This window comes from Pinus tabuliformis, chromosome Q, assembly GCF_031772625.1.
Source record: "Pinus tabuliformis cultivar Carrire ecotype Pingquan chromosome Q, CPIR1, whole genome shotgun sequence".
Lineage (NCBI taxonomy): Eukaryota > Viridiplantae > Streptophyta > Pinopsida > Pinales > Pinaceae > Pinus > Pinus tabuliformis.
The window spans coordinates 245987918-246060006 of record NC_142296.1 but is presented as its reverse complement, the minus strand read 5'-3'; positions in this window follow the sequence as shown (position 1 = coordinate 246060006).

Here is a 72089-nt window from a genome sequence, read left to right as displayed (position 1 = left end):
ACTGTGAAGGCAGTCTGCATTTCATCGTAGGTCCCGAAGGGGCTACTTACGCTGAATGTCAAACTGACAGTGTTCTACCTGCGCTGAACCAGTTTTGCCTTGTGCAACTGGGGTTCTCTGCTTTCTGTTGCCCTGTTTTCATCCCTGTTTTTGCTGCCTGTTATCAGTCAATGTACCTATCTGAAACCACCTTTCTTTGCCACTATTCCGCCTCGGTTGTATAAAGAAACTGTATTTGTTCTTTGTGTATTTCTTACATCATTTGCAGTTTCCCATAACGAAAGTGAACTAGTCTTGCTGTGGCCTCTTAGATCTAGACCTGTGATAAGTGTCGTTTTGATCTTAAGAGTTAGTTTGTGTGCTGTTCATAGCTGATTGAGCTTTTGCTTTCGTCATATGGTTTGAATTTATGTATTTCTAGTGTTGAAACAAGTAAATCTTAAGGTGTCTTTTGATTTTGGACAAAAGCTTGTTTGCTTTCACTTGAAATTGAATTCAAAGTTATACAACAGCTTTCTTTTTTGTAGTACATCAACATTAAGAAAGAGAAAAGAAATACCTGCATTGTGCATGTGCATTTTGACAGCTTGCATGTTGATTTAGGAAAAAGTGCATTAGTGTGTGCTCTATGATCTGTGTGAAAAGATGATGTCTTTCTTTTCCCTCAGTAGTTAATATTTTCAAAGTTGAAAGATTGAAAAGCTTGCTTATCATCTTAGACTGCATTTAGGAGTTGTACCATACATCACGTGGTGATCCATAAAGGCAAACTGCTAAACAAGATCAACCTAAAATGAATTGAATTTACATAACAACGCTTTGAAACATAACGCAAACACATAGAGGTCTAGGTAGAGACGTGTTCCGGCGTCGTTAAACATAGTGACTGTCGATCTCTAAGAAGGTGGGTGATTCCTCCTGAGAGTCGGTGGCACTAATACGGACTTGTGCTCCCACGTACCGTCGCGTATATATTGGGAGACCCCTATAGGAACAAAGCCTTTATCCATAGGAAGACGTGTCGGCCGCCCTACTGATCGCAATGCAGTGAACACAGCATTCACGAAGATCGACCACCCGTACCGTAAAACGTATTCTGTTGTTTTGCGAAAAGTTTGGCACACCCTCTGCCTAGAACTCCAGAGTAGTTTCTTTTGGCCTTTTTCAAACTCTATAACTGAAAAATTCCATTCGAGCATTTGTCACTTCGGGCTCGTTAAAAAATCGAAGGAGACTAGAGTCATCTTTAGCTTTTTCTCGACTCTTTAAAAGTGAAAAAGCAAGTTGTGTCTAAGCGTCGTTAAAATTTATTTTAAACGGGATAATCATCACCATTCCCTCGTTGATCTTCGAATTTAGTCTTTTGGCATCGTAAGTTCTTGTAGAATCGCTAATAAATCTTTTGGATAGACTAGATATGTCTGAACAACCGTCGACATCTAGGACTGTGTCGTCCGACACAGCAGCAGCAGAGCCTTCTGCTACTACTCCAACGATGTTTGCTGGTATACCATCTGTCCCGGCAAATTGTCAACAACAAGCCGGAGTCCAATCAGGGACGACGACATGGTTAGTTCCTATTTCTTCATCCGGATTATCATCTGGTATTTCTTATGTTGAAACTCAACAAATTGATCCAATGTGTCTTCAAAGGCCAATTTACCCTTTAAGTACTGGATTTCCACCATATGGAGGGTAGTATGCTCTTTCATTGTTCCCTCCCAGAGAACAACCATATGGGAGTTTACAACAAAGTTTAGGTCAAACTGGAATTACATCCAGCGGTTGGGTACCAATACTGCCTCAACAACCAGGGGTTGTATATTCAATGCAACCAGTACACCCTGTGTCGAATATTCCCACCACACCTGCTATGGTGAATGCGTCGCAAGTACAAGCGCTACCTGTTGTATGTCAACCCCAGGTTTCTCAGGTTACGATACAACAACCTCTTGTCTCAGCGACTCAATCACAATCTCAGGGTAGTGCCTCCTTATCTGGAGTGACTCAGGCTCAAACGAGTACTATGACCCCTCATCTTGGTCAATCATCCAGTATTGGTCAACAGCAAATGGTCCAACAACCAGAGCTGGTTCAATCTCAACAACCGCCATTCCAGCAATCATATCAAGGACCTGAGCAACAAGTCTTTGTAAGTAATGGGCAACCATGCTATAATGGTTATGCCCATCAACCTTGCCAGCATTATGCTGGTTTGCAAAGACCCATTGCTCAGGCGATCCCATCTTATCCTGGGTATGCTTCGCCGAACCTGAATCAGCAGTTGCCCTTTGTAGCAACTCTAGAATTACCAGATCTAAACCGGCTGACGAATGATCCAATTGCTTATGCCCCTTGGTGGCCAGCGATTCCGCATAAACTTCCGTCAGATATTCCTAAATTTAATGGAAATCCGGGTGAAGATTCGTCGAATCATGTGATGACATTCCATCTATGGTGTTCATCAAACACCCTGAATGATGATTCGATAAGACTTCGCCTCTTTCAGAGGACGTTAACGGGTCCAGCAGCAAAATGGTACATTGAATTGCCTAGAGCTTTGTTCGACAACTTCAGTACCTTAGCCACAACCTTTTTAACCCATTTTCAATTACCGATAAGGTATGAAACGGGAACAGAACTCCTTACCAACTTCAAACAGACGACCGCCACCCACATATCTGATCATATACATGAGTGGCGACATCGTCGTAGGATGGTAAAAATGTACGTTCCCGATCAACTATTAGCTGAATGGTTTATCAAGTCATTACTTCCTGCCATCACGGAAGATGTGGCAAAGGGGGGAGTCGTAACGGAAGAGCAGGTTATCGCTCGTGCGCAATATCTGGACTTGGTCTATACTCAGTCTGGCACGCTCTACGACAAAATACCTGACGCCCCTAAACCGGAATTCTCAATTCCTCCTCCTCCTAAATTAAACAATGACTCTCACGCCGGCGATGGCGTGATTAGAAAACACAAAATTTCTAGTCAAAATGCAAATGAAGAACTTCTTGCCTTAGAAGTAAATGCCATGTCGACCGACAAGGGCAAACAACTGAAGCAACCAGAGGGCAAGAAGAAAAAGAAAGGGAGAAAAAGGAAACCCCCGGAAGGGTGTCATATATGCGATGAGGATCATTGGACGAAAGATTGTCCACATATAGCTGAAGTTAAGAAACTCTTTAAGAGTCCAAAAACCCCAGCAGTATTGACGGATCCGTTTCCCAACCCAGGTCAAAATCTGGTTGCTAATCAAAATGCTTCCCGATCCCAAGTGCTTATGTTGTCTGTCTCGAAGCAGCAGAATGATGCTTTGACAAGGAATAGAGATTACGGGAATCCACAGCTGTCGAATAACAAGGCTAATGAAAAACCTAGTAGTTCGACGACAACTTTGACCAAAGTTGTGCCACCCATCATTCCTGAACAAATGATAAAGTCGCCAAAGGGAGTAGTACACAAATTGACATTTAATCCTCGTGCAAAAGTAGCACAGAATTATAACATAGTAGAGGACTTGGCCCAATCGCCGTCCGCTATGTCGACAATTGAGGTACCGCAAAATTGCCTCTCCCAAGAGCAAGCTTTATTATCAGCAATAGGTGGGATTGGCGCAATGGATTCCAATCTTGTGGCCTTTGATCATAAAGGATATGACCCTCAGTTACCAGCTCAACTAGCTTTCCTTATTCAAGTGAAAGCCCTCAACAAAACTGTTCATCGAACAATTATTGATGAGGGGGCATCTACATGTCTTATGTCGATGAGTTGCTGGAAAAATTTAGGCTCACCACCCTTGTCGAAATCGTCAACGATGTTAAAAGCATTTGATGGGCGATCATACACTCCATACGGGATTTTAAGTAACTTGCAAGTTGAACTGGGGGGTAAAACAGTAGAAGTTGATGTTGAAGTAATCGACGGAAACCTCGATTACAACATCCTACTGGGAAGGCCCTGGATATATGCCATGGCCGCAGTCGTGTCGACCTACTTCAGGAAAATTGTATTTCCCTTTCAAGGAAGAATTACAGTCGTCGACCAACAAACTTTCCTCCCCGACAGTTCACAAGTTACGGGAAGCATTCCAATGATCCATGGAAGCAATCATTCACTTCAAAATATTGGGGTAGGCCTCCTAAAAGACCCTGCCTTAATGGGTACTTTCGCCCTACCGCCTCCAAGTAATCTGGCGGGAGTGGCCACGGTGGAAACCTACAAAATGAAATCTTTTGTATCTAATGGATTCGGAAGATTCCTAAATATTTTGTCGGCATGGATCATCGCCCTAATAGAAATACTGTAAATACAGTGGGCTCCGAGGACGGTTCTTACCACGTGTCAACCTCGTTAAAAAATGAAACAAGGAGTCTTGAGGATGGTTCTTTTATTGTGTCAACCTCATTAAAAAATGAAACAAATCCCCTTTCACAAAGGTAAACCTTCATTCCAACCACCGAGTTGAATGCAATGAAGCTTGGGGGGCATGCACCTCGATTTGTGTTATGATGCTGGGGGCATGCAAACTTATCAACGAGCAGTTTTAGCATAAAGTTCATGCTCGTTAAAAAATAAACGCAAGATCCGAGCAGTTTTAACGCGGTCTTCATGCTCGTTAAAAACTAAATATAAGCAGTGAGCAATGTTTCCTCCAGAGTTTAAGCTCATTTTTAAATAAAAAAATGAACCTATCCCGGTAAATAACCACTGTGATCGTAAATTTATCAGCCATAAAAGCCTTGGTCGTGTTTGCACCTGCCACCTCCACTTTCATTTGGCCGATCGTTCACCTCCATATGATTGTTTACCCATTTTGAGGAACAGCTGCGAAGAGTGATTTCACCTAGCCATCCTTGTGACACTGCCGTGATTGGAAAATTCCAACCTGTACCTGGAATTAGTTGCTATCCCTGTTTATCACTCGTTCCTCAAAAGACGAGTCTTCTTTAAGCTCTTTTCAACTGACTCGTAAAATATGAAAAGATTGCCGAGTTTTGGCCTTCCAGCTCGTTAAAATGACCGGAAGAGCTATCCCTCCTCTAGATTTTAATCTTTTTGGACCTGAGGGATTGTTGCACAAAAAGATCGAGCGCTTGTCTGGTTCGGCTCGATAAAACTATCGAACATTCATCCCTTCTGTATTGTTTTATACTTTTTCGGACTTAAGGGATTAGATGACGAAAAAGGACCTTTGGAGTTAACTTTACGTACCTTTTTAGACTCTCTAAAAATGAAAAGGACCGAGTTGTCTTTGTCGCTAGACTCGTTAAAATGCATTAAATAGTGACAAACTTGTCTTTAGACGAGAACGAGTTTCCCTATCGCTAGGCTCGTTAAAACATAGCGATGGGCTTGCCCGAAGGGCAGGTTAGAGAACAAGCATATGTTATCCTCCTCAAGCTTGACAAAAATAAAGAGGTACTGGTCAGAAATGACTGGGGAAAAATTGGGAGAACCTCAAAGCTTTAATGGTAGCAAGTCGCTCTTGAACATGACACTTTTCCTCCGTACCACATCGGGTTGGGTTGTTTCATTCACTGGTCTCATCACCATGGTCTTGCCAAACCATCCACATTTGGGGTAATGCTACCGATCCATCGCATCAGTGTCGTTATATGTTCAAGGGATGTTGTTCAGAAAGAGTTAACCGTGTCCCATCCACTACCATACATCATCTTTCATCCTTTCATGACCGCCACCCTGAATCATATTTCACAGATCGTTTTCACCTTCATCACAATCATTAGCTCTGTTCCGTGTCACTGATGTGGGATTCATTAAGGCCCTCCTTTGATGGATCGCTTCTTTTCGACTTCAGCTCATTATCCAAGAAATTGATCTAGGAACAACCCCCTTAGTACTTTGAAGCTTGCATGCCTCAATGGCAAGTTTCTCACTTCCGGCGACAGGTATACATCAATGACCTTCGACCGAAAGATTTTGCGTGGTGTTCAACGCCAAGTCCTTTATTCACACCACGTGGATTGTACTGCCCTACCTTGAGGGTCATCATCATTATCGGTGATTCCTCTCGCGCTTGTTAACAGTTTACATCATTGACTGGTAATCAAGCGATGTCTTTCCATGTTCGACTCCAAGAAATTCTCACATGGATCGACTTGTACTTAGAGTGAAGATCGGACGAGTTTGAAGACCCCGGATCTAGTTTCATCCATCCGGGCTGCGATATATATTCAGGAAATAAAGACATTGACATGTGCAGCAGATGATCATCCTACTCAAAGGATGATAATTTCAACAGAGAATTATCAGTCTACCATCAGACGATTGTCTGTTCTATGTACAGAAAAATGTATTTATAAAGCTGAGCATGGGAATGCCCGCCTCAGCTAGATCATGAAAGCAGTATGAAAAATAATGTATTGTATTGTATCTTATTACAGGTCACCTCTCAGCGATTGAATGAACTTCGGATCCTCCTGATAAAGCATTTCACCCGATAAACGACCTCATACTTTAGGGGGCAACTGTTATAGACATTTTTGTGCCTTACAGCATGAAGCATGAAATGTCCATAATCTAAGGGATCCAAAGTCCCTAAACATGTTGTTCCTACCCCTAAGAGAACAAGGTCAGCAAACCACAACAATCCAAACAAGTTCTCCACTGAAAATTACTCAAAAACAAGGCAATTCTGGATCATGTCAACTGCTCCACTGAGCATCTGCGCTGAATGTCAACTGCTCCATGGACCGCCTGCGTTGAATGTCAACTCCAACAAAGGCTACTTGCGCTGAGCGAGTCTTGACATGTGGAAGTCTCATTCCTCAATGAGTCAATGCCCAGGAAGCTTCCATAATGACACTTGGATCAAGGAATTCGACTGGTGATGAGTAAGAGGTTCTAGATCTCCAAGTGGAAGCAAGAACCTCCAAGTGGACTCAAGAACTAAAGAAGAACTGGAGTGGGAGAGGACACTAGTCACATCTCAGGCTGACTCATCCTCTCTCCAAACTCCTATATATGGATCTCTCTCCCATGAGATCCAGAAGTTGGAATCTTGTGAAGGTAAAGAATTGCTGTTGGTTTGAGTTTAGAACTATTGGGTGATTTGCTTTGAAGGAGGTGAAGAGGAGATTTCTTTCTGCTGGGAAGGTGATGCTGGATTGGGCCTCTTATGGTTGTATCACTTCCTGAACCTTACTTCTTCCATTAATAAAGCATTTGAGGTTCTTGTATATACATGTGTCTCAATGATGTATTGTTATACTTGTGTATTTGATTTATTCTAATCCTTGAATCAATTATGAATGTATGCTTTTTGTAGTTTCCCTCTCTTGCCATTTTGCAGGATCTTGGTGTAGCTGGGCCAGTGAAAGAGCAAGGAGCTGGGGGCAAGCAGCAAAGAGAGAAGATTGGATCAACCATTAGCGAAAGACATCGGTTAGTGGATCTCTTTCTCCCCTCTTTTACATCTCATAAAGAAGTAATCTGAGATAGCTTTGCTTTGATTGTTGCTAAGGAACTATCACCCTTAGAGTGGGATAGGGTCATTCCGTATTGGATACTTTTCCCAACAACAGTGTCTATCACTAGATAAATTAAAAAAACCTCTCTCGGTTTTTGTACAAGAATTATAGTTTGGGAATTACATGTGTCACTTTGCCAAGCCAAATTTGTTGACAGAGTTTATATTTTTTAAATTCGACTTGGTGGACCTCCAACTTGTCATAATTGATTCCAAGCTGACTTGGATGATGAAGTTTGAATATTTTTCTATCCAATGTCATGATTTTCTCTTCAGTTAACATATTTTTGGTTAGTCAAAAACCAAACCGTAGATAGTAGGATATGGGCAGATTTTCCAAATATTTTATTCCTAAAGCATTGTAAAATCTTCATATCTTTGGGAAAAGGATGTATTTCGACCCCCTTTGACTTAGGAAGAGCATGTTGTATATAATTCGTGAATCTGAATGTAAATAGGGTTTTTTTAGTCAGATTAGAGAGCAAGAGACTTGTGTATGTTGTAACTTTTCTAAATACTTGCCAGTGAATGAAAGATTGAAGGTGACTTGCAAGGATTTTTGTGTCAGATCTTGATGGTGTTGTGCTCCCTTCTTGTTGTAAGTTTACCTTATATTATTTTCAGGCCTTAAATGTATGTCTTCATGCTTGGATGAACTAGAAAATAAATTCAGAATTCATTTAAAATTTTCTTTGATTTAGTTTCCCAAGGAATCTATGTTTTCTTCTTCAAACAACATTCATAATTTTTCTACATTTTGATACTCTTTGTGTTGTTTCCATTTTTCTCGCTCGTCCTCCTACAATGAATTAATTCCATCACTAAGACTGCCTACCTTGCCCCTGTGGAAAAACCCTTTCTCTCTTCATTTTATCATTAGACAAATAATTAATTTGACATGACTCCATTCCCAATGGATTTGTCTCCTTTCTTACCAGCAAACCTTTGAAATTCAAACCTTATTGAGAACTATAACTAGCCTAATATTAGATTGTTTGAACAGACTAAGTGAGAGAGCCCTCTCCAAGGCTAGAAGGGCTAGATTCTAGCTTACAAATGGTTTTGTGGTTACCTCTGGGATTTCTCTCGTCGGCCTAGGAAACTTTACGGAATGCTAACAGGGAGCTCAAAATGATCACAGTAGAATATGTCTAAGATTAAGAAGGAGTTGGTCACTGAATGTGATCTTGAATTGATGAAACCTGATGAAATATTCTTTACAAAATGTTGATCATGATAGGTAGTTAATTGGTTCTTTAATGAACTTTGTCTAAATATTTTCTTTATAGTGAATACATTAAATCAGATGAAGCCAAAGTATGATCACTGGATACTCTTGTGGTACTGCTAATTATTGTTTGAAGTATATGGTAGGAAATGAGCTTATGATACTTGAATACTCTGACTTTGATTGGGTTGAAAGTGTCGTCGATGGAAAGAGTACATCCGACAGATGTTTTTGATTGGGCTCAACAATGGTTTCTTGGATGATCAAGAAATAGTTTTATGTGGAAATTAGTATTGCTGAAGTTGAACATATGGCAAGCTATGCAATTTGTTGTGAATTAGTTTGGCTTCTCGGAATGTTTGAGAAGGTGCTGAAATCAACCATGATATTTTGTGGCAGTCAAAGTTGCATGGCATGTTGAAGCAAATTGGTATCAAGTACCTCTACAATTGTGATATGGGATTGAAGGGAGTGGTGAGGCTCTAATATATATTCACTAATGAGAAGAAGGCTAACATTATCACAAAGCCTTCGTCTCGGGTGAAGTTTGTATACTTCATATACAAGCTTGTACTAGTGGAGTACTCCTCTATCAGTGAGAGGGAGCATTGATGTGACATCGATAGGGGCATGGCTCAAATTGTTGGTAAAAATAGGAGCATGACCCAAACAATTGATGGGTGGACAATAGGGGTATGGCTTGAACTATTGGTGACTATAGGAGCATGACCTGGAATGTTGGAGAACCCATATATGAGTGAGAGGGATAATTGATGAGACATCAATAGGGGCATGCCTCAAACTACTCATGACAACACAAGCATGGCCCAAACTGTTGATGGGTGGACAATAGGGGCATGGCTCGAGCTTTTGATGACAATAGGAGCATGGCCTGGACTATTGGTTAGATATCATGAGGGACGAACACTCTAGAAAGAATGGTCCCTAAGGCATGGACACTCAATAAAGTGCGTGCGTTGCTAAGATAACATGAGGGATAAACATTCTAGAAAGAATGGTCCTTGATGTTGGACACTAAATAGAGTAGTTGCCTTGATGAGATAACATGAGAGATGAACATTCTAAAAAGAATGGTCCTTGAGGCTCGGACACTCAATAGAGGGGGTGCCTTGGTAAGATAACATGAGGGAAAAACATTCTAGAAAGAATGGTCCCTAAGGCCCAGACACTCAATAGAGTGGGTGTCTTCATAAGATAACATGAGGGACAAACAGAGAATGGTCCTTGAGGCCTAAACACTTAATGGAGTGGGTGCCTTTTTAGCATCGTGGCCTAGAGGGAGGCCTTTGGATTTGGAACATGGGTTTCCCTAGGGTTTGACCATGGGAGATGGCAACCCTGAACTAGTCAGAGTACCTTGAGGTGAGGCACCCACCAGATCATGGTGACTAATTGAGAAAGTACCATCAGTTAAGATAGCTAACCTGGGTTGTGGTACATATTGATGATGATGCCGATGTAGGTCAAGGGTATTGAGCTATATAAATATGTTATCAATGATATTTACCTTTCTTTTTAAAAATATCATGTATACAAAAAACAACTAGACAACCATTATGAATACCTCCCTAGATAAGAGGAAGTGTTGAAGAATGTAGCTATGGTTGGTATTCATAATACTTGATGTATTTATAATACTATGTAAAAACACAAAAGAAAATTAAATGTTAAATTAGAAGAAAGAAAATTAAAAGAAATGAAATCAACAAAAACACCTAACATAAAAATTCTTGAAAATAGCTCATACTCACATAAATAACATATTTACCATAAATTACTACGCACCATAATTCAAGCAAAAAAAATTCATAAAAGACGAAATAGGAATAAGATGTAAATAAATATACTTACCATGAGTTATTGCCCACCATTATTTATGTGTTCTTCAAAACTTTAACAAATATGAGTAAAAATGTAAATGTGCAGACTTACTAAAATTTAATTTACAAAGAGACATGTCTCTTGGGTATCTTGAGTATAAACTACATTTGAAACTTTTCATTTTACACATTCACTTATCACTCACATATCTTTCTCTATATGATCTAGGAGGATATTGACACATTCTCCAAGGAGCACCATGTGAATACAAGCTCATTGAAGCCTAGGCTATGGGTATTTCAAATTTGAATGAAGATGTGCTCACAATTGAATGTTTTTATTTGTAAAATAGAAATTGATTTATGAGAGGATTTCCTCAAAATTCAATTTCTAAATTTATGATGAAGTTGAGAGTCTTAAGGGATTTCTCTCATCCCTTGAGTTTTGGATAAGGTCCTTGATAGGTGGATCTGAGAGATTTACTCCTCAAGAATCTCATGGTACATGTTTTAAGGGATTTCAAGAGTTATTTTCTCCTTGGAGTAGGAATGGGATCTAAGGAGATATTTTCTCCTTTGTTTTTGGATCTTGAAAGCTATATAAAACCCTCCTATGTACTTTGTGTGGTATGAGATTTTAGGAGGAGAGAGCTTGAGAGAGTTTTTGAGAAGTCTTTGAGAGCTTCATTTTGAGGAGAACTTGGAGAGCTTGAAGAGCTCAAGAGGTATTTCAAAGGAAGTGCTTGTTACGTACAAGTCTTGAACTCCTTTGTGTAGTAAACATGTTAAAATTTTCAACTAGGGCCAAACTCCATGTGGGTCATCTTATTTATGGAAGCAAGATCCCTCTCATCGAGAGGTGTAGGATTGATCTAAATATCATCCGATTCCGATAAGTATTCATGGAGATATGAATTTATTTGCGTTATGGGACAATTCGTCAAGGTCAGCTAGCAACCAAATAACCCACATGTGTGCTCAACATTTTAGTATAAAAGGAGGTGACTTGATAGTCATTTGCGCACACACTTCAATCTTGATTTCTCTCCACTTGTTCTGGGTTTTAGTGGCAAGATAAATCTATATGATGAAGCCCTAGATGCAGGAGGAAAGGAGACTAAGGGAGTTGTCCTAGAAGAGATGCCCTAGCCCTAGACACTGTCTAAAGAGACCTAGACGCAGGCACTATGGATGCAATCTTGAAGGATGATTAGCGTTGAAGGGAGGCACCTACGCTGCCCTTAAGGAGGCTCTCCTAGGTTTTCCTAGAAGAGGCCTTATCACAGATAAGGAGACGTCCTAATTGCAGTAAGGAAGGAGAAACCTTATCATATTCAAAGAAGAACTTAACGCTGTCTGGAAGGAGAAGCTTTAACATTGTGAAGGAGGCTTCCATAACACTGTATGGAGAGGCCTAAACGCAAGTCTAATGTTGTTGTTCTAGAGTAACCTAGACACTGTCATTCACAGTTATACGCTATTCTAAATCAAGTCTGTTCACACTTGCAAGGAGGCCGAGTTAGGAAAGGAGAATTGCAGACTATTTGAGGGGAGAAAGAGGTAAGGTTTGACTAATTTGGAGGTTTGTTAGGGTGTCGCAGGCCTAGCCACTCCAAAAAAGGGCTATGTGTAGACTTGAGAGGCTGCCATATGCCCAGAGCAACAACATATGGAGGCAACACTTTACCTTGACTAGGCTGCAGTCATTTGGAGGCTATTTGTGTGGGTTGATAAGGAATGTTGCAGAGTGAACATGACCTAACCAAGAACAACAGTACAATAGTATTGCAGCAACAATTCTTGTAAGTGTTGGTTCCTAGATGAGGATCAGATTTGGATCGTGTTATGGAGGCCTGTGGAAGTCAATGAGATGAGGGAAGATCTCATGTTTAGATGCCCTAGACTAGTGACAACTTCCATAGTGGTTGGGCAGTGAACTTGAAGTAAGAGTTTGTTGTGTATTGGGTCAAAGTGTTAACTATTGCATGGATCATAGTCTATCTTGCTATTGGGCTAGGCCATAGGCCATAGCCAACAGCTAATGCAGTATGGCAGCATGACTAAAGTAGTGTGGCAGCATGACAAAAGTAATGGAGCAGCATGGTGTAGTTGTTGGACATGGTGCATCATTGGTAAAGCAATGGTACATGATGCAGTACAATGATGGGTATAGTCATGATTAGTGAAGATGAAATGCAACATAGTGATGATGGGTGCAACATGGTACAACACAGTGAGGTGCAGCATGATGATGAGGTGCATCACAATGATAGGTGCAGCATGGTGATGGAGTCACCTTAGAGAATCAGTTGAAGCAACATGTCTTCAACTGAGTTCAACTATCTCATGTATCATCTTCTTAGGGATAATCTATGCTCTTATTTAGATAAGTAAAAGTGTTGACTTATGTTGTATATGTATTATCTCTCTCTCTCTCTGTTGAACTGTTGAATAACATTAAAGAATAATTGATCAAGGGTTCCCCACATTGGAGTTTGTCCCTGGCTAGCACCACATCTTATGTCCTCTTGTCTTGGCTTGTCTTCTACGATTTATGTTTATGTTCTATCTACAATTTACTATTATGCTGATGTGATTGCTAATCTGGAAAAGATATTGAGCTAACTGTGAAAATTGAAATAAATTTCTCTAAGCATATAACATACCTAAAATTTAATAACATGGTATCAATGCTGAGGTGAAGAAAAATCCCAAGCTAAAGTGAAAGAGAAATCATCGAAGATAGTTGAGAAAGGAAAAAAGGCTCAATGGGTTCCTCATCCCTCTTCAAATCCACCAAGGGTGAAGTCGAAGTAGACAATATTATCAGAATGGCACAACGGAAGCTTTTGATGGCCTACCTAAAGATCACTTCAATGAGAAGTATGGATCTAAGGGTGGAAGGAAAGGTTGATGCCTTGGTTATAATAAGTTCGGTCATTATGTGAAGGAGTGCCCGAATGGTAGGGACACATCACTTGATGATGATAACAATCATTCCAGGGACATCTTCAATGATTGGAGGAATGAAAAGTAATGCAGGTCATCAAGGAAATGACCAAAAGAAAGGAACTCCAAGTATGAAGAATCAAATGTTATTTATAACAAGATAAAGCAACATTATCTTATATTGGCCCTCTCCTCCAAACTCTTTGGGAATCTGGCTTATTGATTGTAGTGATTCAAGGCACTTCATCGGATAGAAGGGTGCTCTCTCTAAATTAGTAGAGATGGAAACAATCATGGAATTATACTTCGAGTCAATGCACCTATCCTGGAAAGGGTGTAGGGAATGTTACCCCTCAATTGAATGAGGGTAACTCGATTCATTTACAAGAATCTCTTTTATGTACTTGATCGCAAGAAGAACCTGATGTCCATTTTGACAATGGAAATCAAAGGTTTCAGGGTGGCATTCATCGATGGAAAGGTACACGTTTGAAAATAGAATTTTGAAAGATGCTTTACTCATGGGTTCAGGGTTGGAAATTTGTAGCAAGTTGCAGGAAGTCCATTAGGGACCATTTCAGTTGACATATCTCATCTATAGCACCGGAGGTCTACTTATTATGGGGCCCTACCTGATGTGAGTCAGATGGTGACAAGGATGCCTGAATTCAAGAAGAGCATGAAGGTACATGTCCAAGATGTACCGAAGGAAAAACTTACAAGAGGACCATTCCCCTCATGTAGCAAGTCCACAGGTTTGAAACAACCCAAGGGGTTTGAGATTCATGATCAGGAATCTCATGCATGTAGGTGGAAGAAAGTCCTCTATGGCTTGAAGAAAAACACCTCGGGCTTAATATGAGAGGATTCATAGTTGTCTGATGAAGCTGAGATTCACTAAGAGTGAAGCCGATCCAAACCATTGCTTGAAGGTTGTGGATGATAGACCTCTCATACTTTCACCTTATGAGGACGACCTATTTCTAATAGGTGCAGACCCTCTCATTTGCAAAAGTAAGAGGGAATTGGATTCCATATTTGGAATGATGAACTGCAAGCCCGTGACTACCTCGATGGATCTTAACTTTCAAAAGTTATGTGGTAGGGATGCCAGACCTGATTTGGGAAATGCCTCTGAGTTTCACAAACTCATTCTAGCATTGATGTTATTGGTGAACTCCCATCCATATATATGTTTTACAGTTAGCATGTTGAGCTCATATATGGTTGAGCCTCACTAGATTGGTTCCAAGAATCTTCTGAGATATCTTAGGGGCATAATCTCTCATGAATCGAGATACACCACTGAAAATGTGAAGCTGCATGATTATACAAATGCTAACTGGGCAGGTAGTGTGGAGGATCACAAGAGCACCTCTAAGTGTTGGTTCTCTTTGGGTTCTGCTTCGATGTCCTAGATGATCAAGAAGCAGAAGAGGGTATATTTGAGCACTGTTGAGACCGAATACATAGATACTAGTATGATCTCATTTGAAGCTGCCTTGTTGAGGAAGCTCTTCAGTGACAACCATAGGGGGATTCGACTATTGAGGAATCCTGTGTGTTATGATCGCTCCAAGAATATAGACATCAGGTACCACTTTATCTGGGATATGGTACATCAATGAGCAAGAAGGCTCCATCGCATTGGGACTGATGTGCAAGTCACAGACATTCTGTCGAAGCCTCGATGAAAGGTAAAATTTGTGACTTTCCAGAATGAATTGGAGTTGTTGAGAGACCCTCTTATGAGGGTCTTGTATGATGCACGCATTGAGCCTTTGGAGCTCAGGGGGTTTGGGGTACTTCTTGGAGCAACAAGTGACCACAGGGCGACTCACCCTCCCCTAGTGGTGTGCTGTGTATAGGATGAATGGTTCAACCTTCCCCTGTGATACCCAGTGGCGACTTGTGGGAAGGATGAGTGGTTCTCCTACCGAGGCATCTTACCCATGCAATCTAGGACTCCTGGGAAGTACCTCTCATTTTCCCAATGAGCAGGAAAATCAGGATAGGGACCATAGTAGTACCGATGGGCGCATCGTGTATCTACCATAATTCGTATGCTAGGATGACCGACATTGATCTAGGATCAATTGGAACTGACTTCAGGCCAGTAAGAGTGATATAGATCACTCTCTCTTGGAACTGATCTGGGATTAGTATGAGTGGTTTGAGACACTCTCTTTTGATATTGATCTGGGATCAATTGGAACTAACTTCAGGTCAGTAAGAATGATATAACTCACTCTCTTTTGGAACTGATATGGGATCAGTAAGAGTGGTATGACATACTCTCTTCATATGGGACTGACTTTGGGTCAATAGAGAATGGTATGAGACATTCTCGATAAATTATTCTTCTTCATGGTTCAGTAGAGTAGAGCAGTGCAGGGCATTGATGGTAGAGATAGTACAGTCTGGCAGATGGATCAGCGGATGGAGTTCTCCCTAGTTGAGAGGGAGTGTTAAAATTGGCAACTAGGGCCAAACTCCATGTGGGTCATCTTATTTATGGCAACTGATATTTTTCTTGGATCCCTATCATCGAGAGGTGTAGGATTGATCTAAAGATCATCTGATTCTGATAAGTATTCATGGAGATCTAAATTTCTTTGTGTTATGGGACAATTCGTCAAGGTCGGCCAACAACCAAATAACCCACATGTGTGTTCAATGTTTTAGTATATAAGGACGTGACTTGATAGTCATTTGTACACACACTTCACTCTCGATTTCTCTCCACTTGTTCTAGGTTTTAGTGGCAAGAGAAATATAGATGATGAAGCCCTAGACGCAGGAGGAAAGGAGACTAAGGGAGTTGTCCTAGAGGAGATGCCCTAGCCCTAGACATTGTCTAAAGAGACCTAGACGCAAGAACTATGGACGCAGTATTGAATGATGATTACCATTGAAGGGAGGTACCTACATTGCCCTTAAGGAGGCTGTCCTATGCTATCCTAGAAGAGGCCTTATCATAGATAAGGAGACGTCCTAATTGGAGTCAGGAAGGAGAAACCTTATCACAGTCAAAGAAGACCTTAACACTGTCTGGGAGGAGAATTTTTAACGCTGTGAAGGAGGCTTCCATAACGTTGTATGGATAGGCCTAAACATAGGTCTAATGCTGTTGTTGTAGAGTACCCTAGATGTTATCATTCACAGTCATACGCTATTCTAAATCAGGGTTGTTCACACTTACAGGGAGGCTGAGTTAGGAAAGGAGAATTGCAGACCGTTGGAGGGAAGAAAGAGGTAAGGTTTGAATGTTTTGGAGGGTTGTTAGGGTGTCACAGAGATCTGTGGTAGGCTGCAAACCTAGCCACTCCAAAACAAGGTTGCGTGTAGACTTGAGAGGTTTTGCATATGCCCAGAATAGCACCATATGGAGGCAACACTTTATCTTAAATAGGCCGCAGTCATTTGTAGGCTGTTTGTGTGGGTTGATAAGGATTGTTGCAGCGTGCACGTGCCCTAACTAGGAATACCAGTACAACAATATTGCAACAATGATTCTTGTAGGTGTTGGATCCTAGATGAGGATCTGATTTGGATCGTGTTAAGGAGGCATGTGGAAGTCAATGAGTTGAGGGCAGATCTCATGTTTAGATGCCCTAGACTAGTGATAGTTTTCAAAATGGTTGGGCAGCAAACTTGAAGTAAGAGTTTGTCGTGTATTGGGTCAAAGAGTTGACTATTGCATGGATCATAGTCTTTCTTGTTGCTGGGCTAGGCCATAGGCCATAGCCAGCAGCTAAGGCAGTATGGTAGCATGACTAAAGTAGTGTGACAGCATGACAGAAGTAATGGAGTAGCATGGTGTAGTTGCTAGACATGGTGCAACATTGGTACATCAATGGGACAACAATGGTACATGATGCAATACAGTGATGGGTACAGTCATGATTAGTGAAGCATGATGAAATGTAGCATAGTGATGATGGGTGCAACATTGTGCAGCATAGTGAGGTGCAACATGATGATGAGGTGTAGCACAATGATAGGTGTAACATGGTGAGGGAGTCACCGTGGAGAATCAGTTGAAGCAACATGTCTTCAACTGAGTTCAACTACCTCATGTATCATCTTCATAGAGATGGTCTATGCTCTTTTTTAGATAAGTCAAAGTTTTGACTTTTGGTGTATATGTAATATATATCTCTCTCTCTATGCTGAACTATTGAAGAACATAAAATAAGAATTGATCAAGGGTTTCCCCACATTGGGGTTTGTCCCTTGCTAGTGCACATCTTGTGTCCTCTTGTCTTGGCTTGTCTTCTGAAATTTATGTTTATGTTATATCTACAATTTATTATTATGTTGATGTGATTGCTAATCTGGAAAAGATATTGAGCTAACTGTGAAAATTGAGATAAATTGCTCTAAGCATAGAACATACCTAAAATTAACAAGACAACTCTAGGTTTGGTTACTTTTTGTAATAGAGCATTGTACATCTTTCTCATTTCGAAAAGGCAATAAAAATGATTCAACTGTTGGAGGCGAATCCAGAGATGTAGCCCAATGGAGGGGGTGAAGTTCGTTATCAACCTTGATGTTTTCATGTTTTATATATTCATGGTTTGATCAAGTTATTTTAAATGAGTTTTAAGTTACAATTTTATGATGAAATGATCATGTTTATGAATGAATTTTAAATTAATCTTACAATCTCATCTATTTATTCAAAATATCTTCTTTATAAGTGTTTAAATCTTTATCAAGATTTCATATCACTTACACACATGATCTCACATATCCTAAATTTTTCAACATTGTGATCTATACTTTCCTTTCATGGTTATTGGTTGAATTTTTGAAGTGTGATCGCTTGCTGAAGATGAAAGAATTATAATATATATTCACAAGTAATTACCATAGTTCAGAAATAGTGCATGTATCCATTGCACTCTATTTATCAACACAATTGGCCACAAAATCCCCCTGTTTAATTCATGTAGTGATGGCGTGGTGGTGGGCCTTCTACCCTCCCTTGAACACATGTTCCAACATCCCCATTAGGGTAAAATGAATTTAAGTTACTTTAATGTTTTAAGATATTTATTTTTAAATTTTAATATTTTTTTTACATAAGTTTTTTTCTATTAAATTGATAACATATTACACAATATCAAATTCATTTTTCCTTGGTCCTCCAGATTGGAAACCAAATAAATGGAAAAGAAAATGTATTTTATCCTAAATGTCTATATACTAATAAGATACATACAAAAAGGTATATTAATCAAGAATTAATTATGCAATATATTATATGCAACAATACTGGTAAATTCCAAGTGAAGTAGAAAAAATGTAAGTTAACTAAAATTGTCGAGAAGACATGGAAATATTGATAGTGTTTGGAGTAGATGGATTTACTGGAAGTGCACAATTTGATTTGTTGTAGAGATGCATCTCAATGTTAGCTAGTTATTTATGTTCTTGCACCCCCAATAGTGTATTTTTTAATGCAATTTCATGTAACAATACCTGCTTTATATTGGGTTATAAAATACTCATTATTTTCAATGTAATAATATTTATATTAAAAATGAAATTACATTCTTTTATAACTTTTAAATGGAGTGTAACCTTGCTAGGGGTGGAGGAACATGAAGAATTGGCTTGCATTGATGAGAAACTCTATAAAAAATCAAACCTTGCACCTTTAGTCAATACAACCATTTTAGGCATTATTGATATTTCAATATCCTCTTGATGGTTTTGGTTAACTTCTGGTTTTTCTACTTCACTTGGAATTTACAAAAATTGTGGCATAATGAATTATTGGTCAATATACCTCTTTGTATACTTAGTTAGTATATGGACATTTGAGCAAAAGGCATTAAATTTTGTTTTTAGTATGGTTTATAATCTAATAGACAATGGAAAAGCATTTTTCTGAGAGAACCTGTGGTAATTGAGTCGGGGGGAAAATGGCGATGGTTAGGGTTTTGAACAGAGATCTGCTTGCCGCCGCATCGGATCCAAAGCTTGCCTCAAGGGCCGAAGGCGAACCAGGGACTGAGGAAACGGCAACTGTTGTTGGGAGGTCGTCACTTCTGCAAGCTCTTGCAGAGAAAGAGTCGATCTCACGGAGGCGTATGGTCCAAATCCTCTCAGATCTGCGTGGCTTTGCAAACAGTCTGCAGCAAGAAGGGGTGAAGGCGTTAACGGAGTTTCCTTCTGCTGCGTGGAGATTCGAGGAGGGTTTCCTCCTGCGAAAGATTGAGGTTTCAATCTGCAGCCCTGAACAAAGAGACCTGCCTGGCGTGTGGAGTCTAGAGGCTGGGCTTTGTTTATCAGAGATTGCGTGGAGAATAGGTAGGGAGGGACTACAGGATGCAGATCCGCTCCCTTTGTCAACTCACGGGCCCAATCTGTGCAGGTTTGGCGCAGATCCACGCGATTTAGTCTATATCGGAGCTCAGAGTGCCCCCAAGCAGCAGATCAAAGGCACTATTCATAGTTCGAGCAGAGTCCCAATCTTCATCAGATCCCTGTCAGGAAAATCCATTTGCAAGCAAATCTGGACAGGAATATTGATAAAAAATTTAAAGGATGAAATACAAGCAGACATAGGCATTTCAACAAACCTGCTAAGCTTGATACATGCAGGTAAAATCCTGCAGGATAAGTATACAGTTCAACACTATGGCATTGGCCGAGACTCAACTATCATTCTTAGCACAAGGCTGAGAGGGGGAAGCTCTGGCCCAGGCCCTAAAGGCAGTGGCTCTTTTAAAGATGCGGTCAAAGGGAAGGGGGGAATCAGAAACAAACCACCACCAACACCAGATCTTCCTGGTCCCTACATTGTGGAGCAAAGATTACAGAATCCTGTTCTGCAAATCGACATGCCTGAGGTAAAAAATTTTCATTCTGATCTCTCTTCATTGGCTATCATATGCAGATTCAATGGGTTTTGGCCTAAAACAGATGCTTTAAGACAATGGATCTTCTCCACATGGACCCCAAATTGTGACATCCATTTGTGCTCCAAGGGTTTCTTTATTGTAAAGTTCGACTCGGTTAAGGAAAAAGATTTTGCCCTCCATGAGGGGCCATGGTTCTGGGGCAATGCTGGTCTCTTCATGACCCCCTGGTTTCCGGGTTTTGACCCCTCTTCTATGGTGGTTTCCAAAATGCCGGTTTGGGTCAGGCTCCACAACCTTCCTTTACATTTCTGGTTTCCTGATGTCTTTGCAGCGATAGGGAATGCCATAGGCTCATATATCAAGCAAGACGTGGACAGAATAGAAAGAGGCATTCATACTTTCGCCAGAATCTGCGTGGAGGTTGATCTTAGTCAAGGGCTTCCTGACAATATAACTTTGATCCATAACAACTCTCAGTGGAAACAGTCCCTTGATTATGAAAACACGGCCTTCAGATGTCGAGGCTGTCAACAAACAGGGCATTTACGTGATAACTGCCCGCAAAACAAAAGAGAAAACAGAAGGAACAAGAAACAAGTACACAAACCAAGAGGTTGGCAAAGCACAGTGAATCCAGAAGAAGAAATAGAGGAGGAGGAGGAGCTCATCCCCCCACCTGAACAACATGATGATCCTATCGGGGAGAATGCCGCGGTTGCCACCCCTACGGCAAACATTCAGGAACATTTGTCCTCAGGCGCCGGGAACTTCACTACATCAGCAAATAAGAACACAACGATCCACCTAAATCAGTCAGAGATGACAAGCATGGACCAAAGCATGGGAGGCAATAAACGACATCATCACTTAGATACATCAGACTCAGACAAAGAAACAGGCCTACAGAATGCAGAAACTCAGCTAGTCATTGCTTCGATCGAGCCCACTCAAGGAGAGTGGCGCAAGGTTGAAAAGAAAAAGGGGAGAAAAACTTGATTTGCCCTTTCTTTCTCTCTCCCCTCTTTTCTCTTTTCTTATTCTTTGTGCACGTTAGTCTTCTAACGTTGCGTGGGGTGCGAAAGCACTCGTGCCCATGTGGCTGCTTACTCGGCAGTAAGGGAATGCTCCGCATTTTCCCTCACTGCAACTGAATGCTTTGCATCTGCTTGTAACTTTTTATCTATTTTATATATAAAAAGTTCGCTTTTTTCTCCGGAAAAATAGACAATGGAAAAGTGATTTTGATAGTATATAATTTGGTATCACTTTAAAAGAAAGAAGCTTATTTACAAACATTTTTAAATGGATTGTAAATTTTGATATAAATGAAATAATCAACTTATATTTATTTCAAAATTAATTTTTTTAATCAGTAAAAAAGCAATGTTAATCATCATCATTACACACACACATATAACTTTTAGGAATTGAATTTTTGTGAGAAGGATAACAAAATTATCACAACCGCCCAGATAAATCCAATTAAAATAGATAATTCTAATAGAAATTATATATATATATATATATATCGTCAATTAGGGTTATCTTGGGTAGTTGGGTGGAATGGTTGTTATCTTTCCCACCCAGGTTCAAATCCCCACTAGTGACTTCATGCCAATGAATATTGTTGTATTAGCTTCATGCCTTGTGAAATCTTAAGTGAGTATACTTGTGGGTTGGGCTAGTACTGACAACCTCACTCTAGCCCTCAGGCTAAGATGGAGATTGGTTTATTTCCTCATAATATATATATATGTGTGTGTGTGTGTGTGTGTAGAGAGAGAGAGAGAAATGTTAATAATTTTTTAAGACTTATTTTATTTTAAAAGTTTTCTAAGTGCATTATATAATTTTATTTTTTAAAAGATAAGTTTATTTTCATTGTTAAAGATTACATCAAGCCAAACACTTTGCTTGTCAATGGAATTCCATTTGGGAAACTAGACCACTAACAAAACAACAAAGCATCATTCCAAGAGGAAGTCAATATCCCAAGAATTGTAGGTTTTAACCCCGTATAGAAATTACCTGTATACGAATTCTAAAACGTATAAAATAAACAATAGCGAGAGCATAACACATAAAACAAATATACACAGAGATTTTCCCCTAGATCCCAAAAGCGGGACTACTAGATTGATTTTTCATTATGTTCCTTTCAATGTTACAATACATATATATACATGCTGAAGCATCCAATACCATGGACTAAAAACCATCGCGCCCAAAACCATGTGCGAAAACCATGCACAAAACCATAGGTAGGTATGCCCACCTAATATAGCGTCCAAAAAAAATTTCCCCGGGCTGCTGCCACGGACCTCGTAGAGGGGGGCTAACCACCCCCCTCAAACCCCTGTGAAAACCCCACTGCACAATTGGCACAATAAAGGGGGGGCTCCCCCTCCCCCCCCCCACCTTCTAACCCCCCAGTTTAACTAGGGGAGCTAGTCGTGGAAAGAATATAACACAACTCAACATTCTCCCACTAGTTGTTTTCTTTCTACAGGGGGCCACAGGAGAGCTTAGTCATTTATCCATCCCTACAATGCCCATTGTTTCTCTACACCAAGAGAACTTCTCAGATCTCACAAATTTTGTCAATGCATCTGCAGTATTCTTCAAAGTGTCCACCTTTACCAGCAACATCTTTTTGTCTTCTATCATATCCCTCACCAAGTGATATTGAACATCAATGTGCTTTGTCTTTGAATGATAAGCAGTGTTCTTTGCCAAGAAAATTTCACTTTGGCTATCATAGTCTACCCTTATAGCTCCTTGTACTAACCCCATACTTGAACACAATCTCTGCAGCCAAACTGCTTCCTTGCTTGCATGAGTGGCTCCAATGTATTATGCCTCTGTAGTTGATAGTGCCACTACATATTGTTTCTTACTCATCCAACTGACTGCACCTCCAAATAGGTTAAACACATACCCACTTGTATCTTCTCTGATCCAGATCTCCAGCCCATTCTGCATCAACAAAGCCACGGATATCTAAAACTTTGTCCAATCCTGGTCTTCCTTGGTAGCACAAACCATAATCACTGGTGCCACGCAAATACCTGAAAACCCGCTTCATTGTTGTCCAATGCTCCTTCCCTGGTTTTGACATAAACCTGCTCAATACTCCCACTGCATGTGCAATGTCTGGTCTAGTACAAACCATCACATATATCAGGCTACTGACTACACTTGCATATGGAACATAGGACATGTCCTCTTCCTCTTCTTGTGTCTTGGGACACTATTTAGAAAATAAATTCACACCTACAGGAATAGGAACCTTCACTGGCTTACTATCCTGCATATTAAACCTCTGTAGTCTTGTCTCGACATACTTCCTCTGGTTTAACCAAAGCTTCCTCTTTGATCAATCTCTTTTAATTTCCATGCCCAAAATATAGTTTGCAGCACCAAGATCTTTCATGTCGAATTTGGAGGACAATTGGGTTTTCAAATCCTGGATAATTTCTTTGTCATTTCCAACCAGCAACATATCATCCACATACAAGACCAAATAAATAACACGGTCACCAATTAATTTAAAATACACACAGTGATCTACTTTGCTTCAAGTGAAGCCAAGTCCCCATATAAATGTACCAAATTTCTGATACCACATCCTTAGTGACTATTTTAACCCATACAGAGACTTTTTTAAGTTGCATACCAGTTCTTTCTTACCCTTCACTGCAAAGCCTTCAAGTTCCTTCATGTAGATCTCCTCTTCCAAATCCCTGTGAAGAAATGTTGTCTTCACATCCATCTATTCTACCTCAAAATCAAAAGTAGTAACAACATATAAAAGTAATCTAATAGAAGCTACCTTGGCAACAGGAGAAAAAATATCACCAAAATCAATTCCCTGCACCTGGGAATAACCTTTTGCTACCAACCGAGCTTTGTATTTCTCCACCTTTCCTTTTGCATTTTTCTTCTTCTTGAACACCCATTTGCTTCCAATGGGTTTCCTTCTAGCCGGCAACTCCACCAGATCCCAAGCCTCAATTTTATGCAAAGATGCCATTTCATCAACCATGGCCTCTTTCCAAAGTTTGCCATTCTCTGAATCTAATGCTTCCTTCACAATTCTAGGATCATCATCAATAATAGATAAAGAAAAATTTGAATAGAAAATAGATGGACTATACCTTTCTGGCTGCCTTCTTTCTCGAACTGATCTTCTCACAACCGAAGTTTGTGGATGTTCATATTCTGATTCCTCTTCTGTTGTAGAGTCTGATTCTTCCTCTTTTAGCTCAAACTCTATCTTCTTAGGTTCCTTTGGTTGGACTTCATGTTTTATAACATCTTTCACCTCTCTGAACACCACATCTCGACTGTACACAACCTTCCTTGTTACTGGGTTCCAAAGTTTATAACCCTTTAAACAATCCTTATACCCAATAAAGATGCACTTTTCAGCTTTACCATCCAACTTTGTTCTTTTCTCCTTTGGAACATGTACATATGCATCACATCCAAATACCCTCAGATGTGAAAGAGAGGGTTTCTTACCAGTCCATACCTCTTGTGGATTCTTATCCTCAAACGCTAATGAAGGTGATTTGTTAACCAGGTAACATGCAATCTCCACCACCTCTGCCCAAAATTCATGTCCTAACCCGACACCACTGAGCATGCTTCTTTCCCTTTCCATCAACATCTTGTTCATTCTTTCTGCAACTCCATTTTGCTCAAGTGTGTATGGAGTAGTCTTCTACCATGCTATACCACACTTCTTACAAAATTCTTCAAATTCCTTCTTGCAAAACTCTCCACCATTATTTGTCCTCAACACCTTTATCTTCTTCTCTATCTGGTTTTTCACCAGAACCTTAAATTATTTAAACCTGTCAAAGACTTAAAATTTCTTCTTAAGGAAATATATCCATGTATTCCTTGAGAAGTCATCTATAAATGATACATAGTACATAGACTTACCCAGTGATGGAACCTTCACAAGTCCAAACACATCACTGTGCACAAGCTCTAATATCTATTTCACCCTCTTACCACCAGAGGGGAAACTCACCTGATTATGCTTCCCATATACACAATTTTCACATAAATCAAAATCCAGAGAGCTATTAATCATAAATTCTACCATACCTTTACCATGAAGTATTTGAAGGCCCTTCTCTCCAATATGTCCAAGCCTTTGATGCCATAGCATGGTCTTTTCTCCAGAGACAACTAGATTTTCTACTCCACTTTTAGGAACCACAGAACTGTTGTACCCATCAACAATAGTGCTACCTTGCAGTTTGTACAAAGTTCCAATCCAAACTCCCCGTATTAATACCAGTGCTCCCCGAACCATCTTGCAAGTATCCTTCTCAAACACTATTTTTACACCTGCATCATCCAGCTTGCTTACAGAAATCAGATTTCTAGCCAATGCAGGAATATGCAGAACACCTAGAAGTGTTCTAATCCTTCCACCTTGAAAAATCAACTTAACTTTTCTGTGACTAATGATTTTAGCCTTCTTGTCATCCCCCAAGAAGACATCACCACCATCATATTTCTCATACTCGCAAAACCACTCTCTATGGGGAGTGAAGTGAAAGGATGCACCTGAGTCAATCAACCATGCCTCATGATCTACATGTGTACTTGAAGAAGCCAAGTACACATCTCCACCTTCATCTGAGGTGGTTTTCTCCTCTACAGAAGGAGCAACATAAAATCCCTTTCCTTTGTCAGGAGCTTTAGATTTACAGTCCCTTTTGTAGTGCCCTTCCTTTCCGCATTTCCAGCACACCTTTACAAGTTTTCTTGGAGATTTAGATCTCCCTCTAGATTTATATCTCCCACTCAATGACTTATTTTTGTTTCTGTTCTGCGACCTTCCTTGTACAGACAAGAATCACCATTCTGTCTCTCCGTATTTTTCTGTTTCATCTCCTCCGTCAGCAAGGATGAGACTATTTCATCAAATTGCAAGGCAGTTGCATTGCTACCTATTGCAATAACCAGACTATCCCACGAATCTATTAGAGAACACAACAAAATGATGCACTTATCTTCATCTAAAATTTTAATATCAACAGATAATAACTAACTTACCACATTATTAAATGCGTTCAGATGCTCTGTCACCAAGTCTCCATCTTTCATCCTCAGGTTATACAACTTTTTTCCGTAGGAACAATTTATTCACCAGGGACTTAGATTGGTACAAAGTCCCTAACTTGTCCCACAAAGCCTTAGTCGTAGCTTTCCCTGATACATTTAGCAATACTGAATCTGAGACACACAATCGTATTGTGCTCTTTGCCTTCCGATCCAACCTCTTCCATTCTTCATCGGACATTCCCGTTGGTTTAGTACCCGGATCTATCATGATCCACTGATATTTATCTACCAACAAATCCTCCATCTTGAGTTTCCATAACTCAAAACTCTGACCATTAAATTTCTTGATGTCTATCTTTCCACTGCTCACCATCTTCTTTCACCACTAGAATCGATCCCGCAAATCTCCCACTGAACAGGTTCTACCACAGGCTCGAGCGAAAGCCCTCAGCAACAAAGGCGTCCACTCGAAGCCAAAACAGCTCTGATCCCAAATCTAGGTTTTAACCCCGTACATAAATTACCTACATACGAATTCTAAAACACAGAAAATAAACAATAGCGAGAGCATAACAATAAAACAAATATACACAGAGATTTTCCCCTCGATCCCAAAACCGGGACTACCAGATTGCTTTTTCATTATGTTCCTTTCAGTGTTACAATGCATATATATACATGTTGAAGCATCCAATACCATGGACCGAAAACTATCGCACCCAAAACCATGTGCGAAAACCATGCACAAAACCATAGGTAGGTATGCCCATCTAATATAGGGTCCAAAAAAAAATTCCTCGGGCCATTTCCCCGGACCTCGTAGAGGGGGGCTAACCGACCCCCTCAAACCCTCCATACAGGAGGGCTGTCGCGCCCTTGTGACCACCCCGCTGCACAATCGGCACAACGAAGGGGGGGCTCTGCCGCCCACCCCTCTAACCCCCCAATTTAACTAGGGGAGCTAGTCGTGGAAAGAATATAACACAACCCAACAAGAATTGTCTCAAAAAATAGATTTCCTAGACTAACAAAGCAGGATAACAACTTATGACAATAAGTAACAACTGAGAGAATAGACTAGGAGTTGCAAACTAGCCATAGAATGACTAGAAGAACAAAGAAACCCAATAAACAAATAACCATAAATCGTGAGAAAGACCAAGAAGAAGTGGATATATTCCAAGATTGATTGGTGATGCTACTCTTGGAGGGGCTAAGCAATCCATTGTGTGATTGAGTTAAGGATTTTAAGCCTAGTATACTTTAGGATGTTATTGCCAGAACTAGGGATATAGAAGATATAGTGCCAAAGAAGGCATCAACCAAATTCATTCCCCAAAAAAAGAATAAGGATAAGAGCCTTGGTATGGGAAGAATCTGTTGGAAGAAATGAGGAGTGAGCTAAGAAGAAAAAATTGTTGCTACATCTGCAAATAACGTTGGGTCCCAAAATATAGATGCATGGGAAAGGGAAAGGTCCAATATATAGAAGTAATGTAACAACGAAGAGAGGGAAGAACATGTAGAAACACAGAAGGAGGAGCATAGCAACAACAACAATGATGAAGAGTCACCAAGGAGAGAGACGAAAGGGGCCACCATAGCCAAGCTATCATGTGTTCCTAGGTATAACACCTTTAGAGTATGGGGAGTAATACAAGGGAAACGGGCCACAGCCCTCATTGATATTGGATGCATGCATAATTTCATTGATGTAGCCATTGTAACTAGGAGGAATTTGGTTACAAAATAATTTGAGGGTTATGACATTAAGGTAGCATGAGGATGAAGGATGGACTTTTTGAGGAACGTTCCTCAAATGGAATTGAAGATGGGAAATTACACCCAAGTGGATGACTATTGTGTAGTAGATCTTGCTAACACCAATGTGGTGTTGGGAGTATAATGGATCATTTCCAGAGGAAGGAATTGGAAGGATCATCGTACCATGGAAGTGGAATTTTTCATGCTTGAAGGATAAAGGGTGCTTCTAAGAGGAATGACCACCGATGCTCCAATAGTGGTCATTGCTAAGAAAGTGGAAGCTATTTTTCGACATGGAGACATAACATGGGCATGCATGGTGCATGGTAACACAACAAAAGGAATCAGACGGGGATAGGCATTACTCCATAGATATCCAGGCTTTGTTGAATAAGCACTAGAAAGTCTTTGGGAATATTCCGTTAGGAAGACCACCAAATAGGGGTTTTAAGCATACTATAGAATTAGAGGAGGGGGCAAAGCTAGTCATCACCACACCATATAGGCACCCCAAAATATTTAAGGAGGAGATCGAGAAGGCCATTAAAGAATTGTTGGATATGGGGCACATAAGGCCTAGCACTATCCCATTTGCATCCTCTATAGTACTAGTTAAGAAGAAATATAGGCAATGAGGATATGTATAGATTCAAGAGCCCTCATCAAGAAGACAACAAGGGATAGATACCCAATACCACGGATCAATGATCTATTGGAGGATCTGCATGGGGCGATGTATTTCTCCAAAAAAGATTTTAGGTTGAGCTATCATCAAATCAGGGTTCGAAAGCAAGACATACAGAAAGAAACTTTCCATTGCCATTATGGGCACTATGAGTTTCTCATCATGCCATTTGGATTGACAAATGCACCAACTACTTTATAATCATGTATGAACCATATATGCAGGAGGCATTTATGGAACCTTTTTTTTTCTATGATGATCTCCTCATTTATAACAAAACCTAAGAACAACACTTGAGACACTTAGAGGAAGTGCTAAGGATATAAGAGAAGAAATATATCTTTTCCAAGGAGTCCAAGTGAAAATTTGGAATGATAAATATTTTGCATATTAGACACATCATCAACACAAGAGGAGTGAATTCCACCAGGAAAATATCTAGGCTATAATTGAGTGACCAACACTCAAGAACCTCACATAGCTGAGAAGGTTCATGAGGATATGCAATTACAATTGGAATTTTTTCAAGGGCTACTCTCAAATGGTGGAACCCCTAATATATTTAATAAAGAAAAGGGCTTTCAGATGGAGAGAAGAAGAAAAACACACTTTTTAAAGGTGCAAGGAAGTAGGATGCGCATCCGATCACTTTCAAGAGTCAGAAGCTAAGGGAAGAAAAACACACTTTTTAAAGGTGCAAGGAAGTAGGATGGGCATCCGATCACTTTCGAGAGTCAGAAGCTAAGGGAGATAGAGAGACTTTACTAAATATATGAAAAGGATATGTTTGCCATAATGCATGCCTTGGAAAAGTTCAGGAAGTACTTGGTGGGAGGAAGTTTTGTGGTCATGAATGAACACAAAAACTTGAGATACTTTTTGGAGCAAAAGGATCTCAATGACTGGCAATAGAAATGGGTTAGCGGGATTGATGATTATGACTTCGACATTGAGTATGTGAAGGGGAAGAAGAATGTGGTGGTCTGTGCTCTCACTAGGATACTAATATCTTGTTCCCTCATGGAGACTACCAGTGATTAGAAGGCACTCCTACTAGATGAGTACTCAAAGAATAAATTTGGATGCGATTTGATGGATGGAATAGTTCAGTGTGACAAGTACAGGGCTGTCAACATCATAATCCTCTACAAAGGGAGGATATTGTTGGTCCCTGAGTCGAAACTCAAGGATAAGATCTTGAGGCCATCCATGACTCACCTCTATCCAAACACCAAGGATTATTCAAAACATATAGGAAAGCACATGAGATATTTGCTTAGAAGGGACTCAAGGGGGATGTTTGGAGACATGTAGTGGAATGTGCCATTTTCCATCAAAATAAAACAAAGCAGACACATCTAGAAAGACTACTACAATCATTGTCAATCCCAGATAAAAAAATGGGAAATCACTTCAATGGATTTCATTACAGGGCTTTCAAAGGTGTAAGGGGAGAGATTGTGTCTCCGTGGTGGTGGACAGATTAATAAAATTTTCTCATTTCATGGCCATATCCTCTGACTACTCGACAACACATGTGGTAGAGACATTCTTTCAGGAGATATTCAGATTGCATGGAGTTCCCAAACACATTGTTAGTGACTGAGATAACATATTCCTCAGCGCATTTTGGCAGGAACTATATAGATTAGTTAGAACAGAGCTTACTCCAAGTACCAGTTATCATTTGCAGATAAATGACCAAACAAAGATCTTCAACAAGTGGGTGGAAGGATATTTGAGGAACTATGTGGTCAGGCGACATAAAACTTGGATTAATTGATTTCACTTGGGGTGAGTATTGTTATAACACCACCTATGATATGTCTATCAAGATGAATCCTTTCAAATAAATGTATCAATATGATGCTTGCACATTCATTTAGATGATACTAGGAGATAGTAAGGCACTAATAGTTAGGGATTGGTTGTAGGAGAGTCACGATATCCTTAGAATCCCCAAGGAGAACCTATAGGTCGCCTAAAATCAGTAAAAAGTGTATGTATATTTCCATAGGGTAGAGCTCAACTTCTAGGAGGGGAATCTTGTTTTCATGAGACTACTACCATATAAGAAAACATCCTTAAAAAAGATTGTTTACGAAAAATTGGAGTCATGGTTTTATGAAGCTTATAAAGTGATCAGGAAGGTCGGGGATGTTGCTTATGAATTAGAATTATCGAAAGAAAGCAATATTCACAATGTGTTCCATGTATCTTGCCTTAAAAAAGTTCTTGGACAAGAAGTCGAGGCCACAACAAAGCTTCCACCTCTTGACGAGTAAGGGAACTTGGTCCTCATTCTAGAGGTCATGGATGTAAGGGAGAGGAAGATGAGCAGTAGAGTCATCGAAGAGTATTTAATTCGATGGAAGGACTTGTTGGTGGAAGATTCTACATGGGAAGGTGAACAAGTGTTGCAACACTCCAGTCTGCAATTGCTTAATGATAAGAAAATCCGAGAAGGGAGGATTGTAATGTCTCTTTCCAATCTATAAAAGTGTGAGGAGTTTGGAGTCATAACCTATTTGGATCCCATGGGCCATTGACAAGAAATAGGGGGTCAACATAATAAAATAATAAATAATTAAATAAAGGTGGTAAAAGTGACTTTAGAAAAATAAAGTGACCCATGGTTTTTGAATAAGGAAGTTGTTATTAAAAGAAGAGACTCAAGAGGAGGACATGTGAAGAATTATTTGTGAATTTGATAGAATCACGAGTAGATTGTGAGAGGGAAACCTCAAGTATTCCCCGTTTCGGTGTCAAAATACACACCCTAGTTGGTGGCGGTTGGTTTTTGTGGTTGTAAATCCACCCTAGCTAATAATTTGTGATCTTTAAAGGGATATCGAATTGATCCATTAAGTGGTAAATTTATTCATCGAGTGAGAGGGCCAAAATGCATATTTCATGATGGACTAAATTTTTGTTTTTCTAGGGCCAAGATTATACTCTCAAAGTAGTCCAAGATTATTGTGTTATCTAAAGAATTTGATTGTTAGTCTTGGAAGAAGGTTGAATCTCACATTTTCATAGAGGCCAAATCCATCATATTACAGGGGCCGAATTCACGATTTTCCAATGAGGTCAAAACTTGGTGTTCCAGGGGATGAAATTACACTATATTGAGGGCTTGGGTGATGGGATGAGTTTATAGCATATGTCTCATACGATGAAACCCTATATTGACTCATTCCTTTAAGCAATTTTCATTGTTGAAAAAATGAACCCATAATTCATGGAGGTTGAGTTTCATAGCACGGGATTGGAGAAGGGTTACACTAAAAATAACCCTAGCACGAGCAATCCAAGTGGAGGGCGATCTTGGGGTTGAAATCATAGTCTCTATGAGGTCAAACTCATTATATTTAGCGCTGAATTGTTCACTCTTTAATGGCCGAATTGAGGGATGAATTATTCCAACCAAGGGCACTACAAATATTCAGGGGGGGATGAAGTATAATAAGGGGCTTTAGAAATCTCTTCATTAGGTTTCCTTCAAATATCCATGTAATTTTCTCCAGAATTGTTACTAATAAAATAAGTAGGGGTTTGCATTATTTTCTCTCCAATTTTCCAAGTTTGTAATTGCAATAGTTATTTAGGTGCTGACAATTTCTATCACACAAAATTATAGTGTTTTTGGCAAGTTTTCATGAAGTATTTCTTGCAAAAAATGTCTAGGAAATTTAACCAATAAAAATGTGAAGGGAACCTTACAGACTTTGGATGAAATTTATATTTTCCATACAAAATTTGTCAAACAATTTCTTTTTTATATTGATTTATAGTGGCTTAAGGAGATGACAAGTATTTTGGAGTTTTCTTGATTCTCAAGCATCCAGGTTTGTGCATTGTGCTAATGGGTAAACCACTATAAATTATGGTTAGCTTTAAATTTTATTAGTGTTATGTGGGTGGAGTTATTAGATAATACCGAAATGGCTCCAATAGTCCATTGACTTTCTTGGTGTTTGAGCTCTAAGACTTGGTGATATTTCCACCAAATAAGGGAAAATGATAATGATTGGTTTCAACCATTAAATATGTTCCCTTTTGACATAATTTTGAAAATCAATTACGATTGTATGATATGTTCCATCAATGAGAAACCCCTTGAGTGCTAAACCTTTGACCTGAATGAATTAGACATATTAGGATCAGATAAGAAGTTACAAATATTTTGGGCTAAAGACAAAGTTTTATTTTAGAGAAGTGGAGTGTCGAGATGATTGATTGATAATAATTCCAAAGGAAGACCCTAGATTAACAATAAAAGAGCAAAAGGAAACAACCTACTATATACAAAACTACAAGACAACCCGAGTGGTTAGGTGAAGTAAGGCTTTAATATTTGACCATTGACAAGGAGCTCATCCAACCTCCCATCCAAGGATTTAAGTTTGAAAATATTAATACTGAGTTGTTGGTCAATATGAAATGGTCCAAGCTATAACCTTTGGAATCTTGTGTGTTTTCCTTTTGGCTCTTGGGATTTGTGCCATTTCAAGATTGTCTCCCACTTGAAACTATTTGTTTCTTACAGATCCCTTGTCAAACCAATTCTTTACAATGGCTTGATGTTCATGGAACTTATGTTTAGCTTTTTTACATCCCTCTTCTAATTTAAGAAAAGTGTCGATTCACCGTTGCATGGCAGGGCATTTGATTTCTTGAACAAATTGAGATAGTTGTGATGGTAGGAAGATTATTAAAGGTAAGCTTGTTTCTTAAACATAGATCAATAATAAGAGTTGTTTATGGAAGATTTGGCGGTGATTCTATCTGCCCAAAGGGAATAAGGAACCATATTATGCCACTTTCTTTAATGTTGTGCCACATTCTTCTTAAGGATATTAATAAAATTCTTATTTGATGACGTAGAAAAATCATTCCCTTGTAGGTAGTAATTCACTGAGTATTTAATCTTTATTCCATTTTATAGAGAAAATTCAATGAGTCACGAACCCAAATTTGGTGATAATATTTTGAGTGAGGAAGGACATCACCTAATTTCCATTTACTTGATAGAGGAGCACAACTTCAATCCATCTTGTGAAGTAGTTTTTTGCAATTAGGATGCACTTATGTTGTTGTGAAGAATTCAACCGAATCACCTCGATTGTATCCATTCCCCATTGTTGAAAGTGTCTTTCTACTTCAACTACCTTAAGAGGGAATGTGGGTTTCCTTTCATGCCATGCAACTTTCTAACATGCTTCACAGTTGCGAACATAAGCATGTGCATCCTTGAATAGGGTTGGCTAGTAATAAGCAACAAGAGGATCTTATGAGTCATATCTCCTCTGATATGTCCCCTAGAAAGGTCATCATGCAAACCCCTTAGAACCTTCTGTTGGAAATAATACTGAGAGGGGAGGGGTGAATCAGTATTATCAGATCAATAAAACTTTTCAATTTCATACTCAGAAACATATACGCTACTTCAGTTAAGTGAACCCGCGTGTACACGCTACTGTGTCTAAAGAAACTTGCGTATATCCAGAAATCTTATGATTTAGTTAGCTTATCTTCAGTAAATGCATCAGAACATTATTAACCATATTAACAGTAAACAGGTGCAGTATAACAGAACAGATCATCACACAAAAGCCACACACATGAACACCATGATATAAGGTGGAAACCCAATGTGGGTGAAAACCACCTGCTGCAATTCGTCTCTTTCTTCTTTAATAAGAAACTTCTTTTACAATGTATCGGTGCAGTCCTTTACCAGCATGCAGGCTACAACCTGCAGAGGGCTACAACCCTCATAGCTCTTGTACTAGCCGATCCATTTACTAGTACATAGGTGCCAACCCTACAGAAGGCTACAACCTTCACTCGTTTTCCAGCTGTTCCTGGAAGGGAGCTACAACCCCCTGGCTCTTGTATTGGCTGATATGTTTACCAGTACGTAGGTGCCGGCCTACGATCTTCCCGGGACCACGTTTCATACATTTTCATACTGGATCCATGAAACAATCACCATTGTAGTACAACCTGCATCATCAATCTCTGAATCACCCAATACTGAATCACTGAAACCCTGTCAAGAACACAGACAACATAAAAACAACCAGATCCAACTCCATCTTCATACTTCACATTGTATACGCTACTTCGACGAACCCAACCTGCGTGTATACGCTCTTTTACCAAAGACAACCCACGTACAGATCTGTAAATTCAAACTTAAAACTCTGCAGCTATATCAGACATCAAAACATACCCAGATCATAACAATAAACATGCGTCAATAGATCTAGTCTATTCACAGTCAAACCATATGAAGATAATCATTCCAAGCCTTGAGATCCCGTTCCATCGTTCATCATCATCCTCCACATGAGTGAAACCTTGGTTCAGATCACCAACCCATAACCAGCATTTGGATTTCTCACCTCATCAGATATTCGTCACTCACACACTCTCACTCCTCATCTGGCCTAATGATCTTCTCCTTATATAGGCTTAGGCCCTTCACAATACCACGGTCCAAAACCATAGTAACATAATACCATCAACTTCAAAACTAGGGATCAACACGTCCGTCAAGACACCATGGTCCAAAACCATAGGCACAACTTCCAAGGACTAACCGCCACGGACCAAAGGTAAGTTTTCCACATGTACGCGCTTTTAGTGAAGCCATCCTGCGTGTACACGCTGATTTTCCTTAATGAACCTGCGTATATCTCTTTCTTGTCCTGCTGTTCTGAGATCTGTCCTCTGATCAAGTTGCCATCACTTGTACCTGTCTCTGAGTGAGTTGCCATCAAGGACAACACTTGTATCATAATGCCAACAATCTCCCCCTTTGGACTTGATGGCAACCACCACACCAAGTCACTCTCCCCCTTTAACATCAAGGGCAAAGGGCGGACCAAGATATTCTCTTCTTTGGTATACCTTCTGCTGTCCATACTCCCCCTGAGTACCTGCTGAAATCTCCAAATGTGCTCCCCCTTTGTGTATGCCAAAGTGTACCAATCTATCCATCCTGCTCTTGCTGAATTGTGTTGTTCATGCTCCCCTTGACTGTAGGCAAGATCTGCAAAAGATGTTCTTCAAGAAGAACAAAGACTTATACATCATAGAAGACCTTCCTATCACCAAAAGACTCAATACATACGTTCATCACCCAACCTAGTGTGGATATACCAATATTGACTCATCCACCTAACCATGTGGAGATACATTAAGAGTTTACTCATGATAAGACATGAACATTACATCATTCATCCCAGGCATAGTGGGGAAACCAACATAGGCCGTTACATGACCTTGACATCATAAAAGAGATATCACAAAAGAGATACATGACATAGTGATGAAATATCTAGACCAAGACTTATGAAAGCAACCAGCATCATGATATGTACCATAAGCATCAGCCTGCAATACCATTCCTTTGATCAAACAACAAGATGTATCATTTAGCTTCATAGATTTTATCAACAACTTCTAACCATAATGCCAACAATGCATTATTTGAAGTATATGCTCCCCCTGAGCCTGTGCCATCTGTTTTCAGTTAGATCTGATCATGCATACATCGGTAATAAGCATCAAGATATCATCATCATCAAGTTAGGATTAAAAAAAAACTTCTAACATCTTACAAGTATCAAGACATTTCCATACATCCTCAGCAGACTGTAACTGTTAACCAATAGAGCATATACTGGACTGGATCATATCAGACCCCTTTTCTGAGTCTGTCCCCACTGCTTTTCACAAACTGACATATACGCGACTTTGTAGTATGAAACTCGCGTATATACGCGGCTTTCCTTCATGAAACTTGCGTATGAGAATTAGAACACTGAAGTTTTACACTTTCAGCTCCCCCTGAGTCTGTTATGTCTGTGTTGTGCTGAGTAGCTTGTGCTGTGCCACGTCTTTCTGACTGAACTTCCTTCTTCTTCCATATCTTCAAGCATGTTGATGATTTCTTTTTATCATGAGCTTTGTTCTTGCAATCTTTTGCTCTATGTCCAAACCTGTTACATGCATAGCATCTTACATGTTTCATATTCCTCCTATAGCAATCAGCAGCTTTGTGGCCAAACCTATTGCAAGAAAAGTAATATCCATTAAAGTACCTTGAATGTGATGATCTTTTTGCATGATGGTCTTGAAACCTTCTTCTTCTACATATGGCTGCAACATGTCCAAGATTATGACATACATGGCATTCAACATTATTCATGGGAGGAGTAAAAAATTTTCTTTGAGGAGTCTCTTTCCTTGATTGTTGATGGGGTTGTCCTTTCATCTCCTTGTAGAGCCTTTCAGATTTTGCATTAGAGATTCTTGTCTTACTTTGTGAACCAGATTCTCCTTCAATAGACTCATGAAAACCAAGACCAGTTTTGATAGCAGGGGACCTTTGACTACTAAGAATATCATCCAAGATCTTAGTACTATCTTGAAATCGTAATAGTTTATCTTTTTCTTCTAATTTACTTTTCAAGATATTTACCTCAACTTGATGTTGTTCTTCTTTTTCCAGACATTGCTTCTTCAAGGTCTCTTCAGCTTTCCTTCCTTCATCCAACTGATGCCTTAGTTTGAGGATCTCGTTTTCTTTCTCTTCATTCACCGCTTGCAGCATTTGTCGAATTCTGGAGTCAAATTCCAACTAATCTTTTAATCTGATGATTTCTTCTTTGAGGGCATTCTCCCTTTTGCTAGGTAGATCTTGCTGATCTATGATTTGATCTGATGCTTCATTTGCTTGTCCATCTTCAATCTGAGGTGATTCAGGATCTGAATACTTGCTTCCACTCAACGGCAGGTTGTCATTGTTCCTTTGAGTTGTCTTCTTCTTCTGACGCGCTTTCTTCCCCATTGTTCTACGAATCTCCTTCAAGCGATCAAGCTTCTCTGAAGGACCTGCTCTGATACCAATTGTTGGAAATAATATTGAGAGGGGGGGGGGGGTGAATCAGTATTATCAGATCAATAAAACTTTTCAATTTCATACTCAGAAACATATACGCTACTTCAGTTAAGTGAACCCACGTGTACACGCTACTGTGTCTAAAGAAACTTGCGTATATCCAGAAATCTTATGATTCAGTTAGCTTATCTTCAGTAAATGCATCAGAACATTATTAACCATATTAACAGTAAACAGGTGCAATATAACAGAATAGATCATCACACAAAAGCCACACACATGAACACCATGATATAAGGTGGAAACCCAATGTGGGTGAAAACCACCTGCTGCAATTCGTCTCTTTCTTCTTTAATAAGAAACTTCTTTTACAATGTACTGGTGCAGTCCTTTACCAGCACGCAGGCTACAACCTGCAGAGGGCTACAACCCTCATAGCTCTTGTACTAGCCGATCCATTTACTAGTACGTAGGTGCCAACCCTACAGAAGGCTACAACCTTCACTCGTTTTCCAGCTGTTCCTGGAAGGGAGCTACAACCCCCTGGCTCTTGTACTAGCTGATATGTTTACCAGTACGTAGGTGCCGGCCTACGATCTTCCCGGGACCATGTTTCATACATTTTCATACTGGATCCATGAAACAATCACCATTGTAGTACAACCTGCATCATCAATCTCTGAATCACCCAATACTGAATCACTGAAACCCTGTCAAGAACACAGACAACATAACAACAACCAGATCCAACTCCATCTTCATACTTCACATTGTATACGCTACTTCGACGAACCCAACCTGCGTGTATATGCTCTTTTACCAAAGACAACCCGTGTACAGATCTGTAAATTCAAACTTAAAACTCCGCAGCTATATCAGACATCAAAACATACCCAGATCATAACAATAAACATGCGTCAATAGATCTAGTCTATTCACAGTCAAACCATATGAAGATAATCATTCCAAGCCTTGAGATCCCGTTCCATCGTTCATCATCATCCTCCACATGAGTGAAACCTTGGTTCAGATCACCAACCCATAACCAGCATTTGGATTTCTCACCTCATCAGATATTCGTCACTCACACACTCTCACTCCTCATCTGGCCTAATGATCTTCTCCTTATATAGGCTTAGGCCCTTCACAATACCACGGTCCAAAACCATAGTAACATAATACCATCAACTTCAAAACTAGGGATCAACACGTCTGTCAAGACACCATGGTCCAAAACCATAGGTACAACTTCCAAGGACTAACCGCCACGGACCAAAGGTAAGTTTTCCACATGTACGCGCTTTTAGTGAAGCCATCCTGCGTGTACACGCTGATTTTCCTTAATGAACCTGCGTATATCTCTTTCTTGTCCTGCTGTACTGAGATCTGTCCTCTGATCAAGTTGCCATCACTTGTACCTGTCTCTGAGTGAGTTGCCATCAAGGACAACACTTGTATCATAATGCCAACACCTTCTCTGAAAAAAACTTTTCTAAACATCTCAGGAGAAAATCATCATAATTGTAACGAAAAATGATCCCATTGATGAGTTGGTATGACGCAACCTTGAGTTGGAGGGCCTTCATTGCTTAAGAGTAAGATACATAGGGATCGAACCATGAGTAAAATAATACTTGAGTTCGCAATACCATAAATCGGTTACGGCAAGAATGTAGCAATTTTCTTTTTCAATCATGGATGCCTCATTTTCCCACCCCTTGTTTGTATTCTAGTATCTCCATTTTCTACTATCAACTTGGACAGACCTTGTCCTCTAACTATTTTGGCATGCTTTATCTCCAATTCATACTTTTGCAGGATGTTATCTAATGTTCCATTTTCTCCCCTAAGTCCTTTTGGATTAGTACATTTATGATTCCAAGGTAAGGAACAATCACTTTGGTTCTCAATTTGAGAAGATATGGCCTAAAAAGCTTCACTATTTTGAATATTGTGAAGGCTTGTTTGTTGACCTCTAGATATCTTATTTCTTCCCCCTTGAGTCCCAAACTCATGAAAGCGACCAGGAACTAGTTACCTTCTAGATACTTTTAAGTTAATACTTCAACATATTATCCTTTAGAGGCAAACGTGTACATAATTAAATCTTGGTTATAATCTAGACTCAAGGATCGATGCTTCAACAAGCACTTATTTTATTTTTGAAAAAGCCTCTTTTTTCTTAGGTTTCCATTTAAACTTTACATTTATCTTAATCATTTTTTGCAAAGGCTTTACTATTTTTGCAAATTTGGGTATAAATTACTCGACAAAGTTGATTTTTCCAAAAAAGGATTGTATGGCTTTTTTGCTACAAGGGATTTCAAGCTTTTCTATTGTTTCCATTCTTCCAGACTTGACCATCATTCCTAATTTAGATATGATGATTCCTAAGATCTTATCTTCATTAACAATGAAAATGGACTTTTTAGGATTTAAAGAAACCCCATACTTTTGGCATATATAAAAAATATGCCTCAAGTTAGACAAATGATAACTCCTTTCCGAATAAACTGTTATGTCATCATTAGGAGAATTTTGAGGTCTAAAATGAGTCTCCTAAGAAAAATGTACAACCAAAATAAACTTCATAAAAACCAATAGGATTCAAGACGATGATGTCAAGCATGGGGGATGATTCAACATTTTTGGAGTAAAAAATTAAAAAGATTAAAAAATAATAAAATAATAAAACTACTTTTTCAACTCGTATTTTCAACTTATCTCCCTAAGGTTTTACTCAAATTTCGAGCAGAAGCAATGGTTGGATGAAATATTTAATTCCTCATCCAAGGAGTACCCATGTTGCATATTTTTTATGGACCTTGCTACATGAAAAATAGAGTCCAAAAACAGTGCTACAAGCTATGGGACCACTAGCCTACTACAAGTTTACATATCAGTGATCAACATGATCACTCCTCATCATGTTCAAACTCATCACCACTAGTAGACATGGGGTCGTTAACATGAGCTACATAAATAATCTGGCTTAGAGTTTGAGGACTCCTAAAACTCCTCTGCAACCTTAATAGTAGTGGTAGTAGTAGCAGAAAAACTAAACATCAAAACAACAAATCACTTATCAACATGATCACTTATGAAACTCATCATTGATTCAATGCTACTATAAATGGGATCATCAACAAGGGATACATAAACATCATCAAGCTCAAAGTCTGCAAACTTGGATTTATCAACCTTATATAAATATGATATAAATTGAAAAGTTTAACATGCCTAACCAGTGATTTTGGTTTGAGTGAAAGGTTCATGTCCTCATCCTTATAATGTGGTAGAAAAATCCTACCATGCCTAACTAGTTATTTTCCTTTAAGTCAAAGGTACATTTTTGTTAAGCACATGGTAGAGGAGTTCAACAATCAATACCACCAACATCAACAATGTTCAATAATCAATGTCACCAACATCAATGTTCTTAAAGTGCTTCATGCTCTTGATCAAATTCCAATCTAATACCCTCACGTGTGATAGAATCAAATGGAAACATTACAAAACCCCAAACCATGAAATCCTAAAAACCATTAAGTCTATTAAATTTTGAGTGAAATCTAAAATTATAGTTTCTCCATATGACATCCATTGAGGTTGAAACCACTCTCAAACATCTTGATTCATTTCATGGTAATGTTAAAAATTTAAGTAAAAGGATGAAAATTAAAGATAAAGGAAATGTCTCTTTTACTTTAGGAATTTAATGTTATCATTGATTATCAATGTTCCTAGGGTTAAGATGCATGGGGAAAATGAGAGGGGAGACATGTTTCTCTTGGAGGGGTTGTTTTTGGAGGAAAAGAGGCCCAAGTTTCCCTCAAAACCACTTCAAAACTCACAAAACCACTTTTTGTTGTGTCCACGGCTAGCCTAGTAGTGAACCGGTCGGTTTATGCCCGATTTGACAAGAAAATGGCAAGAAGGGCAATCTAACTGGGTTTTTCTACCAGTTTGATGGAGTTTTCTAATGAACCACCCAGTTTGACAGGTTTACAATTTGAACCAATCGGTTTTGAATACCATGAACTAATGCTTTCTTTTTCACAAATTGATCATGTATCTCTTCATCAATAATTGAATCCTTGAAATTTCCTTCCATATATGGAGGAAATTTATAATATGAGCATCGTCATCAAATACTTCCTGACTCATGGTGTTATCAGGGATCATGGGCCTATAGATCAATTCCACGGAGAAAAAATCATTAGAGAAATTTTCAGAGGGAATCAATCTAGAGGTAACATTTGCTAGTAGGTTAGCATTAAAATGTTGAGAATGATGAATGGAACAAATTTTGAATGCACAAATATGGTTGGTTAGATTCCATACCTCGTGCTGGTAATTTTTTAAATGACTCAAAATACAATGTATTAATTGCATACATGTTTGACCACTATTTCAAAGTTTCCAAATACCTTAAGGAAGTTTACATCAAAATCAACTGCTTTCTCGAGTCCTTGTATTAATGCCTCATATTCAATAGTTTTGCTCGTTGCAATCGAACTCCAATATGCAAGCAATAAGGGTTTTACATATCTTTGAGGATGAAACCAGAACCTACACCCTCCTTGGATTTGGAACCATCGAAATATAAGGACCATAAATCAACATTTGATTCTACATTAGCAACATTTGAATATGGTGAAGAACAGTCCATGCCTAAAATATGAGTACAATAAATTATTTCCGATTATCGTGGTGAATCTGCGTATGGTAAGAAATAATCCTAAAAGTCCCTGAACAATGTGTCCACACCAAAATTCCCAAGTATAGTGTCGTTGAACAACACAGACTCATTAGGGGCTTCTAGATAAGTCACCATATGTTTCATATACCTCTCTCGATCTAGTTGTATTTTGTTACCTTGTCCCTTATAAGGTAAAAATAAACGAGACTAGTCGGTTGCAAAATATCCTTTTGATTTGGATGTCCAATCACAATTGAGCATCAAACCATTTTAATCAAGGATATCTACTATAAATACGTCAATTGTTTGTAAAACTTTAGGATTGGAAGCTAGCCTAATGAGAACATTCGAGAGAATACCTAGAACCATAACACTAGATCTGTCCAACTAAACAATTTGAGTTTCACATTTTTGAGGCTAAACATTAATTTTTTTAGAAATAACTAAGGGCATAACATTGGCCAAGGCCCTCAAATCAACCATGCAATTTTGAACATTTTTGTTGTGGATTTGAAAGGTCTAGAGAAAAGGAGGTGTTCCAGAAGCAGACCTTTTTCATATTAAGATAGCATAACCGATGATTGGTTCATTGATAAGATAATTTGCATCTTGAGAAACTTTGTTAGTTGAATCATTTGATTCATTATTCAGAATATTTTTTTTTAAGGAGATCAAGTTGATTTAGAGAAAGAAAATCATATACTGAAATGTTTTCTTTAGATTGTTGAGAAATCAATGGCGGCTAGATTAGGGTGATTTCTCTTTAGTTTGATAACAACTTGTGATGTTCTTTACCTCAATTTGATGGAATTGTAGTTAGCTTCTTCTTTACTTGATTATTATAGTGTTATTATCATCAAACAACTACCAAACTATGAATATCAAATAGAACAAGAGGACACAATATGTAGGCCACTAGTGAGGGTCAAAACCTCTCCCCTGAGAGAAAACCCCACAATAATTCTTCTCTTCTTATAGAATATTCAAATGATAAATTCCAAGACCTAAGACCCAAGACAAAAACCCCTCCAAGGCCAAGTTAGCTTCTCCTTTGATGAACCTTCTCTTCCACAAAGTCAACTCAAGTCAAACTGCTTGAAAACTTCAAATTTCATCCTCACTTTAGAATTTCGGATTATATTACAAGTCTGCAACTTTTTGTCCCACATACAACAGTTGATTTTTGCATCTGTGAGTGGTTTAGGGAAGAATAAGGTCCTTTTCTCCTTCGCTTGGCTTGATCCTCCTTTCTTAGGTATTCGGCCTTCAAACTTGATCTTCATTGACAACAAAATTCGTCTCTTTGAGATGACTGCAATTTAGTCCTGCTACAACAAAAGTGTGCCCTAGTTTTCACATGTGTGAGAGATGGAGGCCCAAAACAAATTTCAAAACTTTGATTTTTCTTCGTTGAACTTCGCTTGCCCTTTTAGTCTTCTTTCTCCTTATGATCGAACTTAATTTTTGTCTTAATCAAATGTCTTGGATGATGTCTCAAATGAGTTCAAGTGCCTCTTATATATAAGATTTCCTTGGAGCTCAAACTGTCATCATGAGGCCGACTTGTTCTCTTGCAGGCCAACTTGGTCTTCTTGCAGATCGACTTGGTCTTGGCGGGACTTTATGAAACAAATTTGACTTACATAAATTCTTTGACTTGATACAAAACGCCCAATATGGTCTTTTACATATGACAATGACTCTTTGACTTCTTTGACTCTATGAAAAAGCCCTAGAAGCACACAATGGGTGCTTGAACTAAAAAGAAACTGACCTAGAGAGCACGAAACCCATGCTATAAATAATAATAATATTTTTTTTCTTTTCTCTATACATCAAATACATAAAATCAGGATTACACGACATTATGAAGCCCGAACCTAGTTACATATTTTAACACTCCCTCTTAACTAGGGAGATATTCATAATACATACAAGGTACATGGGCATTACTGAAGAATTCTCATAAGAAGAGTCAGATTGGTAAGCCATCTCATAATCTATCTATTCAACTTATCTCAGTGCATCTCAACATATCAACCAACAATTTCATATAGCAGGCCTTGACTAACATCTCTATCTCTCCACTAAATTATAGCACAATGTTGGGGAGACAATGACTTATAAACACCTTCATCATTGTATCTCAAAGCACATACCCCATCCAAATTTTCACAAGGTATGTCCTTTTAGGACCATTATTGTCTTGGATTTACACATACTAAAGGAATTTCCTCTTCTACTACTCTTACCTATTGGATGCCCTATCTCATCCTCAAAGAGCATCAGAATCAGTCTCATATTCTTACCCAATCCTCCATTATTTATTCATAATGTGAAGGCAAGAATGATATTTTTTATCTCTTCCTCTCAACTAGGGAGGATCTACTCATTCGTATAAAAAGAATATACCCAACCTCCCTCTTAACTAGGGACTTGTTTCCAACAATAATTATCTGCTTCTTTGGTGGAGATCATGGTACTATAAGTTGCTTGTAGGGCTCCTCCTTTTTGCATCATCATGTCATGGATGAAATTCAATTTCTTCATCATGGAGCCATCTTCTTCGTAGGTCTTCAACCATCTTTTACATCACTTCCCTTCAACAAAACATAGTGTTCAACCGATAGTTGTGTCATTCTTCTCTTCATCGAGAAGTGACCTTCTTCATCATCATTTGGCTATCCTTTATATTTCTACCTCTTCCAAGTCATGTTTCTTTCAGGATCTTCCATCCAATGTTATGTGTACTAGTTGTAGGTGAATTTATAGAACCCTCTTCTAGTAGCCCTATTCCAACCCAACCAGATACTTGTTTTCAAAAATCAAAAAGTGAACTTCAAAAATGTAATTACCTCTTTATGATGGCCTTTCATCATAATATCAACTTCAACAACATCAGCATCCTGCATATTGTACAAATCCATCTCCAATACATTTACTATCAAGGTTCTCCTTCATCATACATATCAAGGTCTTCATACCTTCTTCATGGAGATGTCATAGTTAATCCTTCTAATCATCATCAGATGTTGATTACTCATTTTATCTCAAGTGACTAAATCTTTATGAACTCTTCTTTTAGCTTTATCATATACTTCTTCCTTGGGATCTCAATGCATATTTCCTTCATTATAGGAACAATGGTTTCCAACCACCTCATATTCTTCATGAGGTCATGTAATGTTGATTCCATCTTGTCATCATGTAGAAGATTTCAAGGCATATTTTATTTATGCCTTCATGTGTCATCCATAAGGAATAGTCCCTTCTTCTTCAATCATGCTCATGAGATAGAGAATTATAACCATTCTATTTGCAATCAAGTGATGATATGACTTTATACATCTATCAAAGTTAACAAATATATGCATACCTCTTCCTTCATGTGGTCACCTAGGCTTCCTTCAATAACTTCCAATTCCTTGCTTGAAGATGAAAATGCTTCAACCAACTTGACATGCTTCACTTTTCTGTCACCATACCTTCATCCTTCTAAATTGTGGATTCCATACTAGGTGAAACGTAGACTATTTATGCGACACTTTCTTCTTCAAGTGATGAAACCTTTTAACAAGGATTCCAATGGAGGATCTTGAGGATCATTGTTTTGCAAATGATTATTCTAATGATGATTAGGTGTGATGATAATCTTCTCTTTCTATCTTGCTAGATGATTTTATTTAACTACACAAACTTCTACTATAGTTATCCTTCCACGCTTCTACAATGACGTCATTTAAATACCACTCTAATGCATCTTATCATGACTATAATTCATCCTACCATGACTTGCTAACTTCTATATACTAAACTAATTGTGAGACCTTCAATAGTAGAGTTCTTTGACTTCTTGCTTCTTTGACTTCTCTTCTTTCGATTCTTCTACTTATTCAATCACATGGGCTTTACTTATTTCCTTGTTTCCCTTCTTAAGTTTAGGAAAATTCCTTTTGAAGTGCCCATATTCATTACATTCATAGCATTGAATCTTAGACATGTCAATTTTCCTTTTAAATTTCTTTCGAGGCTCAAACTTTCCAAACTTCCCTTTCCTCCTTGTCATAGCTGCATATGCTTGAGTTTTCTCATTTGATATAACATCATTATTTTCCATTAATATGATTTCCTCAATTTTACATAATGACAATATATCGTTGAATGGAGTGGCTTCCTTCTTTCCATAGATGCCCGATAAAAAGTTTCCCCATTCATCCAGTAACGCATTGAGTATAAGATTTGTCATCTCTAGATCTGAAATTGTTTCTCCTAGATCTTGTAGTTGATCTCTTATTTGAGATACCTTTATGAGATATCAAGCTATCCCTTCTTCTCTTGATACTTTCATCTTGTATAATTCAGTTCTCAATGATATTATTTCTCCTATAGTACTTATAGAGAACAATTCCACCAATTTGTTATAGATCTATTTTGATGTCTTCAACTTTGCTACATAGGGGATGAGAGAATCCTTGATTGATTCAATGAGGATTATTTGAGCCCTTATTTCTCCTTTCATATATCTTATAATGCTTGAGAATTTTCTTTTGGAGTTTTGGTGATTGAGCCCTTGGCATATTCAATAACTTCATTCTCCATGAGAATTAAATCCATTCTCTTCTTCCATACAAGTTAGTTTGATGTCCCAACAAGTTTATTGTTCACCTTGAAGAAAGAAGTCATTTGGTTTGTAGATTGAGGCATAAAATATAAACTACTTACTTGTCAAATGAAGATACCTCCTTGATGGTGTCTTCCACTAGATGCTTCCTTGATGATTTCTTCAATGATTTTTTTTAAATATAAGGAGAGATGTTTCAAAGATGTTTGAGATACTCTTTTATTCAATGTGAGGGAGATCATTTTGATTTTGATGATGAAGTGCTCTTCTTTCTTCCTTTCAATGTAGAATGTGAGATACTTCCCAATATGCTTCAAATGTGTAGAGTCCTTTAGATATGGAGGTAGGGTATTTGAGGTCTTATTCTTATTCCAAGATGATAGGGTCTTTAAATCTCCTTGATGCTCTTAGTTCTCCTTAATGATTAGATTTCCTTGATGCTCTACTTATGTTTGGCCCTTATGTATCCTTCTTTAATTGAATGATATTCAAGTTGATTCTTCTTGTCACCGTAGCTTTGATACCATGTTGAGAAATCAAGGGAAGCTAGATTAGGGTGATTTCTCTTTACTTTGATATATGCTTGTGATGTTCTTTACTTCAATTTGATGTAATTGTAGTTAAATTATTCTTTACTTGATTATTATAGTGTTATTATAATCAAACATCTACCAAACTATGAATATCAAATAGAACAAGAGGACACAAGATGTAGGTTTCTAGCTAGGGCCAAAACCTCTCCCTTGAGAATAAAAACCACAAGAATTCTTCTCTTCTTATAGAATCTTAAAATGATGAATTCCAAGAACTAACAGCCAAGACAAAAACCCCTCCAAGACCAAGTCAGCTTTTCCTTTAATGAACCTTATCTTCCACAAATTCAACTCAAGTCAAATTTCTTGAAAACTTTAGATTTTGTCCTCATTTCATAATTTCGGCTTCTATTACAGGTCTACAACTTTTCATCCCTCCTACAGCAGCTGATTTTCATACATGTGAGTGGTTTAGGGAAGAATAAGGTCCTTTTCTCCTTCGCCTGGCTTGATCCTCTTTCCTTAGGTATTCAATCCTCAAACTTGATCTTCTTTGACAAAAAACTTTAGCTCTTTGAGATGACCGCAATACGGTCCTACTTCAACAAAAGTGTGACCTAGTTTTCGCACGTGTGAGAGCTAGAGGCCCAAAACAGATTTCAGAAATTTGACTTTTCTTCCTTGAACTTCGCTTGCCTTTTTAGTCTATTTTCTCCTTATGATCAAACTTATTTTGTCTCTTGATAGAATGTCTTGGATGATATCTCAAATGATGTTGAGTGCCTCTTATATATAGGATTTCCTTGGAGCTCAAACTGTCATCATGAGGTTGACTTGTCCTCTTGCAGGTTGACTTTGTCTTCTTGTAGACCGACTTGGTCTTGGAGGGACTTTATGACATAAATTTTACTTACATAAATTCTTTGAATTTGATACAAAATGCCCAATAGGGTCTTTTACATATGACAATAACTCTTTGACTTCTTTGACTCTATGACAAAGCCCTAGAATCACACAATGGGTGCTTGACCTAAAAACAAATTGACCTAGAGCATGAAACCCATGATATAAATAATAATAATAGAATTTTCTTTTCTCTTTACATCAAATACATAAAATCAGGGTTTCATAGCACATTATGAAGACCTAACCTAGTTAGATATTTCCACATAGATTTCTTGAGATCATCAATGACACTATATCCCAATGGGGGAATGCCTGGGTTTATGTTCCTTTTCACATGCGAAGGAGAGGATCCAACAATTTTGGTTATGGCACTCGACAATGGAGATTTATTTATTGAAACTAAACCTTTACTTCGATTATTATATGATCAAACTTCCCTAATTATTTGATTTGGATCAAGTCTAATATCCCATAACCCTTTTATTAATGATTGTTGTGGTTCTCCTAGTTGTTCTTCTTCCTAACCTTCTATTCCTAACTCTTTTTCTTCTTGATTTTATTTTTCAAACTTTAAAATGATCTCCATGGATTTAAGAGTGTCATTTATATTCTATAATTGGAATACATTAGGATGAACATTATTTTTACTTGTCAATGGATTATATCTTCTAAAATAAGATTTATTATTTGATCTAGGTTGACCTTCTCTTGCTGCCCTATCCATGTTAGTGGTTGTATTTGTCAAACTTCTTATCAGCCTAGTCACATTTGATGTTAGGTCCTTATAATACTAATATATACCCCCATTATTATTGTCATTGTAACCCTTATTATTATCGTTGTGCCCATGTTTTCCCTATATTTTTATTATTGTGCCCCATAGAAGCCCACTATTGTTATCGTTGTGCTCTTAAAATATTATTGTTATGTCAGCTCTGATTATATTGTGACCCCTTATACTCCTATATATAGAAAGGAGGTCATGTCATTTGCATCATCCAAGAACTATTCATATATGTAATGTAAAGGAGGTTGTCCCCTCGAAGAGGCTAATCTTGAAGTCATTGATCTATACCTTCTTCTATTTTGTGAGAAGGTTGCATAACATTTGGTATTAGAGCTTTGGATTCTATAGTTTTGCTGCTTCAAATAGGCCATTGTGGAATTTTCACTATAAAGTTTTTTCTACAAAGTTTCAGAAGCTAAAATTAAAACCCACTTGAGCTGAAATATTTCTGAATTTCAAATCTTGTCTCGCTATATTTTCAGTTATATGAGCTGAGGAAGTTAGGGTTTTTGTAGGCTCCACAATTCCATCTCAAATAGAGCATCGTTGAATTTTTATTATAACGTTTTTCTACGAAGCTTCAGAAGCTGAAATTAAAACCCATTCAAGCCGAAATCATATTGCACCTCATGTATGAATTTCAAAGGTTGGTTCGCTATATCTTCAGAGATATGATCCAAGGAAGTTAGGGTTTTGCAAGCTCCCAAATTCCATCTCAAACAGGTGACCTTGGGAAAATTGTCATAAATTTCTCTCTAAGCGTTGGATTAAAATTTTGTAAAAAGGAATAGAGAGAGGACAGACTTTAGTTTATTAGGTATCGTGTTCAGGGAAGAAGGTCAAAATAGAGACACGTGGCACTTCGTACAAGTTCACTCTACTGAACCAGTCTATAATTAGGCCATTCTAGGAAATTGGGCATAACTCTTTCTTGAAGAATTCAATCTCAATCAGACTTGTGAGGTTGGAAAGAGGACTCAGAGGGATACTACAGTATGCAATTTCAAAACTTGGAGATCTGAAATTATAGAGTTACGGTCGTTTCAAGATCGAGCTCCTAAAAGCAAGAAAAAGAGATATGAGAAAGTTTGATGGCAAGGATCCGGTAACTTGGATACTAAAGACGGAGCAATATTTTGATCTACATGAAGTGCAACTGTTACAAAAGGTATGTATTGCATATTTATATTTAGAACCGAAACAGTTTATATGGTATAGAGGGATTTTTTCTCGTAAACTACTTGTCACCTGGTCAATTTTCACAGAGGAAATGATAGCACATTATGAGGATACAAAGAGCAACACCTTCTTTAGCCAATTGATAAATCTCAAACAAAAGGGTTCAATGGTAGAGCACATTGAGTACTTCCAAAAATATAATGGTAAATTATATTCCAGAGAAGCAGAGGATTGATGTCTTCATAGCGACTTTAAAGGATAACATCCAACATAAGGTTCGCCTTTGGGAACCTGATTCATTGGAGAAGGCATACATGTTGGCAAGAAAAATTGAAAGCAAAATTATGGCAACAAGGAAGCCTATCACTCATAACTATAAATATGGAAGTGTTGTTGCTCCTAGCCTTCCACAACCTACAAGGTTGACACCACAACAATTGGAAGAAAAAAGAGAAAAAGGGCTTTGTTACAGTTGTGATAGAAAATACACTAAAGGGCATAAGTGTGCTGAGAAGAAATTATTTTACATAGATTGTGAAGAAGAAGAAAAAAAGGATCAAGAAATTTCAAAAGAAGAGGATATACACCAAGAACCAACCCCATAGAAAGAAGAAATGAATCCGACCATATCTTGTAGTGCATTGGTAGGAATTACCACTCCTCAAACTCTCAAGATAGATGGACAAATGGAGATAGTGAACAAACGTTTGGAAGGAGATCTTCATTGCTTTTTATATGATAAACAAACCCAATGGGTCAAGTGGTTACCTCTAGTTGAATGGTGGTATAACGCTTCAACAAAAATGGCCTCATTTATGGCACTTTATGGATATCATACACCATCCATCACATCATATTTAAGAGAAAATTATAAGGTTCAAGCAATCTAAGATCAAATCAAGCATCAACAACAAGTTCTCCAAATCTTAAAGGATAACCTCACTTTGGTGTAGAATCAAATGAAACAATAGGCAGATCAGCATCGCAACGAAAGAAGTTTTGATGTAGGCGACTGGGTATTTCTACAACTACAACCATACAAACAAATGTCCCTCAATCAAGCTAAGAAGGATAGTAAATTATCACCAAAATACTATGGTCCTTACAAGGTGTTTCAAAAGTTTGGTACGATGGCATACAAATTGGAGCTTCCTGCATCTTCCCAAGTGCACCCAGTTTTCCATGTTTCATGCTTAAAGAAGGTTGTAGTTGACAAGCTCCCAGTTTAAACAATATTGTCAGAACTTGACGAGGAAGGAAAAATCATAGTGGAGCCTGAAGAAGTCACGGAAATAAGAACCTGACAGCTACAAAATTGATCAATTTCATAATATCTCATCAAGTGGAATAACTTACCCACTGAATATTTCACATGGGATGATGAGAATTTTATACAGAGGCATCCAAAACTACTCAAGCGTTGAGGACTGTTATAGACATTTTTGTGCCTTACAGCATAGAGCATGAAATGTCAATAATCTGAGGGATCCAAAGTCCCTAAACATGTTGTTCCTACCCCTAGAGGAACAAGGTCAGCAAACCACAGCACTACAGATCAGTTCTCCACTGAAAAACACTCAAAAACAGGTCAATTTTGGATCAAAGCAGCTGCTCCACTAAGCATCTGCGCTGAATTTCAAAAGCTCTATGGTGTACCTGCGTTGCATAGCAAGTGCAACAAAGGCTACCTGCGCTGGGCGTACTTTGACATGTGGAGGAATCTTTTCTCAATGTGCCAGTGCCCAGGAAGCTTCCAAAATGACACTTGGATCAGAAGATTCGCATAATGATGAGTTAAGAGCTTCTAAAACTCCAAGTGGAAGGTAGAAACTCCGAGTGGACTCAAGGACTGAAGAACAACTGGAGTTGAAGAGGACAACAAGTCACACATCAAGCTGACTTATCTTCACTCCAAAACTCTATATAAGGATCTCATCCCATGGGATCTGGAGGCCGGAATTTTGTGCAAAGAATTGTTGTTGGTTTACAGTTGAGATTATTGGGTGATTGCTTGAGGGAGGTGAAGAGGAGATTTCTTTCCGTCGGAAGGTGATGCTGGATTGGACCTCTCACGGTTGTATCACCGCCTGAACCTTACTTCCTTATATTAATAAAGCATTTGAGGTTCTTCTATTCGCATGTGTTTCAATGGTGTATTGTCTTACTTGCGTATTTGATTTATGCTAATCCTTGAATCAATTATGAATGCATGCTTCTTGTAGTTTCCTTTTCTTGTCTTGTTCGTAGGATCTCGTGTAGCTGGGCCCGTGAGAAGACTTGGAGCTGGGAGCGAGCGGCAAATAGAGGAGATTGGATCGACCATTTGCGCAAGACATCGGTAAGTGGATCTCTTCCTTTCATCTCTTGCATGTCATAAAGAAGTAACTTTAGATAGCTTTGCTTCAGCTGTTGCTAAGGAACTATCACCCTTAGAGTGGGATAGGGTCATTCCGTGTTGGATACTTTTCCCCACAACAGACTGGCGACTCCGCTGGGGATCGTGTCTTGTTGGTAGCTTGTGTTTCTTGCTATTCATTTCCTAAACAAAGGGAGTACCAAATCGAACTGCATTCGAATCCTTCGAATGCAAAGTAGAGGGCAGCTACTCTAGCTCAGTGCTGGGCATGTTTATGATTTGAAGAGCTGATCCACAAGGACTCTTTTTAGCTCTTTGTGATAGTGTTCATCTTCCTCAATCATCCTCTAGAGTATACTTGATTGATAGTCTCTGATTTGGCCAAAAACAGTTGATTTTTGAGCAAACTGTGACCCGGAATCTGAGAGAGACGAGAGTTGTCTCTTCAGTGCAGCTGCAGCAAAGGCTACCTGCACTGCAACGCAGGTCCCGAAGGGGCTACCTGCGCTGCATGTCAGATTGACAGTGCAGTACCTGCGCTGATCCAGTTTTGCCTTGTGCAACCGGGGTTCCCTACTGTCTGTTGCCCAGTTTTCAGTATTGTTTTTGCAGCCTGTTGTCAACCTGTATACCCAGCTGAAACTACCTTTCTTTGCCTTCATTCCGCCTCAGTTGTATGAAGAAACCGTGATTGTTCTTATTGTATTTCTTGCTTTCATTCACAGTTTCCCGTAGCGAAAGTGAACTAGTCTTGCTGTGACCTCTTGGATCTAGGCCTGTAAGAAAGTGTCGTTGTGATTCTAAGAGCTAGTTTATTGTTGTTCATAGCTGCTTGAACATTTGCTTTCGTTATATGGTTCGAATTTCAGTATTTCTTGTGTCGAAACGGGTGAATCTTAAGGTGTTCTTTTGATTATTGGACAAAAACTTGTTTGCTTTCGCTTGAAATTGAATTCGAAATTATACAACAGCTTTCTTTTTGTAATACATCAACATTAAGGAAGAAGAAAAGAAATACTTGCATTGTGCATGTGCATTTTGACAGTTTGCATGTCGATTTAGGAAAGTGCATCAGTGTGTGCTCTATGATCTGTTTGAAAAGATGATGTCTTTCTTTTCCTTCAGTAGTTAAGATTTTCATAAGTTGAAAGAATTGAAAAAGCTTGCTTATCATTCTTAGACTGCATTTAGGAGTTGTATCATACATCACGTGGTGATCCATAAAGGCAAACTGCTAAGCAAGATCAACCTAAAACGAACTGAATTTACATAACAACGCTTTGAAACATAACGAAACACAGTAGAGGTCTAGGTAGAGATGTGAACCGGCGTCGTTAAACATAGTGACTGTCGATCTCTACGAAGGTGGGTGATTCCTCCTGAGGGACGATAGCACTAATACGGACTTGTGCCCCCGCGTACCGTCGCTTATATTGGGGGACCCCTATAGGAACAAAGCCTTTATCCATAGGAAGCCGTGTCGGCCGCCCTACTGATCGCGATGCAGTGAACACAGCATTCACGAAGATCGACCACTCGTACCGTAAAACGTATTCTGTGGTTTCGCGAAAGGTTTGGCACACCCTCTGCCTAGAACTCCAGAGTAGTTTCTTTTGGCCTTTTTCAAACTCTATAACTGAAAAAGTCCATCCGAGCATTTGTCACTTCGGGCTCGTTAATACATCGAAGGAGACTAGAGTCATCTTTAGCTTTTTCTCGACTCTTAAAAAGTGAAAAAGCAAGTTGTGTCTAAAGCGTCGTCATATAAAATTCATTCTAAACGGAACATAATCACCCCTTATTCCTACGTTGATCTTTAGGTTGAGGACATGGAACACACCAACCAAGGGATTCCACATGATGGGACCCCTAGCCCTTTCTCCTCTTGGGGAGAAGTTGGTGCGCCCCACATGGCCACGTTGTCGCTTCCAGGACTGACAATTGGCCTGCCAGTTTGGCTATTCTCAACCACTGTAGTTCAGACCACCACGGTTCCTGAACAGTCGAGTCAACAGTTAGACCAGTCTAGAGCTACCCTCCAGCCTTCCACTTCTTATAAGCCTTCCTCCGATCCTTCTTCTTCGAAAGGTCAAGCCGCCAAAAGCGGAGCTCCCATAGAAAAGAAGAAGGAAAAGAAGAAGAAAGAAAAGAAGCAGAAGGAGCCAAAGGCGCCTGGGGGCAAGCAAAAGGCATCTAACAAAAATCCACACACAGCACGGACCGGGCCCAAATTGCCATGTGTCATATGTAGAGGAGACCACCTCCACCGTGATTGTCCCAGTATTCCCCGGATACTAAGGGACTGGTCCCCTCGTTTGCACAGTTCGGAAGCGTCAACCTCTGACAACCAGGTTGAATGCTTACCGTCGACCAACGAAAGTGAAGGTTCTAGACGACGAAGGGGAATGAGATTCCCCTGCGAACTGTGTGAAGGCAATCACACCCTCCGCTGTTGTCCCTTTTTAGACGAAGCAAAGAGAGTTTTGGAAGATCAACCGGTTGCACCGTTGCTACTTCCTCCTGGATATCAAAAACTCGCGCCAAGTCCTTCGTTGGTTGAAAATACAGCTGCCCCGCTCATAGGGCTGGCTGAAGTGTCAGTCACTGAAAGTGAACCTACTGAATCCGGACCGGACGAAAGTCCAAAGGTCGAAACGGCAGTTGACCCGGTTCTCCCTTCAGAAGTTTCATCTTCAAATACCACAGTCACTGAGGATTCATCTTCAGCTGACACCCCTACCGAAGAGAGTAAGGATGACACCGTCCAGATTCTTTTCATCAACACCGATTCTGATGAACATCAGGGCAATGTGCCCACTCCTTTATCGCAGGAAGGAGCATCGTCAGGATCATACCCGGCCGTATATTCGGTCCCACCACCAAGCAACCTGGTTGTGTCCTTTGATTGGAACCAACTAGGCAGACCCCGGTTGCCAGCCAGTATACCATTTAGAATTATAGTCCAAATATACAAAATGGTGATGGCTGGGACTATCATTGATGAAGGGGCATCTGTGAGTATCCTGTCCTCTATTGCTTGGAAAGCACTCGGTTGCCCAGCGCTTTTGCCTGAGATAAGGAATCTCTCGGGTTTTGACAAAGGAACCAGTCGACCATTAGGGATTCTACCTAATGTGCCTATTACCTTGAAAGGGAAGGCTGTCAAGATGAATTTGATGGTCGTCCAAGGACCCTTGGATTATAACCTACTCCTTGGACGAGACTACATATATTGCATGGAAGCAATAGTCTCCTCACTCTTTCGAATAATGTGTTTTCCATACGAAGGAAGAATGGTCAAGCTCGTAGACCAACTTTCATTTCCGGGATCACGCATCGCAAATAGTCACATACCTATCCTCAATGGTCTTTTCGATCAAGAAAGGTCTCTCCCTCCAGTTCTTCTTCCTGATGAGTGCGAGTGATTCGGGAAAGAAAGGCTGGAACCCAGGGGGCATGCATCCTGGTCTGCTCTGGAGGCAGAAAAAACCTTGGGTGTAAAGTAGAATTTCCGCGGGAGAATATGACTAGTCCGTACCCCATCCCCTCCTTCATCTTCGTAAAACAGAAGAGCCGGCAAGAGCTCTCATGCAGAAGAAGGGGCAGTTAGGAATGGGGTTGTTCTGGAACAGGATTCTTTTGTCAAGGTTACTTGTTTGACAAAGGTCATTCACCTTTGTCTAAATAAGTAGGCTCTGCCAAAGAAGGGGATCCGTTTGCGGCAGCAAGTAGTAACCATCTTTGGGTAAAAGGCAAGCCTCACCCATTAAAACAAATGTTTTAGAGGATAAGTAGGGGCAGCCTCCAAAGAAAGAGATTCTATTGCTGCAACAAATTGTAACCATCTTTGTGTAACCTAATGATAGACATCGTCGAAGGAAGAGTTTCATTTGCGGCAGCAAACAAAACCATTCTTTGGGTAACCAGAAAGAGGTAAGCCTCACCCGTTGAAAACAAGGGTTTTTGACGGACAAGTAGGGGCGACCTTGAAATTAGACTTACACCTGGGGGCATGCAAACCTCTTGGAATGCAAGCACGGGCGGCTATTTTGTTTTTTAGTCTTTTAGGTCCCCCCTTTAAACCTGTAGGTCTAACCCGTTAAACTCGTAGGATTAGCCGATACCCAGCTTGCATAAAGAGAGGATATGGAGCAAAGCATAGCGAGATGAAGCTCCTTAAAAAATGGCGAGCAATCTACCAGGAGACCTTCCTACTTTATGACTGGTAAAAACGAGCAGTTTTGGCAAAGTTCATGCTCGTTAAAAAATAAACGCAAGATCCGAGCAGTTTTAACGCGGACTTCATGCTCGTTAAAAAATAAAGATAAGCATGTGAGCAGGCTTCCCCCCCAGAGTTCAAGCTCATCCAGAAAAAATGAACTGGTAAATAACCATTTGAGACCGTAAATTCATCAGCCATAAAAGCCTTGGTCGTGTTTGTGCACCGTCACCTCCACTTTTCATTTGGCCAATCATTCACATCCACTTGATTGTTTACCTATTTTGAGGAACAGCTGCGAAGAGTGATCCCACCTAGCCATCCTTGTAATACTGCCGTGATTGGAAAATTCCAACCTGTACCTGGAATCTGCTGCTATCCCTGTTTATCACTCGTTCCTCAAAAGACGAGTCTTCTTTGAGCTCTTTTCACTGACTCGTAAAATATGAAAAGTTTGCCGAGTTTTGGCCTTCCAGCTCGTTAAAAGGACCGGAAGAGCTATCCCTCCTCTAGATTTTAATCTTTTTGGACCTGAGGGATTATTGCACAAAAAGATCGAGCACTTGTCTAGTTCGGCTCGATAAAGCTATCGAACATTCATCCCTTCTGTATTGTTTTATACTTTTTCGGACTTAAGGGATTAGATGACGAAAAAGGACCTTTGGAGTTAACTTTATGTACCTTTTTAGACTCTCTAAAAATGAAAAGGACCGAGTTGTCTTTGTCGCTAGACTCGTTAAATACATTAAATAGCGACAAACTTGTCTTTAGACGAGAACGAGTTTCCCTATCGTTAAGCTCGTTAAAACATAGCGATGGGCTTGCCCGAAGGGCAGGTTATAGAACAAGCATATGTTATCCTCCTCAAGCTTGCCAAAAATAAAGAGGTACTGGTCAGAAATGACTGGGGAAAAATTGGGAGAACCTCAAAGCTTAATGGTAGCAAGTCGCTCTTGAACATGACACTTTTGCCTCCGTAAATATCGGGTTGGGTTATTATCATTCACCGGTCCCTTCACCATGGTCTCGCCATACCATCCATACATGGGGTAATGCTACCGATCCATCACATCAGTGTCGTTATATGTTCAAGAGATGTCATTCAGAAAGTGTCAACCGGGTCCCATCCACTACCATACATCATCTTTCATCCTTCCATGACCGCCACCCTGAATCATATTTCACAGATCGTTTTCACCATCATCACTAGCTCCGTTCCGTGTCACTGATGTGGGATTCATTAAGGCCCTCCTTTGACGGATCACTTCTTGTCGACATCAGCTCATTATCCAAGAAGTTGATCTAGGAACACCCCCCTCAGTACTTTGAAGCTTGCATTCCTCAATGGCAAGTTTCTCACTTCCGGCGATAGGTATACATTAATGACCTTCGACCAGGAGACTTTGCGTGGTGTTCGACGTCAGATCCTATATTCACGCCACGTGAATTGTGCTGCAGTACCTTGAGGGTCATCATCATTATCGGTGATTCCTCTCGCGCTTGTTAACAGTTTACATTATTGACTGGTAATCAAGCGATGTCTTTCCATGTTCGACTTCAAGAAATTCTCACATGGATCGACTTGTACTAGAGTGAAGATCGGACAAGTTTGAAGACCCCGGATCTAGTTTCATCCATCCGGGCTGCGATATATATTCAGGAGATAAAAACATAGACATGTGCAGCAGATGATCATCCTACTAAAAGGATGATAATTAAAAGCAGAGAATTATCAGTCTATTATCAGACGATCGTCTGTTTATGTACAGCAAATGTATTTATAAAGCTGAGCATGGGAAATGCCCGCATCAGCTAGATCATGAAAAGAAAGTATGAAAAGATAATGTATTGTATTGTATTTTGTTACAGGTCACCTCCCGACGATTGAATGAACTTCGGATCCTCCTAATAAAGCATTTCACCCGATAAACGACCTCATACTTTAGGGGGCAACTGTTATAGACATTTTTGTGCCTTACAGCATAGAGCATGAAATGTCAATAATCTGAGGGATCCAAAGTCCCTAAACATGTTGTTCCTACCCCTAGAGGAACAAGGTCAGCAAACCACAGCACTACAGATCAGTTCTCCACTGAAAAACACTCAAAAACAGGTCAATTTTGGATCAAAGCAGCTGCTCCACTAAGCATCTGCGTTGAATGTCAAAAGCTCTATGGTGTACCTGCTCTGCATAGCAAGTGCAACAAAGGCTACCTGCGCTGGGCGTACTTTGACATGTGGAGGAATCTTTTCTCAATGTGCCAGTGCCCAGGAAGCTTCCAAAATGACACTTGGATCAGAAGATTCGCCTAATGATGAGTTAAGAGCTTCTAAAACTCCAAGTGGAAGGTAGAAACTCCGAGTGGACTCAAGGACTGAAGAACAACTGGAGTTGAAGAGGACAACAAGTCACACATCAAGCTGACTTATCTTCACTCCAAAACTCTATATAAGGATCTCATCCCATGGGATCTGGAGGCCGGAATTTTGTGCAAAGAATTGTTGTTGGTTTACAGTTGAGATTATTGGGTGATTGCTTGAGGGAGGTGAAGAGGAGATTTCTTTCCGTCGGGAAGGTGATGCTGGATTGGACCTCTCACGGTTGTATCACCGCCTGAACCTTACTTCCTTATATTAATAAAGCATTTGAGGTTCTTCTATTCGCATGTGTTTCAATGGTGTATTGTCTTACTTGCGTATTTGATTTATGCTAATCCTTGAATCAATTATGAATGCATGCTTCTTGTAGTTTCCTTTTCTTGTCTTGTTCGCAGGATCTCGTGTAGCTGGGCCCGTGAGAAGACTTGGAGCTGGGAGCGAGCGGCAAATAGAGGAGATTGGATCGACCATTTGCACAAGACATCGGTAAGTGGATCTCTTCCTTTCATCTCTTGCATGTCATAAAGAAGTAACTTTAGATAGCTTTGCTTCAGCTGTTGCTAAGGAACTATCACCCTTAGAGTGGGATAGGGTCATTCCGTGTTGGATACTTTTCCCCACAACAAGGACAACACTTTTTTGAAGGAGAGGGTCATGTTAGGTCCCTATAATACTAGTGTATTCCCCCATTATTATTGTCATTGTAGCCGTTGTTATTATTGGTGTCCCCATGTTGTCCCCATATTATTATTATTGTACCCCATAGATGTCCACTATTGTTATTGTTGTGCCCTTACAATATTATTGTTATGTCGTCTCTGCTTATATTGTGACCCCTTAGACTTCTATACATAGAAAGGAGGTATTGTCATTTGTATCATCCAAGAATTGTTCATTTATGTAATGTAAATGAGGTTGCCCCCTTGAAGAGGATAATTTTGAAGTGGTTGATTTATCCCTTCTTCTATTTTGTGAGTTGGTTGAATAACATTAGAGATATTGGGAAATGGTTGTTCTTTTGTATTAATATTGTTGTTTTTTTATTTCCTTTCATTCTTTAAGATGTTGATGGTTTATCCTCATCCATAGTCATTTTCCCATGAACACTCAATAAATCTTTTTCAACTTTAATCGCCTCTTGAAAGTTTTCTTATAGGGTAGATTTATCTACTCTTTTTATGAACATAACCATGGATGATGGTAGACTAGAAGTGTAGAATTAAATCGCCACTTCACCAGTGCCCCGAGAAGCATGAGGAATTTTGTCTCTATGAAGTAAAAATGTATCATTGAAATCTTTAACATTTTTTTTAGATTCCATTTTTGTCTAAGATAGTTCATGAAGGAGATTCACAAGAGTCTTATCTGTTAGAAAATGTAACTATGTTCAGTCTTCAATAAAGTACTTGAGTCATTATGTAATGTACTTGTCAAAAGAATAAAGAAAATAATTTTTATTATTATTACTTTGACTTATTAAAGCACGAGTTTCATGCTTGGGTCACCTTGTTTTAGGTCAAAGTCTCGCTTGTGGACTTATAGGATTTTTTCTAAGTCTATAGAGATATTGTACATTTAAAGAGACCCTTCTTGGGCTTTTGAATCATGTAAAAAGGTTAAGTATTGAGTCAATTATGAATTATGTAACCTCCACAACATGTCGGCCTAAGTAAAGATCAAGTCAGCCTAAGGACCCTATTTGAACCCACAGGAATCCTATAAAAGGAATCACATCGAATTCATTTGGAGTATCATTATCTCATCAAGTTCAAATTCTCTTGTAGTTGGAAGAAGTGTGAAAAATCTCTTGTTGTTGGGTAGAAGTGTGAAGTTCTCTTGTTGCTGGGAAAATGTATGAAGTCTATTGTCAGGAAGCCGAAGTGAATGTGAGTTTGGGGAAGTCTAAAGAGACAAGGAAAATCAAAATTTTGGTCTCTCTCTCTCTCTCTCTCTCTCTCTCTCTCTCTCTCTCTCTCTCTCTCTCTCTTCATGTCCTGGATTGGGAGATTGAAGTCTTCCAAGTTTCGTTGTTATCGGAAGCTGCTAGTTTCCGTAAGTTGCTACGTAGTCGAAGTTGCTGGAAAGAGGTCAAAACTGTGGGAGGTTGACTTGGTGTGGAGGGAAGGTCTGGTCTTGGTCTAGGGTGAAGATTCTCAAAGAATACTATTGAAAGGAAGAATTATCTTAACTGGTTTTTCTCCTCGAGGGGGGTTTTGCCCTAGCATGTACCTACATCTGGTGTCTATTTTTTTATGTGATGTTGCTTTTAGTAATTGCTTGATGAACTAAAGAAATAAGATATAAGGAATCTTAAAGATGAGAAACATCACAAGTAATTATCAAGATCAAGAAAATCTTTACTTTTTTTCTGATTTTCGAACATTATCTTCCCCAAACTTATCAAGAAACATGTTTTAAAATGGGCCTCAATTTGTAATTGACCTAGGAGCTAGGAAAAAATACCATGAGGAATATTTAAAACATATAATAAATAACCGACTAACCATGTTCTCATGTTCCACACTCATTATTCACACATCCAACATGAATTTTTGTATGTGATCATTGAAGGAATAATTCTTATCGAGGTCAAATTTTGGGAGAAATTTCTTAGAATGCTTAGGCAAAGGATGGACATTTCTGAGCACTGCAACAACGTCCTGGGCTAGCCAAGGTCTATTGGCCATGTTTAGGTTCATATGATTTTGCCGATTGTTTCTTGGAGTTTGAGGTGGGGAGCTTTTTGAATGTGATTTAGGAGAATTTCTAGATGATAAATGAGCTCGTGGGGCTTCAGGTGGAGAATAAGGTGGAGATGGTGGTGGCCCTGAACCACTTGCTAACTTATTTTATAATTGTTAGTCAATAGAGTTTTCAGTGCCTCTTAGGGCATTCACCCTATGGTAATTTGACATTCCACTCTGTAGGGTTTTAGATTTTGTAGCCATATTCTATTCGGTTTATATATCCCTCTAGGTGTATTCAATGGGTGTTATTCCTCGATCACGTGTTATTGCTTAGGTTATATTTCTACTATTCTGGAGTAAGTGAGAAAATTTAGGATTTATAGGTCCAAAAGCACTACCAAGAGTGTTTTCTGGTAGAGCTTTGGTTTAGGTTTGAAGGAAATTTATCAAAGGATTCAACCTCTATTGAGTTTGTATCTCAGGCGGAGAATGGATTCACGTATACAGGGAAGAAGATGAAAGTGGCATAAAAGGATTTACAATTTATTTTTCGGCCATTCATCTCTTTTAGGCTTATTCTTCCAAATGTTGATTAGGGCTTTGCCTCAATTTAAGGGTTGAATTATAAAATTGTTTTGAAACTTATCGGAGGTTCAAGATCTCGTTCTAACACCATTTGTTGATGAATTCTTATGTAAGCAGTCGTCAACAAGGGATAAAACCCAATCACATGCCCAAATTAGACCTATTCTCATTTGGTATGGTAATCTTCAACTAGAATGTGGGCCTTATTGCCACTGTAGGATAGTGATTTTTAGTTGTAAATTATGCCTAAGTGCTAGTGTAATTCCTTTTTAGGTTAGATTTCTATCACTGCCTTTGTATCTATATATCTTATTCTATATTAGTGGAATGCTAATTATAAATTGGGGAGGTTGATTTATAGACCAGATGTATTCAAATTGTTGTATCAGGGACTCTTTTCTTCAATAAAAACAAAGCATTCAACAATTTTCGATTAGCCAAAATATTGATTTCTTCCACAATCACTATTACTGTATTCAATATTGTGGTTGAATAATTGATTGTAGAAAAACCATGAAACACTCATAAACTTATAGACAAGAATAAAAAACAATCGATGCTAACAATACCACACAAAAGGAGACATATCTATCTTCTAAATCGTTAATTGCATTAATAGCCAACAAATCCTTCTTTAGAAAATATTGCAATAAGATCTCTTTACATAAAACAATCACCCTTTCTTCTTACACCCCCTCTTTTACCTATTTCCTTTGTCCCCCCTAGTCCCCGAGGTGCTTACGTATTTATACATTACAAAATAGTTATTAAAGTTTTATCTATTGGTAACTCCACTATTACCATTGCAACGTTGAGACTTCTTAGAGAGTAATTGTTACCAATTGACCTTCCATTGTGCATGAATGTCCAAACTTTCAAATATCTAGGGGCATTCCATCTTCTATAATTATTTCTTACCCTTAAGCACTTAATCAACTAATTTTTTGATGCCATTTTTCATGCCGACTTTGTAATAGTCAAGTTGGACCACAACTTTAGTAGGGGTAGTTATGAGCGTGTTCATTGCCTCATCGTCAACCATCAAAATTTGTATGATTTCAGCAGCCACATTTGATCATACCTTGATTATCTACTCCAGGTTGCGCTTAATGGGTGTGGCATTGGGAAAATATTCTATGTATTTGAGGTCCCACTCTTCTATTGGCTTGGAAGTGTAGAGCTATAAAAAGGGTCTCTTTCACCTCTAATTACCTCACATTAATATGTCAATCCGGGAGCGTTTTGTTATTTCAAAGAGTGACTCAATCTGAGGCTATCATTTGTCAGAGTAATGCTAGTAGTACAGCGTTCAACAAAATACAAGAGTAAACAGATGCTTGTCTAGAACTAAGCTACTTCAAATGAATAAATCACACATTCCAAAACTAGGCAACTTATCAGTCAAGGGTTCGACAGCAATAGCCCATCCCTTTGGAAATTGATGGAAAGGAAATTAGAGCATGGACCACGGGTCTGGGAGCTAGACAGTAAATGCCGAGGCTCACTACAGCCACAGATCGTCTCTCACACCAAAATAGCAAATGCGAGTAAATGAAATGGCAGGTAGAAAAATGGAACAACAAATAAGAAATCGAACAGCAAATCTGGAATGGAACAGCAATGCTAAAATGGAACAGCAATTCTGAAATGGAACAGCAATCGAACAACTAAGTCTCGCGAGCAGTAATCCTACCAACTTAAATACACTCGTTGTAATCAAACATCAATCTTTCATTCTCCAGGCAAATCAAGCAGCACGCACTAATGGAACAGCATTAATTACTAATAAGTTATGGAACAGCATTTGGAAATCATACACACACACAACACACATGAAGAGTAATCTGATCTAGCACCAATCGTCATCAACAGGAATACAACTGCATTTCAGAATGGAACAGCAGTACTCCTGAATCTTAAAGAACACAACTTTCAGAGAAATTCCATAACACAAATATTTAGCATAAGAGCTCTGTAGCAAAATAGTAACAATGTTCAGTCAAGACTAATAATATTCAATCAACTCTGAAAGAATTAGTGATATAATGCAGAGTCAATACAACAGTTATTGTCTGTAAAAACCTTAATGAACGAATCTTAACAGAGCATATGATGTAACTTATAAAGCATATCAGATTACCAAATAATGATGTTAAGCAAACCACGCGAAAATCAAATCGTAGTGATACAGAAGCAAGTGTCCTCCGGGGCCGGGCCCTTAGCCTCCAAGGGTACACCGCTTTAAGTTAATCCAGACACAGAGATAAGATAATCACCAAGTTTATATTAATGCATAAAACAAAAAGTACAATGAGCCAAGTTCAACGAGACTCGATGACCAAAGTTCGATCTTTAACAGAAAGTTACATAAAAGCATAATCCCCCAAAGCTAACAGTGTCGTCCCTTTATATAAGGGTGACGGCGGAGATGTCTAAGTAATAAGATAAATAAAGCAGTGATTTGATCCTGAGGGATTCGCCAAACTGTTAATCCTTAATCACTTCTTTTCTCCTCCGCCGAGCTGGTGTCTTCTCCTCCTTTTCCAGACCGGTTTGCTTCATCCTGCTTAGCCTCGTTTGCACTCGGTCCTTTGTCAAAGGGACAGCAGTTACCCTATTCTTGTCTTTTTCTTTGGAACAGCAGCTCCTTATTTTTACCCCTTCCTGCACAGGAGAATGACAACTATCAGCGGTTAAGTCTTGCATACTAATCCCACATGTTTTGTTATAATTCTTTATTGTTTTCCACGTTCATGATGTAAAAAGGTTCACAAGTTCTACTGAAAAAGCTTTTGAAATGATCATCAAAAACATACCTTTTTAGTACTCCACACACCCCCCTGCTTACATTGTTTCATGCCCTCATGAAAACGTTGTAGTTGACATGCAAAGCAGTGAGAGAATAGGCTGGAGAAGGAATCTCATGCGAAGGTCTACAGCCGTGGTGAGTGACTAGGTAGTCAAAGAACTGGCCTGTTTGACCCTCAGGCATCTCATATAGGGCTTGGTATCCGGGTGCAGGGTGCCAGATAATTGGACTGCGGAATCTATATCCTAACCAGGATGGCCCTGCCCTCAAAATTCTTTCGCCATAGAGGTTCAAACGGTTGGCAGCTAATTGAAAATTCTCATACTTAAATGGCTCCCTGAGCTGGATGTTTGGATTAGAGATTCGGTACCGAAATTTGGCTGCATCAATGGTGAGTTCTTTGATAGAAAGAAGATATTCTAAACTTTGTCGAATGAGTGCCTCGTGCATGGGTCCTAACGTTTCAATGACACCTGGAGTTCTCATGAGGTTTCTATGTGCTTTCCACAACTGTACTGGGTCCCTAGGCTCAGCCCTAACCCACAAGTCTAGGCCGTTTTCCTGCCTCTGGAAAGTATTATAGGCTTTGAGCCATTTAATCTGATTAACCCCAAATGAGATGAATGCTTGCAATTGGATGTCTCCAACAAAAGGGCCAGGGTTCAGTTCAGTCTCCTGATCTAGCACGAGGTTATGCAAATAGAATTCACACAGCAATCTCTGGACCTTCACCCCATAATGTTTACAACAGTCTATAAAGTCATTGACAGTGTTAATTTGTATAGGGGCGCCTGCTTTAACAGCTTTTATTTTTAATTGTAAATATCGTTCCAGTAAAAATAGAGCATAGTTTTTGGTAGGGGCCCTACATGCTAAAACGTCATTGTATAAAGAACACAAGGTATCCATCTGCTTGATAACAATATCTAGCCTACGAGTTACCTTTGCAACTTTCTCTTGTTCCTTTCGCCACCCTTCAAAGGCCTGGCTTTTGGATTGATTGACGTTCCTTAGTTGCTGTTGTAGTTCTTCATACTTCTCGCGAGGGACCATTTGCTCTCTAAGCCTTTCTGCTTCTTGCTGAGCCTGTTTCAATCCCTTGCGCAAGGTCACTGTCTTTGGATCTCTTCTCCATGCAGCAGTGGAGGCCAGGAGTTTTACCTGAACTTTCTTATTGCGTTGTTTCGAGTTCAGAACCCTTATCACCCCTGAGGGTGGTGCCTCCGTCTGAATTTTCTTGTTGTCCGTTTCTTTTTTAACACGAATATCAGCTTGTTGCTGTTCCTTTTCAAATGGAACAGCAGTCTGTTCCTCAGCATCATTTGGAACAGCAGTTGGATCTTCAGCAGGGTTTTGAATAGCAGGGCGATTTTTGGTCCTCCGCCTTTTTATCTTGCGGATTTTTACTGCAGTGGTCATCTTTTTCTTCCCTGCGGTCTTCCTTACCCTCTGCCTCGCTTTCAGGATCCTGATCTACTGGTGGAGCTGGGCTATTATGCTCAATAATCTTCGTTGTTCCTTTCGTAATTCCCTAATTTCCAGCATTTTATTAGAAGGAACAGCAGGCTTTCTGCTGCGTTTTGGGCCGTGACTAGTCCCTGGATCTTTCTCCTGGGGTGCTTCTTCGTTGTTCTGTTCTGGCTGTTCTGGGGTAGGAACCCTAACTGGTTCCGTCACTTCTTGGGCGACTTCTTTTTCTATTCCTACTTCCTCTGGAATTTCCTCTAGTGCCTTGGGAACAGATTGTTCCCGTTCAGTGTCTCTTATCTCCTCTTCATCATGAACAGGTAGATTTCCTTCTTCTGCCTCTTCTGTATATGGTTTTTCAGGTGCATCTTCTTCTTGGGGTTTGCCGTGGAGGTCTGATGGAGTGGAAGGTTGGCCATACTCACCCATATTGGCCAAGACTGCGGCCAATTCATCTTCTCCCACTGGGTCCTGTGGTGGGCTACCTACCTGTTGTCCCATTTCCTCCTCCTGCTTGGATTGTCCAGCTTCTGCCTCAGAATGCTCAGCTTCTGTTTCAGGATGCTCAGCTTCTGTTTCAGAATGCTCAACTTCTTCCTCATTTTCCTCTTCAGATTTCTCGGCCTCCTCAGGCTCTCCTTTCTTTTCTCCTTCAGCTTGCTCTTCTTCTACTTCTAGCCATGAGGATTGCTCGTCCTCAATTTCCACTGGCTGGCTGGTACTTTCCTGGAGCTTTTCCAGCCTTCCTCTTATCCGAGCTAACCGAACTAATTTTCTGCGTTTCTCTGGTTGTTCGGGTGTACCGGTGTCATGCTTATGCTTTGCTGATTCCTGGCATGTTTCTGGTCGTTCAGATGTGCTCGCAACATGTTTTTGTTTTACTAATTCTCTACGTTTTTCCAGATGTTCTGGTGTGCTTGTAGTATGTTTACATTTTGGGGATGGTGTTGTCACCCTCCCCTCAATTATTGCAATTAGCTCTTCCCAGCTGCTTTGCTGCTGGGTGAGGTTATGACTAACTATTAATCGAATTAGCTCGTGGTGGCTGACAACTGACTGTACATGCTGTGCCTTTTTTAGGATTCGTGCAATGTCATGAAGTAATGAATTCAAAAGTGCAGGCAGATTTACAGAGCATTTCTGCTTTAGAACAGCTAAGAGTTTAAGATGTCATGGTCTTACCACGTCTTTTCTCCCCTGCAGGTGATGTAGCTTTGCACGGTTCTTGCTAATTCTGCCCAGGGCTCTCCTAGCGTTGCTGGCAGAACTCCCTTCCCCTTAATCGTCAAGCTCTGGCCTTCGTCCTGGAAAATTTCCATGATCTTATGTAACCTTTCCTTCTTTAGTGTCCATACAGGTCCGGTGGCTGGTAGTCCCGAGACTTCTGAGATTATATCGTCGGTGACCACTATCTGCTTCCCCCTTACTATGGAGTGATCCTCCTACAGATTCCGCAGGAATTCAATCGCCACTATTTCATTAGACTCCTGCAAGCGACTGAGATAAGTCAGCCACCCTGCTCTTTCCAGGATCTCCCGGGCAGCAACGGAGACTGTCAACTCCTGAGGTTCCCTTCGAATTGCCCTTCCTCCCATGGTTTCACTGTGGATTCTTAATGGAACAGCAACTGCTTGCTGTTTGAAACACAGAAAGGGTAATAATCGCAAGATTTCGAAAAAACACAGAGTATGCAACAGAAATGGCTTATGAACAGCAACTTGTGTAAAAAAAATAGAAATATCATGCCGTTAAGGCGTGCCATTCCCTAGTACACTATCTTTCCCGAATAGTGAGCTGACACATAACCCGGGGAATAATGAGGTTAACCTCACCCCCCACAATGTGATAGGTTTTCCCAACCGTCAAAGAAAGGAGCAGCACCCGATCTACAACCAAGTCATAAAGGAACAGCGTATGAAAATATGCCATGTTTAGAAAAACAACGAATTACCGAAATCGAGGCATAAAGTTGGATCGCGTATTACGTAAGAGGCTGCTATGATATGATGCGAGGCTGGGGGATAGGACGTCTGTCGTACTTGCCAAATCTCAAGTGGTCATTGTCACCTCCTTTGCCATGATTGGTGGTAATAAATGTTCATGTGATATATAAGTCGGGAAATAATGTATGATTAGTGCCTAGGATATAAGAAACAAAAGAGTATTAGTATCTTACCTATTGGTGTAATCAATGTGACTTCAATACCATTAAAAGTGCTCTGCTACCGACAGGTGTCCATAACCTTGGCAGATTTGTTTATTTCACCCCTGGAACCATGATCCTTTATGTGCATATTAAGGAATGTAATGTCAAAGTGTAGGCCATTATGCTGGCTTGGTAACCAGTTAGCCATAATGCCATTCACAAGGAGGGAGCGAAGAGTGGGCAAGCTGGCTCGTGATGAGACCTCCTGTTCCAAGGTTTGTTTATTTGATATACCTTTTGGACCATATCCCTGGTGTGGTGGCCATAGTGGGAATGCCACTTCACTTCCATCCTCATGATCATGGTAGGCTGGCTCTTGATGAGACCCCCTATCCTGCATTTGACAACTTATAATTCATTTTTTTACTTTCTTTTTTCATAAAGCACTTTTCCTTATTTATACACAAAGGGTGGTTCAACACTCCTTAAGAGTAGGAATGGTGGAAGAAGTCTTATCATCTCAATAGGAAGATATAAACCCTTTGCTCTTATTCCTACACAATAATCAAAGAGGATTAAAGAGAATGTCATGATAAAGATAACCAATCAAGGCAAAATTAGTAAGACAATGACAACAAAAGATGATGAATAAGTATGTCCTTCCTTTTGTTCTCTTACTAATACAGAGCCTTATAAAGATAGCGATTTATAATTTTCTGATTTCAGTATGTTGTGATTTTGTGTTCATTGCATAAGTGCATAGCTGTCTCTAAAAGACTTTGAAAGAACAGGAGCAAGAAGCATCCTCAATTTAGATCAACCAAAGGGATAAACTGTTTCACAAGGAGGGAAAAAGTATGCTAGAAGTGTTCCTTTTGGGAAGAGGAACAACAGAGGAGCATAGGTCTCAAAAGTGCAAATGTCGTTCCTTTTGAAAAAGGGACAGCAGAACACACCAATGCCGTTCCTTTTGAAAAAGGAACAGCAGAAAATAAAAAAAAAATGCTATCTTTCTTGAAAAAAAAGGACAGCAAAACACTCGAAATGACGTTCCTTTTGAAAAAGGAACAGCAGCCATGAAAAATGTTGTTCCTTTGAAAAAGGAACAGCAAAAGACACAAAAGTGCCATTCCTTTGAAAAAGGAATAGCAGAAATCAAAAATATGCTGCGCCTTTGGAAAAGGGACAGCAAACACTCCGCAGTGTCGTTCCTTTTGAAAAAGGAACAGCAAAAATCAAAATGTTGTTCCTTTTAGAAAAGGAACAGCAAAAACCAAAGTGTTGTTCCTTTTAGAAAAGGAACAGCAAAACAAGCAAATGTCGTTCCTTTGAAAAAGGAACAGCAAAAATCAAGAGCGTTGTTCCTTTTGAAAAGGAACAGCAGAAAAATCAAGAGTGATGTTCCTTAAAAATCAAGAATGTTGTTCCTTTTGAAAAGGAACAGCAGAAAAATCAAGAATGTTGTTCCTTTTGAAAAGGAACAGCAGAAACATGCAAATGCCATTCTTTTATAAACGGAAAAGCAAAATCTTTGAGCAAAAAATGACAAGAACACATTTAGTTCAAGCATATGTACACGAACGACTTGAAGAAAAGAACTTATGTACAAATTGTAAAAAGAAATGAATTCCTTAATGAATTACAGGTGAGGAAGACTTCTCTTCCTCTCCTAAAATCTCCATATCAGTGTCTCTGCGTAGCTGCTGGCAGAAGGATTCCCGAGTGAGTGGTTTACGATAGAGACGAACTCGGCGGCCATTTACTTTGAAGGCATATCCAGAACCGTCAATGGTGATTAAAGTGAGGGTCCCATTATCATGTACCTTCTGGATTTCGTATGGTCCCAACCAACGAGTCCGGAGTTTCCCAGGGAAGTCCTGAAACCGAGAGTCGTACAACAGAGCCCAGTCTCCCTCGTGGAAGACTTTGTTTTTGATGAGCGCATCATGCCATTTAGCTCGCTGATGTTGAATCAGTGTTGTATTTTGTAGTGCAAAGAGCCTAATTTCGTCCAATTCATTGATCCGCTATAGTCGATTAATCTGTGCCTCGCTTAGATCTAAGCCAACTTCCTGTGTTGTTCGTAATGTTTGGATTTCAAATTCTATAGGAAAAATGGGTTGTTTTCCAAACACTAATTAATAAGGTGAGTAACCAGTGGTGCTTCTCCATGTTGTTCTATAGGCCCAGAGTGCTTCAGGTAGTCGGGCAGCCCAATCATGCCTATGTGACGCAATGGTTTTCGTTAGGATTGATTCTATTACCTTATTGTTGCTTTCTACTTGTCCATTCGCCTGTGGGTGATATGGAGTAGTGATTTTATGTTGGACATGATAATTATTAAGTGTTGCAGCTAATCTATTCCCAGCAAATTGTGGTCCTCCGTCTGTAATTATTTCCCTTGGAAGGCCATAACGTACAAATAGATGGAACAGGAACTGTATGACAGAGTCCTCTGTGGCTCTTGGCAATGCTTCTGCTTCAACCCATTTGGTGACATATTCTGTTGCCACCAAGATATATGTTTTCTGATTTGATGAGGGGTTGATGGGTCCAACGAAATCAAGAGCCCATCACTCAAATGGTTCGATGACTAACTGTGGTTTCAGAGGCATCTCGTCAGCTTGACCAGGACGTCCTGCTCGCTGGCAGCTGTCACAGGCTTGGACAAATTTCTTTGCATCTCTGAAAATCGTGGGCCAATAATATCCTGTCTGTAATACTTTATGTCCAGTTCTACGCTCAGCGAAGTGTCCCCCACATGGTCCATCATGACAGGCTTTTAGGATGTCAAAGATTTCATCTTCTCAAACACATCTCCCGATATGCATGTCTGCCCCTGTGTGAAACAAATAGCCCCCAATCCAGGAGA